The sequence below is a fragment of the Scomber japonicus genome, chromosome 12 (assembly GCF_027409825.1).
Source record: "Scomber japonicus isolate fScoJap1 chromosome 12, fScoJap1.pri, whole genome shotgun sequence".
In the NCBI taxonomy this organism is placed as follows: domain Eukaryota; kingdom Metazoa; phylum Chordata; class Actinopteri; order Scombriformes; family Scombridae; genus Scomber; species Scomber japonicus.
Genome location: NC_070589.1, coordinates 15,261,411 through 15,333,499, shown reverse-complemented (window position 1 = coordinate 15,333,499; position 72,089 = coordinate 15,261,411). Strand labels below are relative to the sequence as shown.

Sequence of the window (72,089 nt, the reverse complement as noted above, 5' to 3'; positions counted from 1 at the left end):
TTTCCTCATAGTAACCAAACAAAGGGACCCAGAGACCGGGCAGCAGTCTTTACTTTTTCAGGTTGGTGGGAATCCAAATGTAGAATGAGTTAATTTGAAAGGATTTTTTTTTTTTTGGTAAAATAAAGAAAGTAGCTTTATACTAATACTACTTGCTCTTCCTTTCTCCCTCCATAAGATTGACTACCCAGAGATTGCTGAAGGTATTGGACCCAGGCATCGTTTCATGTCTGCGTATGAACAGCGCATCGAGCCCCCTGATCGTCGCTGGCAGTACTTGCTGCTGGCTGCTGAGCCATATGAAACTATTGCCTTCAAGGTGAGTGGGAGATGCATTTCTGTTGTGCTTTTATCATAGATTTCCTTTTGCTCTGACACAAAATTAACACATTTGCTCTTTTAGGTCCCCAGTCGAGAAATTGATAAAGCAGAGAACCGCTTCTGGACCCACTGGAACAGAGAAACGAAACAGGTACTGATTAGCTGATGAACATTTGTTATCACAAAGTCCACCTCAGTATTTTAAACATAGAACAGAGGATATACGTCATTCTTGTTATTCATTCATGTTATTCTTCCTCCTAGTTCTTCCTGCAGTTCCATTTCAAAATGGAGAAAGCTCTTCCACAGTCCAGTGGGCCAGCGCCTCCCGTAGGTGTGAAGCGCCCCCCTCCTCTCATGAGTGCTCCTCGCCCACCGAATGAGAGTATGCCTCCTCCCCCACCAGGAGGGATGTCTGTTCCACCTCTTCCCCCTGGTGCGCCAGGTACCCCTCAGATGCCCCCTCAGATGCCCATGCCACCAATGCCGATGAGGCCGCCACCTCCCGATGGCCTTATGTCTAACAATTGATCCCCTTATAATGCTTTCTTTCATGGTGTCCAGTCACACTGCCCTACCTGTCTAAAATGTCCATCTCGCTTCAATCTATGTCTAAACTCCATATTGAGTAGATTTTTACACATTTTGTTTGGTTTATGTAGAATGAGTTGGGCAGCTTGTTTTTGCGACTGTATAAATATGACAACACTGTTTTGTACAATGTTAAGATTCAGAATACAGAGCTATGCTTGAAAAGTAGCTCATCTTTTAAGACTCTGTTTTTGTAATTAAATGCTGTGGAGAAAAACATTTGCATCTCATAGTCTGGGCTCTTACAAAGACATCACACACATGAAGGTTTATTGATGTATCCACTGAAGATAATGTGAATGAGTCACAGCAGAGGAAACTGTTAAAGTGTCGAGCAACATTGTAGACATTTCTGAAATATTTAGGCTCAAAATTAATATTGTGGAGAAGACATGTTAACTGGACTCTTTGAAGCAGCTGTCAGATGACGTAATCTTGATCTTGTGTTCTGTGTAAATCAGAAAGTTGTAGCTCGATCAAATCTTTTAACAGTTAAGAGTGAATCACTTTTCAAATGAAGCAGCATTTTAAATTCAATGAAAATGCATTTGACTTAACACAAATTCACATGTCAAGCAAAGCAACAAAAAGCACACACTTTATTTTTTACATTATTTTTGTAGTTGTACTTAGAAGTATGGACTTCTTTTTAAATCAGGACTATCATCTTTCAATAAATGTTATCAAAACAGTTTAAAAACTGCCAAAAAATGAACTGAACAGATCCAGGAAAGAACAAACTCATCCTTTTTGAGTCTTTTTCTTCTTCTTTTCCTCCAACTTTTTGTTCTTCTTGGGTGCTGGTGCCTCACTTTCCTCACCTTCATCCTCCTCAGGTTCTTCTTCTTCAGGTTCACTGTGTTTGTCTCTCTCTTTCTTGTCCTTGACTTTCACGGCCCTCCTGTCCTTTAATTTCCCTTCTCCTCGCTTCATGAGTTTTTTGTCTACCAGCGGCTTATTTCTGAGACCTCCTGATGCTCGGGCTATTGCTCCTTTCCTTGACTTCCCTATTTTGACCCCTCCTTCGTCATTGTCTTCCTCATCATCATCATCATCGTCGTCGTCAAGGTCTGGCAGCCACCAAAACATCACTTCCCACAGAGATGTCTCAGGCTACAGGGAAGGACATGCAAAGTTGTTGCAGCAAAATAAGCAGGTAAATATTTAGCTTGTTCTTTTAGGATTAGATGAGATAAACTGTCAAATAGGTGAAAGGTCTTTACCTCTGATGGTTGCCCTCTGTGTCGTAATGTGCCTGAGCTTCTCACTGTCACTCCAACATCATCTTCCTCCTCTGCTGTCCCCTGACCACGCAAAGTTTCTGTGTATTTTTTTTTTTAGAAAAACCACTCAGTCACAACAGGAATGCCATTTAGTACCTAAACTATTTCTTTTGCTTGCTAGTGTACTTGCCATTAAGTCTCTGAATGCCCGAGGTGAGCACCAGGATGGTAATGGCCACAAACAAACAGCGGTTGAGAGTGACATTCTCCCATGGTGTTTCAATATTGGTCAGATTCTGGATGGACAAGGTTTTCTGCAAGGATGCTGAAAAAATGAAAAAACAAGAGGGGAAGAGTGTTTATTGTAAGCTGACAAAGATTATGGGGAAAGATAGTACAGTAATACTCACTTGTCCTGGGGAAGCTAAGTTCCCTGGGTAAAGTCTTGGGTTCTGCTTTTGGTTGCTGTGGCAGTGGAACTACTTCCTGCAGCAGAGAAACATGTAGATTATAAGAATTTGTATTAGCAATATGAAAAAGTGTGAAAAGTGGTGCATCGGTTGGTTGTTTTCCAACTAACCTCTTTGATTCTCCTAGTAGTGTTCATTTCTGGAACAGACAGATGGTTATTATATAAAGGATAATATGAAGAACCATGAACAGAAAACAAACATGCCCACAAACGAATCTGTTAGTCCACATGTATTTTATGTATATTCATAAATATATGTTATAATTTAGGTTGAACATATGCTTAATTTTACAAAACCCTCATATGCAAAAAATTCAATACTAAATAATTTAGTCATGCAGTGAGTCCTAAAATCCTAAAACTGATCAAGTGTTGCTGACAAAAAGTGTGATCACCAAAATTATTACAATTCATCCTGTAGGAAACATTGTCAACCCCAACATTTCAGGGCAATCCATCTAATTGTGGTTGGATGAATTTCACTCAAAACAAAAAATGTTACCAGATGGCGCTGGAGTAAAAAAATCAGAGGAGTTATCACAATACATGATTTGGGAACCATCAATGCCTGGACAACATTTTGTGCCAATGGATCAAGTCAATGTTGAGATATTTCACAGGATTACTTAGATCTTTAACCTGTTGTCACATTGTCAGTCAGTGGGATTCAATCTCTGGGGAATGTCTGTACAAACCTGTCAATCCATCAAATGTTTGTTGAGATATTTTAGTTTGGGCTGACATTGCCATCTCTAGTGCCTTGCTGCTAAAAATACATGCACCTGGCTGCACCACACCTTTTAAGACTATTCAGGGCTCTGTCATACAAGGAAGATTTTGTGTGTTTGAAGGGGGTTAGGCTTATTTCACCTCACTGACTAGTGAAATGATCTGCAAGCCTAACCGTAACCCTAAAATCCATCCAGCTGAGATGCATTATCACTGTGTTGCCTTTGACCAGAGATCATGTTTCAGTGGCTCGCTGTGCCACTGCTTCCAAGTATTTATAGAGTTGTACCATATCCGGTGTGTACAATAGATGAAGGCTTTTACGAGGCATTACAGGTTCTTTGTGTGTGTGTGTGTGTGTGTGTGTGTGTGTGTGTGTGTGTGTGTGTGTGTGTGTGTGTGTGTGTGTGTGTGTGTGTGTGTGTGTGTGTGTGTGTGTCGCCACCTGGTCTGCGGGTCTGTCGAACAGGCCTTATTGGAGGAGGCTCTGATCTTGGTGGCCATAACTCATCTTCAAATGTCTCATAGCTTTCCTCCATCTCTTTCCTAAGAGAAAGATGTGGGGGTAGAGGTAGGGGGTGCAAGCAGTTAAAACCTGAGTTTATTTAAAAATGACTGAGCACATGATATTATACAGTATGTTAATGATACACAAGGCTTTGTGTGTCTGTAGTCAGTGATGAGCCAAAGGATTGTTGTTATTTTTAGAAATACTTTTCTTGCCAGCTGTTACCTTCTCTAAACAACACAGTTCATTAGATCACAGTTCAATTGTACATATAGAATCAGCATTCATCACTTTGTACTATACTTGATCTAATTAGTGTTCCTGTTTGAATGCTCGAAATGGTACAAATAGAAGGTCAGCATCTCCAATTTATGAATAAAACTGAAGCACTTTCATGACCTTCACATTTTGAATGCTGTGAGGCCTCTTATGTCTTACATGACATTTCTAAATGCACATTGAGCTAAAGTCCCAGCAGGCCTATAAATAGATGAAGCAATGCCATTGCAGAGACAGATGGATACACAGTGCATATAAATACACAAAAAGAAAAGAGTCAGTGTCACTATTATACCTCTGGCTAGCCTCTCCTGCGATGTAACCTAACCTTTGACCCGATTGAAATAAAGACCTACCTGGTTTGACATTTGGGGTCCCCTAGGCAGCGTCGGGGAACCTTTGTCACAGAGCCGTTGTTCCTCTGCAATGATGGCAGCAGAGTCACGCTCCAAACTATCTGACAGTCAAGCACAGGTGCTGGAGAATGAAAAAACAAAAAGGCATTGAGTGTCAGTCAGAGGCAGTGACGGAGGCATGGTTGACATGACCACGTGCCATCCAGCTGTCAAAAGGGAAGACTGAGAGGGGAAAGAAGGCCACAGGTTATTCCAATATTTGGTTAAGTTTGAGCTCAATATACTAAAATGGTTCATCACACGTGATATAAAAGAAGTTACAATATTTCAATTCTGTAGATTTCAAGCAATTAGGACAACACTCCAATCAGCATTAAATGTCGAAAAAAGGATGTGTTGTCTGCAAACAGATGGAAAAATTGAGTTGTGTGTAGCAAATAAAGGCGATATTTAAAGATGTGTTGAATGCTTTTGTTCTGTTTGTCTGGGAATCTGTGGACATCACAGCACTGTTTCATAATTCACCAGCAGAGAGCACCACTGTACTTAGGAGATTCAGGCTGCTCTGCTCCTCACATGCAGTCTCTAGTCTATCAGACAGACAAGCCAACATGCAGATTAACACAAGGACACATTTCTTTTTCATGAGCTGACCAACAGCCACACCCTCTATACCAAGCAGTTTAAATGCATGTGACCGTTTTGTTAATAATTTCTTTTTAGTTGATTATATTTTTAAGGAGGTCCTATTCTCCCATTTCTCTACAGCCTCTCTTGTCCATTGAATCAGGGACGTATTGTCATATTGTGCATTTTTGTAGTAAAGCTTTGGGGCAAATTCACCACTTTACATGATGCGGAGGAGCTGTGTAAACAGATGTAAAGATGATTGGGTTATATCAGAATGAGGTGGTTGCAGGCCACCTTTATGTGGGAGAGAGAGGAAGTGTTGGTAAACAGACTTGTGGCGATGGTGATGACTCATACCTTTGCTAGGCCTTTGCCTAACTCCAGCTGAATCACACAGCACTATAGCCCATCAGTAATACTTTGAATTGCATGTAAATTCTGTAACCTTTGCTGCGGGTTCACTGACCAACCAAGGGCTGGGTCTCAAATTGTATTCAGAGTAGCATTGTATTAGCACGGGGTCATGGTGGCACTAGAGGAACGAGAACATCAGCACCTAAGTTGGTGCCAATCTATCTCTTAGATTTTGAGATATTTCACTGCATAAGTGAAGAATTGGAACTGCTGGTAGAGCTAGAGGAAGAGTAGTATGATTTATCCTTTGGGGCCCACAAACGACCAGAATGCAGAAGTTGCTTTAAATGATGAAAGAGTATATTTGCTAACAAAAATTGTGATTGGATGTTCTGTATTTAAGGCTACTGATATTTCTCTTACATACATTTATTACTAAAAGTAAGAAGGTGTTGATTATGATGTGTTGTATTTACAGTCAGTTGCATAATGAATCAATAAACTGCATACAAGGGAACCAGAAAGTATCCTCAGGCACCACTCTGATGAAGGAAGAAAATGGTTCCTTTGTTGTTTTTGATGACCACAATTTCAGTGTCAATGCATGTAATTATTTCAGTGTGGATGAAAATCTTGGACCAACTGACAGACGGACCAGCAGTCCCATCCCTAACTGTACCGCATATTAAGCCTATGATCTTATAGTCCAGTATACGAGAACATACTGAACGCTGAAGTGGCATCTTGTGCTCATTTACTGTTCTTCTTCTTCTTAATGAGCTCATCTGCAGACTTAATTGACCGAATGCACACTCTCACCCCGCCGATTTGTCAGTGTTTATTAGTCCCAAGGATACGGCCTCACAACTAGTTAGAGTGCATCATCTGCGTGAACAGTTCTCTCAATTAGCACTGATTGAAAAGTGCATTTCATTTGGATAAATTAATTCTTCCAAATCAAGTCCTCTGATATCCTGGAAACCGACGGGGGTTCCACCTTGATGTCAATAAGTAATCTAAACTGCTTCTGTTTTCTTCTCAGTAAGTGTCTGAGTAAAAAGAAAGTGAAACTCTGCCAGGTTTGGGCCAAAGTCTTTAAGATTGTTTCAAGGACAACCCAAGCCCCCTGTGGACGCATTGTGCCCAATAAAGTGAGCAAATACTGCCCGTGGACATCCACGTCCCCAATTCAGGCTCTGGAGAGATTTCGGGTTGGGTGACGCTTTCTGTCCCCTTTTGTCCTTACATAATGGGGGCCGCACTCAGAGGACAGACTGACCCTCCGACACCCAGTGGGAGCTGCTCTGTGCCCTCCTTCACTGAGCAGTATGGTGGAGCGTGAAACAACATTAACTGTGTCGCCTGCCTGGAACTTTACAGGCTTCAGTGACTTATGGGGACTTGAATTAATATCGGATTTAATTCTTGTGTTTTGGTTTGAAGTCATTGTGACAGAAGAGCTGATGTTTCTGTATAAAGATGACACTGAAAGATGTTTTCTCCAGAGCTTAAGACTTTAAGGGATTTGAGATCTCAGTCACAAAGTAAATTCAGTCACAAAAATGATTTTGACAGTCTTGACTCTTTGACAGTTGTGACAGACCTGACCTGACTAGAAGTAAACACAACCTGCACATTTAAAGGTTCTGTATGTAGGAGTCAGAAATTCCTTCTCTTTAGTGACAATGTTTCTTTTTGTGTGTGTGTTGTGTTGTTATGCTGGTTGTTTTTTGACATTAGCGGAAGAGAGGAAAGGCACTTGGTAGTGTCAAAAAAATGTCACATCCTTTGAATTTTTATGGAAAATCCAGCCCGGGTAATTCAAATAGAAATCAGTTTACAGGCTTACAGACAAACAAGAAACATATCTGTTAACCCTAACCCTAACCCTAATATCAACTCATGGTTCTCAAGGTCCATTTAGTATCTTTTTCCAAAGCTTTAATCAATATTGTTGGAGACAAAGGACAGGTTCACAGTTATTAAATTAGGTGCTCAAATGAACATTGAAAAGTTTTGCTCACTGTAATCATTCCTTCTGTTCATATTGACCATAAGAAGATCCCCTACAAAGTTTGAGCAAAAAAAAATGTAAAAGTCTATCTGAGGCCTCAGATGTATAAGTTAAGTCAAAGCACATATCTTCCACAGTTACAGTCTCTTTAATAAAACAATTTAATAAAATGCCCTCTTGTGTTTCAGCAGACAGTGTTTTCCTGTTCAGCTGCAGTGGATAGGTAATAACAAAAAGAGGCACTAAATACACTGTAACTTTGAACGATACTGAATTTATTAGACACATTTGGACCATCTGATATATCATATCAGCATAAAATTAATTGTAATAAAGTCTAAACTTGTATAGTCTAATAGTCCTTTTTGAACAGGAGGACTGTGGATTTTGTCCCCCATCACTTACCTTATAAGTGCATAATGAAGGGATCTGTTTATGGTCAGTATTAAAAGAAGGAATGATTACAGATGGGAAAAGTGCCAATGTTCATTGGGCATTTGACTGTTGTTTAAGGACAGACTTGAAAAACTGTGAATTTATCCTTTAAGTCAGTTGTCATGGAGATAAATCTGGAGAGCGACTAGCTGTTACAATAGTTTATAGTATTGTAACTGTTAGGTTGGCTGAAGAGTTAAGCAAAAAAGTCTGTTCTTGACCTTAGAAATGGTAAAAAGAAATCACAACAGAAAGCCTTGAAAGATCTGAAAAAAGCTAGTGGTGAACCTTGATTTCTGATTTTTTTTTTGTGTGGAAACTACGTATTAGTACAGCTTTATTCAAAGAAAAAATGTTCAAAAGCCTTGAAATTAGCTGTGGATGTTTTACACTTTATTGCTGACAGAGATGAAAACTGAGGAAGGATTTAAAGCAGGACAGAACTGGATGCTGATGGTGGATAAATGATTATAGATAGAGATGAAGCTGCTAGGCAGCCTGACAGAAGTAGCATTTTCCAGAAATCTTGTTTTTTAATGGTACAGCCAAACTCTTCCATTCAGCTCTTTCTGGAGTGCTGTGCTTCTTTGAATCAACCCTCTGTGGAGCAATGTCAGCACTTCTGACTTAAATTACTCCCAAGCAGTGTACAAGCATCAGCGCTATGTTGAATGTTTAAATGAGGAACATGGAATAGAGCTTATTTACAGTGTCTCTGCATAATATATGTAGGTAGAAAAAGTGTTTAGCATAAATAATGCCTTTCCCTTGTGCATGTTTGTCTTATGAGGTTAAGCAATATGCTGTTCACACACACTGACAGGTGCTTTTTTGCTCTCTAGTTGCTGATCCAGCAATACAACTCCCCTCAGAGACTTTATACTGTACATACAGGATAAAGCGAAGGCATATATCTTTTATGTCTACTATGAAATTGGCTTTAAATTGTTTTTGCTCTCACTTTTATTTATTCTGACATATTTATTGCTTAATTAACTCTGTCTCCATTATAACACTGTATTAAAATAGCATTTTAGAAGATGATTATTATGCACAAAGTGAACACATGCCATCCTGAGAGCAACTCAGCAAGATTGAACTAGCAACCCTCATTCACCAGACGGTCTCACGGGACAACCTGCCGGCCTTCCAGCACAGATATCAGCCTGTTTAACATCCTCCTCCTCAGATGTGCTGACAGTGTAAAACCTGCACTTGAAAAGGAATGACACAGGATCCACAAGGATTCACTCATACGTCTCAGTGAATCTTGAACCAAAGCCTTCATGTTCTCTTGGAGCCACTGTGGGACATGTGTGTTTTTCTGCTGTGCTGTATCTCCTCAGACAAGCTCTCACAGCCTTTGATCTCTGGGAGTCCACAACATGCAACTGACCGGATCATGAGCGTCAGTCCTGCTGGAGTTCATGAGGGAGAACTGTGCTATAATCCGGACTGTGTCTCAGGCAGATAAATGTTCAAATGCCCAAACAATGTGATAATCTGCCCTTCATTTTCCCATCACAAGGATCGAAGAAATAGAGGTGTAACACCCAGAGACACACGTCGAGAGAAGCTGACCCAGAGGAATGCTGGGACATGTATGTGGATGAAAATGACTCTGGCACAGGGAATGTGGTTTGATTTGAGAAGAAGATTGGGAGAAAGATTTTCATCACATGCAGGCTATGCATTTCCTTCCATTGATCTTTTTCCCCAAAATATCTTGAAGCCTTGTTTCATCATTATGGGGTGAGCGCACAGGAGATTGAGGGGAGATAAGAGAATTGAGAAGAGAGAAGAGGAAAGTAATTGGTTAGAGATAATAGGTAATGGAAATCCAATTCATAGTGTTTGATCCCAAATATTCAGTTCACTTCATCATCTCTCTGCTATATAGCCCATCAACTGTTTTTATGCAACTTTGATGATCTGAATTTTGACACAGTAAAGGTATTAATACTGATATGATGTGTTATAGACTCATAAAAAACTATTTTCTTCTCTCTTGCCCCCCGCCCCCCAAAAAAGTTTTTGCTTTAAAAGTTATTTCTTTGTTTTTGTTTTTCCAGGTCTCACACTTTTTCCAGATATGTCCATGCACATGAAAGCTGCATGGCCTCAATATGTACAGTTTTCACCCTCTCCCTCTTTTGCCCTCTGTCTCTCATTTTGTCTCTGCCATTTTATCGATGCAGTAATTTGCCCTGAGATTGTACTGCGGTCTCCCGGGTGCTATGTGTATTAATTACCATCTATTCATCTGAGGCTGTCCAGCCTTTCAGCGTGCTCTGGAGCTGCGGTTCCAGGCCAATGCTTCACAGCTTCTGTCACAGCACTAATGCTCCGACAGAAGGGTGTGTGCCTGTGGGAGACGAGTAATGTGAAACCTCATGCAGAGAGGGGGAGTGTGAATTATCGCTGCGGCCCAGTGATGACCACGTTTATGACATCTGGAAGCTGTGCAGAACATGAGCCTGGATATGCAAAATGCAAAAGTTGGATTTTGTTTGATCATGTTTTCAGTCCACATACACCCATGTCTGTTCATGCACTAGTTGTATGTATGGCAGCAAATAATCAGTAACTCATTACATGTCTTAAAGTCATTATTTATTTTTAAGCTTTTATTTTTACAAAGTCAAACAACCAGTTGTTCTCTCTCTTGCAGAATTCAAGCTTCATATAATGATTGCTAAGAGGACTGACTGCTGCATGAACATATCCTTAACCCTCTTCTTCCTCATCCACCAGCCATCTTCTCTTCTTAATCAAGGAGCCAAACACATGTGCTTGGTTTATATTTGTCCATCTTAGCCAGCAGTGTTGCTGTTCAGCCCTGTATTTATTAAGAATATAATCTCTTTAGGCCTTATCAGAAAGATTTTGTTAACTAGAGGGGGGCAAGTGTGAAAAAATATCCTGCTCTGCTCTGCTTGTTAATATAAAAGAAAATCATTAGAACAGATTTAAAATGTTTTACTTTGCTGCCATGTATGCTTATTTGGTCAGTTTGTGCCATACATTTTAAACTCACAATTGAAAAAATTCAAATTGCAGCAAAGTATAAAGCTTTAGTCACAGTTAACTATCAAAGATGCTTCAAATGTACCAGCATAAACATAAAACATGTTTGATTATACAAACTGTTAATTCCTTGTTTCTCACTCTGGTACTATAATCATGTTCCCTTTTCCCACCTTATAAAAATGATATGAAATCCCCAAACCTCAATAAATAAACATCTGGATGCTCCTTGATATAAACTCACAAGACAGATACAAAAGATGCATATTCAGCTATGAATTTTTCTCTCTGGAAATAATGGATGTTTTGGAGAGAAAAACATGATTTTGAATAAGACAAAAGACTACAGATACGAGTCAGCTCTGTTGTCATTTTCTAGTCCGATTATTATTCATGCCTGCTGCAGCTTCATTTGTGATCACAATTATGACGCGTTTCTCTGATTTTGAAACTAACGTGCAACCATTTTCTTTTCTTTCCTGAGATATTTTACCCTCTGTGCCCCTCACTGCCTCTCTCGCTCTCTCGTGTTTGTGTGTGAGCAGCCTTTCAGCCGGCCCCTGCTTTCAACTGATTGTAGATAATTACAGCTATTTGACTGCAGCTTTCACAGCCAGTCCTTTCTGGAGGCACTTAGAGAGGGAGAACATGCCAAGCTGAGGTCCTTAACTACAGACACAACGGCAGTGTGAATATGAATAATATATTTAACTGATGTTGGTGCTATTCACATGTAAAGCTGCCCTACATGAATCCTCTGAAAACCTCAATATTTAAACAGTAGAAGTGTGCACTGATTTATCTGATATAGCTCTATTCTTTTTTAGGGGAAGAATTAAAAGAGAAAAAGATATATCAATGACGCAATATCACCCTCCAAAACATTAATAGTTGCAACACAGTACCGCAGCCATCTCGAAAATCAGCCATTCTTTTCAAGATCCTACCACTTTTCTGGTAGAAATAACACATCAGGCTGTTTAAGAGCCTTTGTGATATATTTGTAATATATCGAACGTCTTGGTTTTATATAGAGGGGTAAATGACGTACAAATTGGTGGCAGCTTCACAGTACATGGAATTCATTCTCAGCCTAGTCTTTTTAGAGACTGGCCCATTCTCTCATACATTATGAGCCTAATCCTGGTTTGAAGGAATGTAATTGTTCTTGAGCTGTCGTAGGCCTACATTAGCTACATGCCTCTCAGCTCAGTGCTATATCCAGAACAGTAGGAATGAGTCAGACTCTTTATGATGACAGCTCTCCTTGTCTTTCTCTGTCTTCCTCTCTTTGCCTGCCTGACACTTTTCCCCCCTTTCCCTTCTTGTTCTTCTCTCTCGGTTGTCTTCTGTGTCCTCCCTCCCTCCATCTCCTGCTTACATAAACTGTGTTGTGTGTAGCGACAGTGGGGACTTGAAGACTCATCACAGCCCTCACTCAACAGGAACCTGCGTCTGTCTGTCTCCTTGTTTCATGGGGAGCCATGACAGCTGCACACTTGACCGCGAGCAAAAGTGGATAATAGCAAGAGAGATCAAAGCAGAAAAGGATAACACACAGACGTGCACTTTCTGTCTTCATCTTTCTACATCTCTCTCCCATATACACTCCATCGCTCTGAGTCTCACTTGCCACACATGAGACACATTATGGGCCCAAAAGTTCAAAGCAATAACTTGCTTTTTTTGTCTTCTTTGATTATATCCAGTGAATGATTTATTAGACTCTGTCAGACTTTGCCCCCTTGATAAAAGTAGATGCAAGGTTGACAAAAGTTGGAAGCTTAACAGAGACAAGAACATGTCAGTTGGTACTCAAGGAGGACCAACAGGACCCCCCGACTATAAGATTGAGGCTAGACATTGTTGAGTTTGAAATGTATGATAAGCTTGAAATGTTTCGAGAATTCAGCAGTTTGGTGAAAAATGGCAAACATGGAATAGTTATGAAACCCACCAGAATAACACCAACAACTACAAACTCTGTATACAGAATAAGGAAGTGAAATCACATTTAATCATCCAGTCAAAAATAATGTTTGTTTTTTTTTCAAATGTTTTGTTAATAGTCCAACAAGAAATGCTCCCTTTTGTCTCAGCCGGCTAAGGTGCATGTCAGAGGCTTGTTTGATTGATATTAGCTGTCAGGCTTACAGAACAAAGACAAAGAACAAGCATGTAACAGGACCAAAGTAACATTTTCAGGTATGGTACCATGCAGTTCAATGTGCTACAGCTGAGCAGCTAATTAGCTGTCTGCTAATGCTGATGTTAGTGGTGCACTTTTTGTGAATGACTGCTTAGTGGCTTGTTAAACAAACTAAAGTGCAAGAAAAGGTGTGTGTTCATTTTTGTAAGTTAGATAAGAAAGAGACAAATGTGGGATGTTGTTCAGAGTCTCTGGCTCTTGTATTGTCTAGCAGGATGCTATCAGGCTCAGTGTGACCTGCTCTGTCTATGATCAAACACCATGTTATCGCTTTATGCAATATTTGATTTGCTGTATGGAAATAAGTATTCCTGCTACGTAAGCAGAGAATGGAGGCATTATTTTTTCTTAAAGGAGAACACAGGTCTAGTGATTTTCAGAGCAGATATAGCTGTAGAAGACAAAAAAAAGGCAATTTAATTTTAGTTGAAGGACAGCTTCAGGGATTGTCACACCTATTTTCACACCTACATCAAACTGCTGCTTTAATTTTTCCTTTATCTCTTATAGTTCCAGGCAAGGAAGAGAATATATATGTAAAAAGTATTCCTTTAATAGTCAAAAGCTCAACTAAAATGAAAAAAACTAAAATGTAGCCAACTTGATAGTGCCTCAACTAGTCTGTCAAAGATATAATTTAGTTGAAACACAACATAGTTGTTCATATTATGAGAGACTCACATGAATACAAAACAGATGCCTGTGTGTACACTAGTAGGATGTTTTTCTTCCGATTTTTGTCCTTCTTGCTGCTTTACACTGGTCTCAGTTTGTATTTAAGGGCTGTGAAATGGGGCAGCCAGAGGAAAAGCAAGAGATAGAGGAACTATGGAGGGAAAGATGGCAGTAAGTGTACGATTATTGAACTGAACTGTGCCCCTGGTTGCCTTCAGGCTTGTATTGTCCTGTAGGGTGGAGTAGAAATTCAGACACACACACACACACACGCACACTGACGAATGGGAAAGCCTTGGTTTTTGTTTATCTCACTACTGCAGGCACTCAGACAAACCCCTCTGACTTCACATGCAGGCTCACATATGTGATTGTTATGCCCGCTGTGTGTTTGTTGGCACCTGACGACAGATTTCTTTCTGCCTGTTGGTGGAGTGTAATGTGCACATTGTACAAGCCTGTGCATATTTATATGCAGTGATGAGAATTCTCTCTAAAACAAGGGACCCAGCAGTAATTTTTGAACATGGAACAGGGAGCAAGGATGCTTGCAGCCAAATTTTAATTCTCTGTTCAGCTGAGTGTATTATTTTGCATGTGTGAATGGCTGCAGAGATGAGAAGGATTTGCTGCTGCCTCCTTTGATTCATCCGCTCCAGGCTATTTGCATGATTATGACGTTGTAATGCCATCACAGATCATCTAGAAATGTAGGTGATTATTCATGTCCCTTTTGCTTTTTTAGTGCTCTGAGTTCTGTTTTAATTTAGATAAATTTCACATTTACAAGAATCCAGGAAGCCAGATATACAACTCAGTTTACCACAGAACAGCAGTGAAAAACAACAGTCAATATGCGATCAATACAGGGGGAGATGTGTGACAGGCTACTTATACTGTAGCAGATATGCTTGTGTGCTGTATGTATAATGGGACTTCTGGTTGACTGTGTATTTCTCTGTGTGTGTATGTTTATGTGGACCTGCAGCTGGTGATAAGAGAGTGATCAATGTATGCCTCATAGTCCAAGACTGTTAACATTTCAGCTGTGTGTAGGAGTCCCACACCAGGTGCCAAAGTAAAATAAGATTAACATTTATTTTCTCAGTGCAGTTAGAGTGCAGTAATTAATGCAAACCCGGGCCTCATTTATCAATGTTTTCTTTTCTTCTCTGTATGCATTAGGTGCCATGGTGCTTGACCAAGCGCTTGTTAATTTCTTAATATATCACAACATAATTGGTGCCCACTGTGAGTGTAAACAGAGCTCAGACTTTGCACAACTTGTGCCAAAACAGTAATCCTTTCTGCAGATGTGATGCAATAAAAAACAAAAATAAAGAGTGTGTTCTCTGTCATCACTTTTGCCAGACTATAATTCATTGTGTATGTGCTCGCTGTAACAATGAGGCCTGCATCAGCTGTGGCTCACTGTAGCTGCTGTAGCCCTGGCCTCAGGTGTTAGGTGAACATGCCAGGTGAAAGCAGCCCAGCCTGCATCAGCACACATCATCTATCCCCTTCAGTCTCATTCTCTGCAGGGAGATAGTGCTCTCATCAGTCACCCCTCTCCATCAGCTCTCCAGTGATTGGCTTATTATCAGATGTCCTGCACAGACGAAGGATGGGCCATGCATCACTGCACACATCGTTGTTTCTACACACACACACTTAAGAACCTCTGTACACACATTTACTGACTACAGAGACATACACATTAAGACACCTAAAAGAATAGCATTTTTTTGCCTCTTTCAGTGTATTAGTTGAACACACATTCATGCACGCACTTGGATGTGAGTACACGTTGGTGCACTCAGAGAGAAGAAGACATTGACAATGAAATTCAGCCTATGATGATGCTACACCACAAAACCTGCCAGTTGCCATAGTTACAGAAATGACATTAATGGTAAATATCATATTAAAGGAGCACTTTCATATTTGTACATGTCAAATTTTGTTTATTAGTCATGGTTAGTAAAACTCAGCCTATGAAAACAGTTATATAATGTCTATTGTTAACCTAACACGCCAGATGGTTTGTTACACAGAGCGATCTGAGAAGTTGTCCTTGGAAACTGTTTGGAAAAGGGCAGATATTTTCAAAGGATACTTGGCAGGTGATTGGATGAACCATCTGTTTATCACTGTCTTACCTTACCTTGTGAGGTAGCTGGATTTCCGAGATTACATGAGAATGTTTACTAGATGCTTAGTGGTCCGAACTACCAGTGGTTTCAACACAAGCACATAACATTTATTCTGACAAAATGGATTCTTGCTTGATCTTGACATCTCATGAGTTCAGCTGCCTCGCAATGTAAGCCTTCTGTCTCTCTGGAGGAGCTTTGTCAATTTTGTCAGAATAACCCGGATGTCACAGTGATTATCTCTTGAGTTACCCACCTCTGCTGTTTGTTTACTTAGCCTCCCGCCAGAAGTCTGCTGCAGGGCAGCTTTCGGAAGCTGGCCAATCAGAAAAGAATGGGCTCGTAGGAGAGAGCTTTAAAGAGACAGGAGCTAAAACAGTCTGTTTTAGGCTGAAGCTGAACTGAGGGTCTACATAGAAGGTCAGTATAAGATGAATAAGGAGCTTGTTGAACTGTAAATCATGCAAAGATATTCCAGTTGAGCCCCAGAATAAAAATATAGATCAGGAAATGTGCATGATATGTCCCCTTTAAAGCTGGAGCTCTTTTATGGTTATAGTGCTATTAATAATCTCCAAATTTCCTCATACATGTTCTTTGGTGTCTTCCTTAAGCCATGCATGCCATAGTTGCAGACTGCATGGGTGCAGCAGGCTATTTAAAGTGCACAGAGGCTATAATGCCGCATCACATCACATCAATGAGTTCATAGTACAGTGAGATGCACATTGTGCCAGCTGTTACGACCTGTCTTTGTTTATGGAAAAGTATGCTGTCTGTAGGATTACTGACTCTTAACTTGGCCAAGGGCCCCAGCTACCTAGGATTAGCCTTCTACTCCAAAATCTTTATATAAAATCATTACCAAAGGATAAACAACAATGATACAAGTGATGAGGCTCTGTGCACTGTGTTGGCTGTGCACTTCACTGAATACATCTGCAGCGGACCGTGGCTCTGGTGTAATAAACTGCAGTGTGCTGGAATAATCTCTGTGTTTCAGGCCTGATTTCACTTCAGCTATAGTGCGAGGACAAGGAGAGACAAAGACAGAGAGAGAGAGTGTGGTGGCATGGGCTCTATGTCTGAGTCAAGGGGTCCAGGGATCGACATCCTAACTCGAGTTTGTGTTAAAGTATGTGTGTAAGACAGAGACAGAGCGAGCACATGCTCGTGGTTGTGTTGTTTTGCTGTCAGCAGAAGATATGTTTTTCTGACTGAGGTGAACGGAGGTAACCACCAAAAGCCTCAGCAGTCTCCCACCTTCCCTTTCCCTTATCCTCTTTGCACAGTCCTTTCATTGTCTGGTCTCCCTGTCACTGTGTCTCCAAATGCAACCAATTTTATACTGTATTCCTTCCAAAGCCTCTATTTTCCCTTCACTTTCACCCACTCACTTGTCAATCCTCCTCAACTTCATGCTTTATATTCTCATTTAGATCTCCCTCTTTCAGACCAGTTAATCTCTCCCTTTGCTGCTCCAATCCCCACCTTTCACTTCCCTCCATTCCAGGATATTTTCCTCTTTCTGTGCTCATTTCCCTCTGTGCCCTTCTCTCTGACCTCTTCCAACCAACCTGGCTCTAAGCGTTCTTTCTCTAAGCCCTATGAGATGCCCGGAGAGCTTAAACAGCAAGGAACTCTACTGCTTTTCTGAAGGTTCAGAGAGCATTGGGCCATGTGGGGTTTGGTATCTCTAATGTTTGTGTGTGTGTGTGCGTTTTTTCAAAGACTGTAAAGGGAGTTGTGAGTAGTACCAGTGGTGATTAATGTGCCTATTTTTCTCCTCTCATGCAGATCGGACATCACGGGAAAGGAAAGGCAGCACAAGGACAGGAAATGGGGCAGCAGCAAAAGAGGAAGTCAATTAATGATAGAAAATATTTCTACTTCTTTTAGACGAGAAACATTCTGCTATGTCCCCGTTGGATATTACACAACTTAGTTATATTCAGCTGATGGTTTCTGGCACAGTAGAAAAAGGTCAATACAAGGTGAGGTGTAGAGGTGTAAAGGTGAGAGAGTCCTCCACTGTCTGGAAAGTGTTGGTGGCAGAGTTGAATAAAGACTTTAACTGTGTCAGAGATTGCATACTGTACACTACATACCCAATATGTACTATTGTTCAACATTTGTGTGAATAAACAGTAGCATGTATCTTTTCGGATGCACCTTAGCTGTAATTATCACATCACTTCTTGAGAGCCTCCTTGCTGGGTGGAGATGCATAGCCATAGTAGCCCCAGCCAACCATAAAGCCTGAACTAAATCAAAAACAATATTACACCTAAGTGAAACCTTACCTAAATTCAAGTGTTACTGGTGCCTTTGTTTCTGTCCGCAGTAGTTGTTGCCACTACTAAACTGCATTTTGGGATATTTATGCCAGGGTAGTGTCCACTGTTTGCATACTGTAATACTTCCCCATAAATAGAGTATGCAAAACACATACTACTGGTTTCATACTAAAGTTTTGAATGTACTGAAAAATCTCACCTGTAGAATTTTGGATCTAGTCTTAGTTTTGTAGCAATTTCTACTTGACGTGTTTCTTGTCCATGTCCGCTTTGATTCCCGACCTTCAATAAGTGTTAAGTACTGTAAGTTCTCCCAACCTTAACAAAGCAGTAAATTTACATCCCAGTCTCAAGGCAGTTTGTGAAATACTCATGAAATTGAATCCACAGACACATGAACACAAGTTTTCCTTTTTTCACTCAGCTTAACCTAACGTATGTATACTTCCACTTAAAATACAGTCATTTCAAAATTGTGCTGAGTGTCACGAAAAAAATGTCAAATTCATGTATATTTCATGAACATTTCACAAACTGTCATGCGACTGGTTTGAGATTTAACCAACACTATGATATCTCCCTAAACCTAACCAGGTTGTGCGTGTTAAAATTAAACCTTAAACCATAGCATTGTCAGATCATAAAACATTTATATTCAAACAGGGATTTGAAATTATTTTGGAAAGCACAGAAAAACTATGTAATCCTTTCACTGGGTGATTGATTTCAGATCAGAAAACTCTGATTGTTGAGTAGATAAGAGGAGGATGTCAGGACACTGGTTAAAGCTGAAGTGTGGATTTATTTGTGGAAGTTCTAAGCTGAAGGTTTGATGAAAAAGAGTATATATACTCAATCCTCTGTCTCTATGAATGCTTTAAAAAAAGATTTTGTGTGGATGGCTGCAGTTATGAGGTGTGATAAGGGCGTTGAGGAAATAATTGCAATTCTCCTGTCATGGAGGATTGGGCTTGACTCCAGGTTACATTCTGCCTGCTAGGACTATGGAGCAGGTGGATGCAGGGAGATATAGACAGGAAAATTAATTAAAACTCTCCCTCTCCTCCCCTTCTCTTTTTATGCATATATAACCACTCAGCGCCCATGACCACAGGGTTGAGAGCCGCAAAACTGGGAGGGAGGCAGAGAACGAAAGGTTAGCATGGGGAAGGAGGGATATACTGAAGCAGAGAGAGAGGTGGGAGAGTGATGAAGGTGAAAGATTAATAACAGCCTAGTCCTTTGCTAACAGGATACTAGATGTAGTCCATGGTCATTGTGTGTGTGTGTGTGTGTGTGTGTGTGTGTGTGTGTGTGTGTGTGTGTGTGTGTGTGTGTGTTGGCATAGATACAGTCTGCTGCTGGCATTTGTTAAACCTTTATTCACCAGGAAAATATTGAGCTTAGAAGCAACATCTGCTTCATCTTCACACCTGGAAACTGCCCAATACAGCCTCAGTCATTGTCTGTCAGTTACTCAGTTATTTTGGGAACGTCAAGTGCAACATTTATAATTTTAAAGTTTATAATTATAATTTTGTGATTTCCCAAGACACTTTCTAGAAAGCACTAATTAGTCCTAATTATATGTAATTATAAGAAAAATAAAGACGAGATTAGTTAGTGGTGACGAGTTAATAAGCAGTCAGTGATTCTTTTTGGTCACTTGAGGATGGGGCAACAAACTGTAAACATAGCGGTGCCTTATAGAGAGACGTGGGACATGTCCTAAATATGTCATTCACTTCTCCCAAGATTTTCCAGCACACACTGTGAATTGATTTTGTTTCTACATACTAGTTGTTGTTTTTTTCTTATTAAAAGAGTGAGCACCAAAAACATATTTCAGATATTCACTAGTCATCCAAAAGTGTAGTATGATGACATCCCATAAATTACAAACAGGTGCTGGACCAAAAGACAATTTCACAAAGAAAGGTGAATGTAGGTCCCTTAGATGCAGTTTATTAAGACATCCACCAGTGATGTTTCGAGCTACATGCTCTTTCTGAAATACTCACTAGTCATCATCATTTTGCATGATCACTGACAGCTGTAGAGTCACACAATGGTCATTTTTGTATGTACTGTATAAATAAAGCATGTTACATTGTGGGATTAAAAGTAGCGTGCATGCTTTGGACATATTTAGACATTCAGAATTTGGACATCCAAATGAAATGGTGGAGGATAGGATAAATGTGCACCATATAGTAAATAGGGAGTGATTTCAGTCACAGCTGGGAGTACACCAGCCATACCCTGCTGTGTTAGTAAATAGATGCCTATTTACACACTCAGCAGACGCAGAGCAAGTCCAATTTTCACTCTCCTTTTAGCTTTCACCGCCAACTCCTGAGAAAAACATATCTGGCCCCATAGCTTCTCAATGCCCCACTTTGCACACCAGCTTCTTGCAAATGTTTTCTGTCTGCCATTAAGTGGTGGGCGAGTGGCCTACAGAGCTTTATCATAACTCTTTCACTGAAAACAGTTGCCTGCTGCTTCTGAACACAACACTGATGTGTTCCTCTCTAGGAAATTATATGAAACTGTAGGACCCATAAAATAAAGGCCTTTACTCACCATTATTTCCTGTTCTCTTGAGCCACAAAGATTTTTTTCAGCCACTAAAACATGGGATACAAAGCAGCAATCTGTCTCTGCTTTCACAGCAGTTGATTACGCCTAATTCTTGATTCGACATACTTTCAAAATGGTTCTTAGTGCATACAATTAATTCTTTTCACCCCGCAGAGCACACACACATGCACTTCTGCTCACACTTTAATTTTGCTGTGTGTGTATAGCAAAGTCTTTTCTGTGCAAAATAATGTGCTTTCATCAAAGAGTGTAAAGGAACCAAGGAAACGTTTGGAAGAAGTGAAAGAAGTGGATGAGTGGTGTGTGTGTGTGTGTGTGTGTGTGTGTGTGTGTGTGTGTGTGTGTGTGTGTGTGTGTGTGCAGTCCAGGTATTCTTAACATTGTGGGGACATAAGTCTGTTTACACATCTTGTTGTGGGGACTCCCACAAAAGCAAGTCTTTAATGCACCTTTGATTCTAGAAGTTTATATTAAGGTTAGGGTTAAGCTTGTGGTGGTTATGGTTAAGGTAAGGGTAAGTCTCATAAGAGATGAATTTAAGTGAATGTAATGTCCTCTGAAATGATGGAAACATGACTAAATTACATTAGGTGATTTTAGTTCTTTTGAATATCTCTGTTTTTTATGAAAAGGTGATCCAAAAGTCCTTTTTTAAATCATTTATAGACCTCCAAGATACTCAGGAAAATTCATTGATGAGTTGCTGAACTGCTGTCAGTTATCTGCACTGACTACAACTGTTATCATAACAGGGGATTTTAACATTCATGTAGACAATAACATGGACAGTAATGCCAAAGAACTCTCTGCTCTACTTGACACGTTTGGCCTCTTGCAACATGTGAAAGGGCCCACACACACTCGAGGCCACACTCTGGATCTGGCTATCTCTAAAGTTTATGGAGGATATAGCTATGTCACCAACTGTGAGTGCAGAGTCAGTTGATGAACTCCTGGATAAATTTAACTGGAAAATCTCAAATGTCATGGATGCTGTTGCACCTACACCATGGAGGACCACTATGATGGTAAAGGCTTTGAAACAGTCCTAGACTGGTTCAGGTCCTACTTGGAAGAGCGGAGTTATTTTGTGACCATTGGAAGTTATGAATCTGATCGAGTGGCTATGACATGTGGAGTTCCTCAGGGGTCAGTTCTTGGACCCCTTCTGTTCAGTCTATATATGCTGCCTTTGGGTCAAATTCTGCAGAACTCTAATGTAGACTATCACAGTTATGCAAATGACACGCAGATATACCTAGCACTGTCCCCAGATGACTACAGTCTAATACAGTCATTGTTGTGTCACTGTTTAGAGCAAGTAACTAATTGGATGAACCAAAATTTTCTTCAATTAAATTTTTTTGGAATTCTTTACACTGGCTCCCAGTCAGCTATAGAATAGATTTTAAAGTTCTGCTACTGGTCTATAAATCACTGAATGGTTTAGGTCCAGAATACATAAATGACATGTTAGTAGAATATAAACATGGTGAAGCAGCTTTTAGCTGTTATGCTGCACACAACTGCAACAAATCAGCCCCAACTGTGAACATGTTTAAATCCAGGTTAAAAACACTTCTCTTCTCCTGTGCTTATGATTGAGCTCTTTCAAAGCACTTTAAATTTTAATCTTTCATTTGTCCTTTTAATGATTTTAAAGCAAATCATTATTTTATGTTGCAACCTTATATTTAATGCTCAATTCTAGTATTTTATTGCTCTCGCTTTCTATTTAGAAGAGAGAGAGAGAGAGAGAGAGAGAGAGAGAGAGAGAGAGAGAGAGAGAGAGAGAGAGAGAGAGAGAGAGAGAGAGAATGCTTTCATTGGGTTTTTAATCAGGACGTCACGCTCTCAGTTCCGATTAGGTACAGCAGGCAGGGCTCTCCAGCCTGCTGCTTCTGAACAACAACACCCTCTAAAAAGTGGATAATGCTTCAACACTCACAGACTCAAAGAAAATCAACAACCCCCCCCCCCCCCCCCGCCCTCTCTCTCTCTCTCTTCCTCCTTCCCCACACTTTCTGTGGTCCAAATCAGATCGATGCTGTGAGAAAATGAATCTCCACAACAAAAGGAAGGTGAGAGCCACCTCAGGTATGAGATGTGTCTTGTCATGTGAAAAAAAGGAAAACAAGAGAATCTAATATGAGGAGCAAGCAATATGATTCAGTGTTGTGTCCTCTGGCTTTCCACATGTCACAAACCATTTTCAAAGATCACCAGACGCAACACACACACACATACACAAAAACACCCGAGCTGCAGAGTGTGTGTAACACACTGCAGAGATGCCCCTCCATAATTATGTTTTTGTGTTTCTGCGTCTGCAGTGACAATATGTGATCCTCACACTTCATTCCACACGTCAAAAGACATTATTCATGTTGCTTCCCATTAATTGACTCATCTTTCTTTCATTTCATCTCCAGTGAGTGTGTACAAGGATTTATCTCCAGGCTCCACTCCCATCTATTGGAGACATTTTGAGGGGCAGGAAAAAGGAAAGCAATGAAGATTAAAACATGCATAAAATTTTGCTTTATGTGTCTTTTTATGGATTAAACATTAAGTGTAAAGCATGTGAGGAAAAGCCAAGATTATCTTTCTATGCCTGCAGCTTTTTGTTCAGTGAAGTTGGTATCATGTAATATGAGAATGGCTTTTATAACAGCAGAGAGAGGGCGACTGTTCAACAGTTGCTCCATTGTCTCTGCAGTATGATGATATTCATAAACACAGCTCAGCACAAGACACACAGATAAAGAGCACACCTGAGCACCCACACAGAACAATCAAACCTTTTGTGAAATTAGTAGAAAACATGGACAGCTGGAATTAGAGTGCAGTATTGTCAACATCTTTGTTTCATTTTCCAAAACAACAGATACGTTCTTCTCTCTCATTTATGGCAGTTCATTATTGGGATGTTTACTTACTCTTTTTTGTACAAATAAACCGATTTATGTAAATATTTTGATTGATTTCAAATCCATAATGAAATACTCATTTTAAAATCATAAGGTTTATTTGACTGCATGATCAACATTATGCCTATATGTGTTACAGTGACAGACTGGCAACCTGTCCTGGGTGTGTCCTGCCTCTCACCCTGTGTGAGCTGGGACAGGCTCCAGCTCCCCGGATGCTGCACAGGATAGATGGATGTCTGCTAATTCATGGTAAACTACCAATTTTAACGAATTATACTTCAATAAAACATCAAGATTTCACAAAGAAATATTATCAATTGCTGTGACCAAGCAGCAACTGTCCAAAAGGTCCAATTTACGTCCATTCAAAAAGTGTCAACTTCTTTACAGAAATACAAAGTGGCTGAAAAGAGTGTACCAATTATAAGCAGCAACTCTGGGCTTCAAACCGACTCTAATACAAACCAATGGATTATGTCACACCTTACTATGTCCACCTTTCTATACAGTGTATGGCTGTAACACATCCTCAGCACTATTACTCTTATTGCTATCCTAATCTAAGCACAGAAAGACAACATACTGCAAAGAAATGCTTTGTTAGACAGAGAGAATTTTGCTTATATGGTCCAGAGTGACTTTGTGATGGGATTATTGCCTGAACAACTATGACAGATGCCCTGTTACTGACTCTGAATAGACACTGTTGCTTCACAGGGAGGATGTCTTCTGCCTTCTGTTTATTCCTGCCATATTTCTGATAGCAATATTATATCCGCAGGTGATCTTGGAAGGCAGGAAATCCACACACCATGACAATAATTGTTTAGTGTCAATGAGGTATCACACTTGACTAAAGCTGGAGAATTGAGATGTGAAAGGTGAGATGGACACTGGATTAACTCTCCTCTGGCTCCATGCGTGTCCTGCTGATGAAATCTGAGCACACATCAGACAGCTCTCTCCTGCTCTCCCCTCTGCAGTGGCCTCAAGTGATTTTTCAATAGTAAAGTTTTAATTATCGCATGAAAGGCCTCACTGGGTTTCTGAGCAGACTCCATTTTCAAGCTGATATTTCCTTATTTTACTGCCAGGGCCCTCAGGTCCCCACAGGACTCCTGACCATTAGAGTCAACATTAAGAAATAAAGAAGCAATCATGCTTTTCTCTCCTTCTCTGAAACTAACAGTGTTCAAATGTCTTGCGGTGTTAGAGGCAATGAACTCCTGGACTCTCGTATTCTTTCATTAATTCGTTCACTTGTTTATTCTCCTTTTAGTTGCTGTAAGGACAAGAGGGGCAGGGCATCACTGCTATATGTAATGTGACAAAATTTTGTGGTTGACTGTTGATGATCTTTGACGATAATTACACAATAAAATTGTAAGAACAAAGCAAATTCAAGTTCAGAAAACTGAACCACTTCACAGTGAAGCTCCTGCACACCAGGTGTTTTCAGTAACTGGCTGATTAAACCTCTGCTGTTGCAGCTATGCTGGGAGTGACTTGATGTCACCAATCTTGAAGAAGATGATAAAAGTGTTCATTTGTCCCACCATCACCAGCAAAATGGAAATGAGACAGACGTCAATCAAGCACAGTCTGTACTCTCTTGAGTGGAGGTCTAATCAGGACAAATATTTCAAAACACCTGTGTGTGGGTGTACCAGGGATGTGTACGGGCTTTAAAGACCAGGATTGTGAGATTATTCATCATGATCAAAAAAATCATATTTATGAAATATTAATGTGAAGCTTCTACTGACATCTCCATAAACCAGGATGACTCACGAGCCTTTTGTTTTGTAAGCAAGGCTAAATGTGTTATTGACTTCACAGGAACACAATGTCTTTTTAATGGCATTTGATCATGTAATTGTCATCATTCCATGTTGGTTTGTTTTATTTTACATTGCAGTATTCTTTAATGCAAAGTACTGTAAGCTGAGGTTGCAAATACAACATGTAGCTCAGCTGTTTTGATGTGTTAGTAGGAATAGTATGGGTGCAAATAATCAGGTTAATGAAGGCTGAATTTCCATTTACTGTTTCACTTTCAGGGTTCTGGTGTTGTGCATGCTGGATCACTGCCACGCTGTGATGGCTTACTAGGACAGCGATCACAAGCCTACTCCAGGATATATGGCATGGTTTTTAAATCAGGTCAGCACCAAATGAAAAGACTAGCTGGTAAATATGGTGTAGCATTTAGCAGATACAGAGCTATATTCTTGGTGAAGTTGGTGGAGACCAAAAACAGAGCTAAAACAATTGTGAATTTTGGATTTAAATTGTGGTCAGAATGGTTGCTCCAAAACTGCAAACAGATTTATATCAACAGGTGATATAAATGTGCTTGCAGCATGTGTCACTGTATCAGTCACTGCAAGTTTAATCCTCATGTCTTTCAATGATGGAGGACACTTGTAAATAATGTTGTCTTTAGTAATATATAAGAACAGTTCACAGATTAAACAGTACTTTAATCCACATCTAATATCATAGTTCTGTTAGACAGATAATCAAAAAGACAAAATGTAAATTATCAAGCATGTCAACATCTTTTGTAAATTATAAAATCATAGCTTCAGACACAAACTAACTTGCTGTGAATCTGCAGACTTTACTCCAGCCAATCCAATCAGCGGTCAGACATGATGGCCCGAGAGTCTGGTGGTGTGTGGGCCGAAGAATAAAGACAGGTGTTGTTACTGGTATTTAGGCCATCCAATGCCCAGTTTAGCCCTGTGTGATTGTGAAACAGATGCAAATGAGCTTTTAAGCTATAGCTAGTGAAACGACATTCTCTGCAGCTACCTTATTTATCCTGCCTTATCCTCTCCTAAGCTGGGGATCCAGACAGAGTTTTTTGGAAGTGAGGGTCATTTTGGACTGTGATCTGTATAGCCTTATCTACTGTTCTGTCTATCATGCCTCTGTTTTAGACCTGAAATGCGCTCATTTCCCAGAAGCTATGCCCATCACTGTCTGGGGCTCCCGTCAGGAATTTTCTGATCAGGATCCCCCCTGGTCTGCGGTAGCACAATAACAAAAACATCTTGTCCCTGTTAGGCTGCGAGCTCTTCTCTCCTCCTGGTAAAAAAATGACATTATTTATTTGAATTATTTATTTATTTTTGAGAGCTTAAAAGATATTTAGCATCTGTAATTGCTACTGTCACACCTGATATTGTGTGCTCCGTCTACATGAAGCTAGTGGCTGTTGGATTACAGTTGCTATGGTTTCTTCTGTTTTGATCGTTCTTATATAATATTATTGGTGGCTGGTTGCTGTGAAAAATGAACACACGCTCGCAGTTTGTGTCAGTAAATGTTGCTAACCACCCCCACATCCTTGTCCTTCCTTGAAGAGAGCAGCCTTAGGACAAACAACAGCTCCTCTCACATAATCTTGCTTTCTCTTATATTCATCACACCCTCTCTCTCTCTCCTTATCACTCGCTCCTTCCCTCTGCCTCCTTTGCCCTCCTTTCAGCTTTATTGTCACCGTTCTCTTTCCTCTCCTGCCCCACTTCTCCCTCAATCCACATTATCTCTCTGTATTGATTTTTGCAGGCCTCTTCTGTCATATCTCCATATCTCTTAATTCGCACACTCATTCCATCTCTCCTCACCTCACAGAGTTGTTTCCATTTTCACACACTATAAACGCGGACACACACACAATCTCTCACTCCATCTCTATCATTTTTCTATCTGCAGCTATCTCTGTCAGGCGCACACTCTAAGAATCTGTCTTTCCCTTCTGGATGTGATTATTCTTAATGTTCTTTCTATACTTCTATCAATTTCCTCTTAAATATACTGTATCTCTGTCCCCGTCAGCTGTGTCTCATTCACTTTTAAGATATTTTTGACACTCCTTTTCATCTCTCCAGCCCTCACCTCTCTTTTTATGTCCAAGCTTTGTTGTGACTTTCTGTTGGACTTCACACATGCGCTGACTCTGGTTGCCTGCTGCCACTTCTGAGGCAGGCAATGTGTGTTTATAGTGCCTTAAGGGTACTGCATAGCTGCGGAGTGTTTGGAGGGCAAAATGCCCCTGTCTCTCTGATGGTATCCCTGAGAAATGCAGATGGTGGGTAGGTGCTAATGATTTATATCCAGTTTAGAGGGCTTTTATTGCTCATGGCTGCAGATTGGCATGACAAAGCTGTTGCTGTGGAGGTAAGAGAAACACCTACAGCAGTCACACGTGAATCCACAATCGAAAGATGTAAGCGAATGTGTGAAAGGCTGAAACATGCTTATGAAAGATACACAGCATTTATGCACAAAGACACAGGGGGACAGACTTTTAGATAACCACAGATGATATATGCCTGAATGTTGTACATAGCTTTAGCTCTGTGAGAATTTAAACACATTCTGATTGATTGATCAATAACAGGTACAACAAATGTGATGATGTGTCATTCATTTCTTTTTTTTCCTCAGGGTTGAAGATATTCTACGTCTGTATTTCTTGTCAGTGTTCTGTTATAATAATGGTAAACTTTCTAAAGCGACTTTTGCCTTAATTTCAGGAGATGACACTAGAGATTTTCTGGAAACATGGGGAGAAAACAAGCTGGATGTCATGCAACAAGAGGCCCACACCACAATAAAACCAGGTGTGTTGTGATCACATAGTATCTCAGAACACTAGGTAACAGAAACATATCAATGTAATAATAACATTTATTTGTATGGCACCTTTCATACATACATAACTATTCATACATAAAATGCAGCCCATGCTTATGTGGTTTACATAAGATCTGATAAAAGGAAAATGCACAAACAGGTTTCAGATATTTTAAGGACACAGCTCTCAATTTTCTGTATTTTTCTTATTGTCAACAAATCTCATTAAAAAAATGAACATGAAGATTGTGATATGTAGCACAACCTCAACATCACTGTTGGTTTGGCTCTGCACCTGATATTTGAACTAACCAGCCTTATCCGTAAACAAATTACAATGGTGCATCAAATAAGAATAATAAAACAGGGTAGAAAAATAGATTGTATGCATTGTTTGATGAATGTGGCACTGTATCATGGTGTACATGACAGTGCTACATGCAAGTAAGTTGGCAAACACTCAGTTAATCTAGGTTGTATTATTGCTAGTTGTTATTTTGAGCCAGGCTTGTGTGCACAGATCCAGCTTTTTGTTACAACACCTTGTTCTTTTCTTCTTCTTCCAGACACACACCTGATCTGTTTGATGAAAAGCCAGTTTGTTCTCAAAACTCAAAGCTATTTTTCATGTAGTAGAGAATACATTTAATTGGGAGCAGAAGATGATGTTGCAAGTCGACTGGGAAATATAAATCACAGTCACAGTCTTTTGGACTCAGCACCTAAACAAGATAGAAGGGCATGTGTTTTCATACTGGTTGTCGGATCAAAACACTTCTCTGTGTACGATTTTCTCAAATGTTTTCTGACTTGCAGAAACCGACGCTTGTTTCTGTCTTCAGGCTGTTTGTACATCATGTACAAAAACAAATCATGAATCTGTTCAAGTGATACAGAACTGCAACATTTCCAGTTTCATTTTTGTGGGAAATGAGGTACCAGGGATACAAACCATGCTGTGTGATGAGCAAATTATGCTGCAGATGAGGAAGAAGAAGAAGAAACACTGCATCGGAGGGACACTTCCAGTCACTATAAGCATAAGCATGGTTAATGATGAGATGCATTGTACATGCTGTGGAGACATGTGACGCTCCATTTCCTTAATCTTTCCTGACAATTTCCGGCACACATCGTTGTTGTACAGTATGCCCATTTTCAGAAGACACTGAAGACAACGTACTATACATTGCAGCCAACAGGCTAATCTAAAGCAACATGACAATACTGTGGACAGGAGCCAAAATTAAGAGACTGGGAGCATCTCTTCCTCCCTTGAGGCACATGCACTCATTTCTGGCGTCCATCCACCCTCACCTATTATCACCTTATAGTCATCTTCTCCCTCAACCAGTTCCTCCCTGTGCTCCCACTTTCCATCCAGATCATGTCCCATTTTTTTCTCCTACTCTTCCCCTTTTTTTAGGTAATTTATCTTTTGCACTCTCTTCGTTTACGAAACATTATCCAATATCTTTTTGATATCATCCATGTGTCTGTCATCCATCTCCCCCGTCTGTCCCTGCTTCCAGTCTCCTATTTCTTTTCTTATCCCTCAATTTCACTGTTGCTTTTCCACCCCACCCCTCCAGCCCCCCTCTCCACATCCTCCTCCTGCTCACCACCCCGCTCACGTCTGGGTCTGCTTCCACTGATAAGACTCTCACTTACACACACACAGACACACAGACACACACACACACACACACACACACACACACACACACACACACACAGAGAGAGAAAGAGATAACCATGTTTCATTGCCAATATAGTTAGCATCACAACTAAGTGCTTCTTCTCTCTTCCCTAATATCACCGCTAATGAATGTGTCATCAGTGATCTTTTCTCTGAGCGACGGAGTGAGAGGAGGAGAAAGAAAAAGATGGAGAGAGTAAACAGAAGAAGACAAGAAGTTCTGTCTTTTTCTTTTTTTTAAAAGCCGTTTTGTTTGGTGCTGCACTGAAAACAAACTTATTACCTGACATGTCATGGGCAGCTCAGATAGAGAGAAAGGTGAATAAGCTGCTATGTCTTAGCCACAGGGTAGCCAGTTTATTACAGACAAACACAGATATAAAGTATTTCTGTCTGGGCTAAAGATAAAGAAGCCTTTATCAATCAAGGACTAATAAACACAAATCTCAATTGAGACTTTATTTGATTTTATCTGACTTTATTTTACGTACGTTTCAGGAGAATTATATCAGCTTATTGTATACGAGTATCATTTTTCAACTCTCACTCAATGTAACAAAATGCAGTTTTGTGTTACTTTGAAATTCAGAAAATTCTTTATGAAATTATATGAAGAGCTTCCGCGTGATAAGACTACTTGGGTAAACATATTGGCTGGATGTTCAACAGCTCAGTTTATAACAGCTTTATGTTTTAGAGTTTCAGACTGTGACATCCTCAGTATAGAGTTACTTGATGGGAAATAGTTCAGGTCATATGAGAAGTGTGAGGTATTTTTGTGAGAGTGACCACGGTCAGATATGTAATTCCACTTGGCTCTTGACTGTGTCCCATTTAAATACGCTGTAATGCAGAGAAGTTGCCAAACACAACAGTAATGAACAAGCCTGTGATTAGTTTCATGTCACAGCTGCTGACAGAAAGCGTGTAGGCTATAGCAAAGAAAAGAAAATGATATATGAATGTTTAAATCAAATTTCCAGTTTCATCCCTGAGAACTTGCTCTTATTATGGAATTAGTTTGCATATCTTGAGCTACTTAAGCATAAAGTGACATTCCCATAGCTAAAAGAAAGCCTTGTTCGGTTCCCATTTATCACATACATTTTCCTGTAATTGACTCTATAATAAAATGATATATGTATATATATTCATAGTCTGATCTCCTCAACGTGTAGGATTTGTACCAGTTAGTTCCTGCCATATTCCATCCAAGTCATCTGATATTTTTATGTGTGACCCACGTCCCACATACAGTCACAACTCAAATGTCATCCCATTCTGTCCTAAATGTCAGTGCAAATGAAAGCCCTCCCAAAAGTGGAGCTTTGAGAAAGAAGACTGTCACTTGGTTGCAGTGTGTGACCCGTGCCGGTATAAACTTCATGCTCTGCACCCACTGTGAAGACATCTTGTGTATGCAGTCACTGTCCGCCCACAAGGATATCTTTGCCATGGTAGAGTTATCAAGGTAGGGAATGAAACAAAATACCATGATCGTCAGTGGAGTGAGCGAGTCAGCTGTGTGACAGAAATTATTTCATGACCTTGACGTAGAAGGGGAAAGGGAATAAACACTTAAACTTGAATACTGTTATACTTAAAAGACAATTTAAAGTACATTTTAAGTTTGTTTAGTAATGTTATGTTTTTTTATTGATAAATGTGGTTTAGGAGATTAGTTTAGTCATTTATTTATTTGTTAGCTCTCTGTTACTCCATTTAACCTTTTGTAAAGGTTGTTCATAAAGTACACGGCAGTGGAAAAACACCACCTGCTCCCCTGGTGCTGCAGTCAGATGGCATACCATCAATAATGCCTGAAGCAGTAAAAAAATGGCCTGGATACCAAATGTTGCAGCAAATTATATTACAGGTTCTCATGGGTTACCTTCCATTTATTAGTTTAGGAGCACATAAAAACTTTTGCACCACTTCATTTTATAAAACAGTTCTACAGCCAAGAACTCTGGACCGTCTCCATGTCTCTGAGAGGGGGAGTCACAAACAAGTCTGCTAGATATGCAGAACTCAGTTAAAGCACAAAGGTTTCGCTGGCTCTCATCAGATTAGCGGAATCTTAATCCAAATGGTCATGACAGTCGCTGCTGCAGTAGATTTTACTGTAGATACACCACTTCTAACTCAGGATAACAGGTAGATTGTTTGGTGCAACTTTGTCATTTTTTCTCAGTGTAATGCAGTGAGGCTAAACTGATCCTAAAGGTAAGATAAAAAGACCTGCTAAAACCTTTTAATTCCTCCTGTTGAAGTATCAAGTTTTTCAGCACAGCCCCCTTCTCCTCTGATCATGCAACTAAAGCATGATCTTTAAATCCAGTATCCCTCTAGATTAAATCCATATTGGACAAATTTCCTAATCTTAATCATACCTTAACTATAATTTATTTCATAACTACTACATTTCCTAATATTCCAAATGTAGCCCCTTTGTACCAATTTCCATTTTATATTAGTATCTTGCCGCCAAGGCTCAGCAAGAAGATGCCATGCTAAAAAGACTGGAATTGTGGAAAATATCCACTTCATTTGCCTAAAACAAGCATTAACTATCACAGCTTGAGGCTGGTGCCAATGCAGAAGTAACCTAATGCCACCAACGACCACTAGATGCTGACTCCAAAAACTCCCTGCCACCAATAGACCCCCACTCAAACATCATCAATTTTCCTCTAGAAATATGATGTCAGTCATATTTTTCAGCGAGTCATTAAGTTCATTATAGTTATTGCTCCATTAATTTGAAATCTTATAACAGGCTTTGATGACTTCTGTGTGGGCGTTGATTGACAGGAGTGATTGACAGTTTGCTCACCTGCTGCTCTCCTCAGCTCCAGGAAAGTCAATGGGTGACATCACACCTCGCTACGTCCATCTTTATATGAAGTCTATTTTCTGAAGGCTCATGCTCACTTCAGCAGATCTTCACAATACAGTTTAACAGTGAGAGAGGACTATTTATTTTGTCCCGCATCCCTTACATTGAAATCCCTTCTGGAAGAGATTTCTTTGTACAACCATTTGCAGCTAGTATGTACAGCAGGAACAATAACAGCAACCAAAGAACTCGTCAATGTACAAATGGCCATGTCAGTATTGTTTTGAGGTAAAAGAAAAAAAGTGAACCCATCCTTTACCAAAACCATATTGTTAGCCAAGCCAGCTTTCTACACTCAGCTATCTGCTCCAACTTTTCTCCCTGTGACTTATTAATATTCAGAAGTTTCAGTTTTGAACGGAAAAGCTTTAAAATGAGAATATCAGAGCTGCATAAAAGCTTTAGTGGTGGAAAATACATGTGATAGGGTATGTTTATGTATGTGTCTGGGTGGGCTGGACAGATTGGCTCGGAGGTTGCAGTGTTAGGTGTTTGCTGGCCTTGCCCTCCACCAGAATTCATGACATGCCCGAACCCTGACCTCAGGGTCGCAGGCCAGACTTCTCCTTTCTTGCGATGAGCTGTTAACTGACCTCAGGGCAGTCAGTCAGGCTAGAGGAGTGTGTTTCTCTCTGTGTGTTTCTGTGTGTTTGGACCTCAGTTCCTTGTGATCTGATTCACCCTGACAAGGCAACAGGGCCAAACAATAAAAATGTCTATTTTCTCTCATTCCCTCCCTCTCCCTTCTGCATGCCTCTGGCGAAATGGGTGAGGTGATTAAACAGAACAAACCCACTGGAAGAATGACATTCCAAAGAGGAATTTTTGGAACCAAAATCCTCCTTTTGATTTTATACTTACACACCATATCAGGAACTGTTTGCTGTTTTGCTGGGATGCTGCAGAAGACAATTTATAAGGTCCAAGCTAGCTCTTTATATTCTAAAAAAAAAAAAAGAATATTGTGTCTCTTTTAGCACCAGTTTGTATCTTCTCTGTATTATCATTACATTGAGTCACACAGTTACGGATCTGTTTTTCTGAAAGCCAAATCCCCAGCAGTCGCTGAAAAACTCAGAGGGTTTAAGTTTAAAAATACACAGCATTGTTCTGAAGCTATTTCCAGAATCCTTAAAAACATGTCTAACAACCTTGACATGAAAAACTACCCATTTCCCAAATGGTGATTTCCTATTCCAGATAGACAAAAATTACATCTCCTTTCTCATATTCATCACACAATAAACTCAACACAAGCAGCTTTTTTTTGAAAAGGAAATGGAGAGTAACATTAATATGGATAGATATAAATGATCATTTAATACCATGGAGCAGATTATTGCACCAAGATGGATAAAAGAGTCATAACACAATGTGGAAAGACCTTTAACACTACTGCTGTTAAATGACCTTTTAGAAAATCTATTTCTTAGCTCTGTTACTCAAATGTAAATTCTGCACACAAATCTAAAATATTCTTGGCATTATATCCTTTGTAAAATATTCATGGCCTAATTTTCTATTATTATTTATTGTCCTCTCTTCCTGCCTCAAAATTAAATTATTTTCTTCTTTCCTGTTTTTCCATTCCCTAATCCCTGTTCTCAGATCTCTTCGTTTTGCTTCCTGACTGGATGTTTGGAGAGACTCCCTAAACCGTAAACTCGGCAGCACAGTGAACTATGAATCCAAACAGCCGGAGCAGCAGCAGATAGGCAGTGGCTGTGAAAAGGGAGGGAGGGATTGTGGGTGGGTAGTGAGAGATAAAGAGGGAGGGAGAGAGAGAGAGAGAGAGAGAGAGAGAGAGAGAGAGAGAGAGAGAGAGAGAGAGACAGAGGAGGGGGGGGGATGAAAAGCATGCTAAGCGAGAGAGAGGCGCGCATACTGAAGGAGGCAACAGCTACAGCAACAGCACGCTCCTTCCCCATCCTCCCTCTCCTCTCATAATCCCAGCTCCACGCCGGGGGATGGAGGGTGCCCTGACCTGCTGAGGAGCACTGTCTCAAGGAGAGGAAAATCTCACACGAACCCCCCCACCCCCCTACCCTACCCCTCCTGTGACTGCCTGGATCATTTTTTTGGGACAATAACCAACCAGGAGTGAAAGGAGGTGTGTACACACGAGCCTGCCGAAGGGGGGGAGGGAGGAGAGGAGGAAGAGGGGGGTGAGTGGCAGGTTGGCAATACAGCTGCTGATGCCAGGGTCTGAGTGTGAGACAGAGAGCGACTGAGGAAGACCTGAAGAGTGCAGGGGCGGCACGTGTGGAGGAGTGTCGGCAACTTGTGGACCAAGAGAGACGGAGGAAGGAAAATACATTCACATACGCACACAGCTGGACAGATGAGGAGGCATCAAGGACCACGATTCAGTCCTGGGTATGTTCACTTATACTACACACACACACATGCACACATACACAGACACACACACACACAAAAGCATGAACATTTTATCCTCAATGGTTTTTGCGTTTTTACCAATGGAGCACTGAACCACTAGAAACGCAACAGTGTGTGTTTGCAGATCTTCAGGGTTGACGACTACCTACCCTGACAAGTCTCCCTACTTGCCCTCGGATATTTGCAGCAAAAGAAGGAGGACGAGGAGGAGAGATTACGTGTGTGTCAGCCTGGTCATGCTTTCTTACCATCTACATCTTGTTATAACATTACTGTACAACACTGGAGGCATTTCATAATGGGTTTCGTAAGCTGTCAGCGTGATGCATGTAAATAAACCTCCACTGGTGTAGTGTTGTCATGTTTCACGCAGCTGGACAAATTAAACAATCACATCACATTTGTTTTTGTGGCTCCAACATTACTCATTACATTAACTTTTTACGTGAGTTATTTGTTCTGTCATAAATTTTGCACAATGAAAAAGATCTGAAAGGATAACTTGGCCACTGAGAGAAGCTGAAGGCAGCACTTGTTTGTGTGAGACATGTATAGCTCTGCTTACCCATACTACACTGCTCTGCAGGATGCCATGTGTGGTAATATGACATGTGTGTCCATGTGTTGTGTCACGTTGTGGCAGAGTGCATATGGCTCAAGACAGCAGGTTTGAATGAGGTGTAGCATTCTCTCTCTCTCTCTCTCCATCAAGCCACCTCTTGCTCGTTCTCTTTCTCCCACCATCTTCTGTCCTTCTCTGTTTCCAATTACAGGCTGTCACTTCTCCCCCTTTCCTCCTGATCCTATCTGCGGTTTTATCTTTCTCTTGCTAAGCAATTACCTTTACCTGACTCTGCCTCTCCGGACAGCATGACCCGCTAATTTCCTGTCTGCTTCTCCAGCAATCACCGTGAAGGGTGGGTGGTGAAGAATGGGTAGTGATTTCATGGTGATTTTTGTATGGTTGCTTGAACCTTAGCAAACAGTGACCTCAGCGAAGCCTGGACACAGTAGCCACTTAATGTTGTTGATGCTCTCTAGATGCAGAGCAGATATGTAAATAAGAAATAACTGTGAGGGCTTTTCAGTGTACAAAGGAATTGTGCCTCTAATCATGCAATCAGCTCATTATTTCCTGCTCCTCATTAACTTGTTTGGGTTTCTAACTTTATCGCTGTTCGCAGTCGAAACTAAGTCAAAACAAAACAACTAAAAAAAACCTCACCCAGACAGAGTTGGCAGGCAGATCGCTCGCAGCATATGGACAAACTTGCTGTTGGCATCTGGAAGAGGACAGACCTGCCAGAGAGCCGAGACACCCACCCTCCCCACCCATCTTCCTCCCCTCTCCCTGTCCTTCTCTCTTTCTTTTTACCTACCTGCTCTCCATAAGCTGCACTTGTAATCATCCCACCTTATAGCCTCTTTACTGCAACAGTTTAACTCCCACAGAAACATAAAAACAGACACACACTCCCACCACTGGTATAACCCTTTTAGCAGAGCACTGTGACAGATACCTGAAGCATAGCATCACTGTCCTCTCTGCTGCCAAGCCTGTAAAATAGTGTGAAAATACAAGGATTGAGTCTGAGACTGGAAATAAGCCACTGGAGGATCACATTGCAGTGTAAGGTTTAAGTATAAGCATAAGAAGAATGAGACAGATGAACAGAGGGAGGAAGATGTGAATAGTAAGATATAATTAAATAAAAGATGATTGAGGTGATAATGGAAGCCAGCGAAGAGTCAGATTGACAGACAGGGAAAAGAGAGTTTCGAAAAAAGGTATTAAAAAAATGGAGGAAAGTGGGTGAAAATGTTTGGCCTCGGTGTTGACAGGTACTGATTGCTGATGTCTTTTTCCTGTGAGTGGACACAGCAGTGAAGTGATAGTTTTCAGCCACCCCTGGGGGAAAGAAAGTGAAGAAAGAGACAGACAGAGGCAGAGATACAGATCACCATTGGAAGCAGAGGGTTTTGATGTATTTATGAAAAACCTTTTGCTGTTTCTCCTTAAAGGAAAAATCTGGTTTATCACAAGTTAGGTCTTATATGAACTCTGACGACTGTCCCCGAGTTCATAAACAATCAGAGCTTGAGATGCACATTTGATGCACATGAACATATATTTAAATATATTTCACATCAACTGAACATGTCAAATGAAATGTAATGCTAAAGGTGTTTCTTGTTGTGAAACTCCCATAGAGATTTGTATCTGTATTTGAATCTGCATTTTAGGGCCTTTCAACTTGCGTCATTGTTTTGGTTTGGCTGCCACTAACATACTGATTTGTTGGGTTTGAGATGCGTAGCTGCTCAGGCAGACAATGTCAGAGACCAGCTGATGAACATGACGGAGCATTTAGCAGCTTAACGAGTCAGATGGTTTTCTCATGGGGTATGTGGGGACCAAAACAGAGCTAAAAGGAGAAGGAATATTGGTCTAACATTCATCAGGTGGACCGAAACATGACTTTAAATAACTCTGTGTCTGCAGAATTAGGTAAATAGGCAACATTCACAACAATAGCTCCATCAGGTCAAAGTTGAATCAGGAAGTCAGTCTATAAGCTGTGATGGATGTCATTGATTTTTACCTCAAAATAAATTGTTTGAAACCTACAATAATCCTTTTTTTAAATTTTTATTCTTACCCTCCATAAATGTTTCGCACTTCTGGCTTATGACAGGCAGGCACTATTGGACATTACTTGGCTGCAAAACAACACAGTATTCATTGGTCTTATACCTCCAGACCTGGGCTACATTGTTCACAGCACATCAAGCAGCCGCCACTTCAGAGAAGGCCCTCCAGCACCATGCTTGAATGAAGAAGGCAATCAGTGGAGACCCCCTTTGAGGTGCAAGTTAGTCCAGAGAGGAGGCCTTCATGCTAGGCTAAAAGCTAATGATAATCGACCACTGCTACCGAGTCTCCTCACAATCACATGCTTACCACCATGTGAATATCTCCACAAGAGACCAGAATACGCCGTATCATTTATACAGCAACATCCGGGATGCCTTCAAAGCTGCCCACCACCCCATAGACCTGGCTGATGATTTTACATCACAGTAGCACAGGCTACAGTCCCAACCTGCTTTATGATCACCACCATCATCCCAAAAGGAGCCCATTCACTTGTCTGAATGACTACAGGCCAGTTGCACTCACTCCAATCATATTGAAGTGCTTTGAGAGAGTGGTTCTGGCCCACATCCAGAATATTACACCTGAGTCACTGGACCCCCTAAAAAATGTCTACCACCCAAACAGATTGACTGACGACACAATTTTTGAAGCTCTGCACATCTCCCACCTGGAAAACAAAGACACCTAAATCAGAATGCTCTTCATCAATTACATCTCAGCCTATACAGTCAAACCCTCCCTACCCCGACCAACTCATAAACAAACTGTACAACCTTGGTCTGAACTCCACTCTCTGTGGTTGGCTGTTAGATTTCCTCACTGGCAGACCGCAATCTGTCAGAATTGGAAATCTAACTTCAAAAAATGTGATGATGAACACTGGCACCCCATAAGGATGTGTCAGCCCCATGTTCTACACACTGTTCTCCCACAACGGTGCCACCTCACACTAGGACAGCGCCACCCTGTCATTAGTCACCACTCATTGGTCTGGTCACTGGAGGTGACAAAACAGCATACAGGAGACAGGTGGCAAGTCTGGTGACATGCTGTGTCAACAGCAGCCTCTCTCTCAACACAGATAAGACCAAGGAGATGACAGTGGACATGAGGAAGGAGAGGAGACTTCATCAGCCGCTGACAATCCATGAGTCTGAGGTGGAGAAGGTCAGCAGTTTTAAATTCCTCGGTGTCCACATTATGACTCACCTGTACATGTAACATCACCCAGCCAGTCAAGAAAGCACAACAATGGTTGCACTTCCTAACAAGATTGGAAATTCTGAAATTCTACATGTCACTGAGGGTTCTCAGCAGCTTCTACAGTTGCGTCATAGTGAGCATCTTGACAAGCTGCATCACTGTGTGGTATTGGAACAGCACCACCGCACACACCTGCAGAGAGTGCTAAAGACTACTGAGAAGATCATCAGGGTGCCCCTATCATCTCACAACACAGGAAGCTTCATTCACACCACATACCCTGTAGAATATAACGGAAGGCAAAGGAAGAATGTCATTGTTCAGGGAAATGTGTTTTAACTGTGCAAATGACAAAGGCTTTGACTTCAATACTTGCCCTGTCTGAGTTTTTTTAGCAGTGTTACTGCGTTTGTATTGTTGAATACAGCGTTGCCATAACCAATATGAATGATGGGCTATAAAAATAAGACCCTGGTTTTATCATACAAGATTTCCCTTTGAGGCTTAAAACCCTCTATGGAGTGAAGAGTTCATGAGACACAAAAGGTTAAGGCTTCAGGGGGAAAGAGTGGAGCTTGTTTCTGCTAGAGGAGGTGTGTGAAAGGAGAAAAGGAGCTATGATGGGGTGTGTAGTGAGAGGATTTGATTGGGAAGGTGACCGAGGGGATGTGGGCGTGTTGAAGGAGCTTTTGATCTGTGTGTGTGTGTGTGTGTGTGTGTGTGTGTGTGTGTGTGTGTGTGTGTGTGTGTGTGTGTGTGTGTTTGTGTGTGTGTGCATGTGAGAAAGAGAGGGCGAGAGTGGAATGAGGATGATGAGTGACCTTGAGAAATGCACCAAGGATATTTTAGATGTCCTGCATGGATGATTGCTGCTATTAGATTGCTGGATGGTGATAGTGCACGGACAATGGAAAAGACACCTGTCTTTATTAAACTGTGGAATTACAGTACACAGCCTTGTAATTGCATCAGAGGTCACTCACAGAAACTGAATTTAATGGTCTTGCTTTCAGTATCACTCAGCCCATGTGTGTGTGTGTAATATTATTTCTGAGCATGTGCATGTGTGTGTTCATAGAGATTATTACGCGTTTAAAGTTGCTGGCTGCTTGTGTTATCGCACATGTACAGGGTAAAATAAAGGACATGATCCCAGTCAATAATGAACAATCGAGCCTGTATCGAGGCCATGAAATAACTAGCATGTAGAAGTACAACGCCTCTGCAGTCTCCGCCTCTTTCACCATGCTATTACGACCTCCTGACCGTCTCTCCCTCCTTCTCTACCACTTGGTGTTCCTCTTTTTTCCTTTCCCTTTCCCTCAGGATAAAAAAATTCTATCTCACACTTTCCCTGTTATCCTCATTCTGCCTTTTCACTTTCCATTTTATGTACTTTAATTTACTTTCCCATCCACAGTTTCTCAGATATGACCCTGGGCCTTCATATTCCATTGATTCATTCATTCTATCTGCTTCCTTTACTTTACATCTCTATATCTTTCTACTAGCTGCTTGGGTCTGATAGGAAAGTTTTAAAAGGGACCCATTGTGCTTTACCTTATTTTCAGGCATATATATACAATGCATATATAATTACAATGTCCAACATTCATATTAAATGCAGCCTAAGTGTCAAATAATGAGGTAAGCGTATGTAGGAGTAATCTTTGTGAGCAAATAACACAGGCTTCAGACTGCTCTGAATGCTCGGTTTCCGATGTTTTTGATGAATTTCTTTAAGTGATCAGAATAAAAATATCAAGCTGGAAATTAGCATAATAGGTCCTCTTTAAGGTCATCTTATATCAGTCACATAAAGCACATAATGAATATGCATTTAGCTTTGCTGCAGTATTCAGTCTGACGCAACTATTCCTGGAGTCATTTTCAATCACTAAATGCTCAAATTGAGTTTAGTGATGATTGGATCTTCCATTTTTAAATTATAAAAATCTAACCTGCTGAGAGATACAGCCCTTGAAGGTTTGGCCTCCCAGCTTTTGTTAAATACTTTAACACCACTGTGGACTACTCAACTCGATATTGAAAATATGAAAATATGATATGATTGAAAAAGGTCTCATGGTTCACAGTTGATGGGGCAACTATGTATAAAGCAGTTAACAGTGGAGATTTGGATACATACTTTGGCTCTGTCTCATTGAGAGGGAAGTATCTTACCTCTTTGACACCTCACTTTGAGACTTCTTAACAAGATTTCTCGTTCAACCACAGAAAGCATGAAAACAAACGGTTGGAGGCAAACAGCCACAACATGTTACACTCTGCCGACAGTCGTTAATATCAGACTGCTTTCACAAAACAATTATACTGACTTAGTGTTTGCTATGAAGAATATACAGTGTTGTTCTTACAATGGAGACATCTGTGCAGTTTATTGACCTTCAAGCTAAGCCTTGAATAGGCACTACTGTGACGCAAGCTAGCAAGACTAGGATGCTCTGTCCAATCAGTAAATGTAGTTTCACTGGTATTAAAGTAATGACTTCCACTGACAGTTTAACTCATAAAATAAATTGACGATATGAGATGCATGCTGTTTTTGGAACACTGAGAACGTATCATACAGACCTCTGTCTCATCAGCTTAAACCAGCTATAATCAATATTTTATAACATATATCAAACAATAGTGTGTACTGTGAGAGGTGAAGTGATGAACCTACAGAGAATTATCACCAAGTCGTTAGCTCCCCTCAGCTGTATGGAGCTCACAGCGAGTTTCAGCTGATTGTTAAGCATCTGATGGTTCTCCTGTCAACACTCCCATGGTATAGTTTTCTGCTGCAACAACAGCTGTTTTCAACATCAACAAAAAAAACTTTACACAAATACACACTACCTGCTCAGCACCAAACAGCTACTGTAACAGACACAGCAACTAGCTGGTCAACATTGTGGAGCATGTAACACTACCCTTACCTTTGTTACATTTTCACACATTTTTTGTTGTTTTTTGTAGGTTAAAATGCTATTAATAAGGTAATGTCACTCTAAAATGTTAGAGAGATCCACCAGGCATAGAAACTAATCATTATTCCATTCTCATAATATTCTGTGAAAACCAATCATATCATTCGGTCCGAATGATATGATTGGCCGAGCGACCTGCCTGTTTTCCCCTTCCACATTATGTAATCGCGCGCACCCCCACCCGGAAGAGAGTCTGTTGTGCATCCACGGCATTATAATACATCCATGATCCATGGAGATAGCTGTAAACAGACAGTAGCGACTGACAATGACCGACAAAAGCGGGCCACGGCTTCCACCTCCAGCCGCTCCCACGGGGGAAAAGAAAGCTATATATATATATATGGTACACGTGGGAAGGGAGTGCGGGGGTGGGACATAGGAGGGAGGAAGGGTTGTTGCTGTTCAAGTTTTTTCAAAGTGCTGTGTGAAATGCAAGAAAGGTAAGAGTAGCTTTAAAGCCAGATTCCCTCAGGATTTGCTTGAAATCAACAACAGAGCTAAAGGAAAGTGAATATTGAACTTATAATCAACTGGTAGGTTAGAAACACAACTCCAAGTGACTGATAATATTGCTCCATAGCTGCTGAATGAGAAAATAATCAACTATTTGCTGACAAGTTAGCTTAAAAGCTTGTGCTATGATAGTGTTGTCTTCACAACTTGTTTATGCTGCCCCTATGTGACCAAAAAGCCAGTTAATGCCTAATGTCTAATGATTCAAAGGTCTGACTACCCAAGATAAAGCAACAATTTCTACTTATTGCAAAATGGGATTTTCCTGCTCAGCCTTCACAACCATCTGACCACATCCAGGGATCTTTGAAGGAAGATTTATGTGATCATGGAAGTTAAAATGTCCACACTTTGTTACAGCCCATTTTGTGTTAGTTGCAAAGAACATTTTCACAATATGATGGATTATTGAAACATGTTTTTCTTACTATTAGATTATGATCATTACCAGCTGTTGAAGGAAGTGCCAGGTAGATTTTACACAGTAATGCAACTGTGACGTTCCGATTTGGACTATTTCACACGTAAATCAAGAAGCTAAGCTCTGTTGCAAATGGTTACATTTGAAATAAGTTTAAAAGTGACATGTCAAGTTTTCAATTTCATCTCACTTCATCATGCTGGAAGTGAACTTGCTCCTTGTTTCTTCTCCAGCCATCCACTGATCTCTGGTCAATGTCTTTGACTCATGTTGATGCTCATACACATTGGCAGATGTGGTCAAAAACTAACATTTTTTCATCACACAAGGCTTCCGTGTTTACTATTCAAATAAAACTACTAAAACCTGAACAATCTAACTTCCAAAACAAAAATTGATCTTGATAAAGTCTCTATTGCTTTGATCAGCCTTTGCCTTGATAGGTAGTAGTGTAAACTGCATGAAAAACATCAACTGATAAAGTGAGAGTGTGATAATGATCTCTTCCTCTCATCACCTGTTGCAATGCGAGTCCACCACCAGCTGTGTGCATCTGTGTTTGTGTGAGTGTGTGTGTGTGTGTGTGTGTGTGTGTGTGTGTGTGTGTGTGTGTGTGTGTGTGTGTGTGTGTGTGTGCAGCAGACCTCTCATTACCTGCTCTGCTTGAATTAAGATCTTGTGTTTCTCAGACTTCATTAAATGTTGATGTGGGTCATGAAGTTTGTGGCTCTGCTCACTTGTGTTTCAAGTCCCTCCGCAGATGTTAATGCAGGTCAATGAGATTACCCTTTATGTTTGTGTGAGTGTGTGTGAGAGCGAAAGTGCACTGTTGCCCATACCTGCAATTGTTATTTGAATGTTAATGCAGGTTAAATAGTATCACCTCACTGTTTTAATAATGCAACCCAATTAATGATCACATGATTTAAAAATCTTCTTTCTATACCCAACTTTACATCTTCTCTTTGTCCCTTTCTTCTTTTTGTGTATGTGTGTTTGTGTCTGTGTCTGTGTCTGTATGTAACATAAGACATACATTGATGTGATGAGCTGCTGTATTTTGATGTCTGAATATACAGTAGTCTAAAAAATACCATTTGAATGTCTGTCCTGAGTCCTGATGTCCTGTAGTGTGTGTGTTCATGTGTGTGTGTGTCTTACCATCTTATGCCATCTGCGGAACAGACCTTTGGGGCAGGGGGGACGTTATTCATTAACTCTAACTGCATGACTCCTAACCAAGTGCACTATCGAAGTGTGAGTGTGTGTTGAGCATGCTCCTTACACACATAAGGTCAATCAGTCTCACTTGTACGCTTCACTTTTCCCCTCTCTCTCTCCTTTTTCTTTCTGTCGCTCTGTTTCATGTGTGATCTTATAGATGAACGGTTTTCTTATCCGCAAGGACTCTGTTAATGAATGCTGTATTGCTATTGATTTCTCCTCTGATCCCTCAGTTTGTTCAGACACAATACAAACCACGTTTTCCTGCGATGTCGAGAGGAGGGCTCAGCTGATAGCTGTGATGGAGTGTTGTGCCCTGGTCCTGCAAATTGGATTTTAATGATTCAAGTATCATTTCTTGAACACTGCTCACTGCTCCCCACAGAAATTAAAATGTGATGCCCTGTATGAAGACTGAGAGAAAGGATCAGGGTAGGAACATTTGATCTTTTAGTTGAAATACCTCAAACACAACAATGCAAAACGGTGTCATTATTTTTGCATTGACAGATTTTCAGTGTTTGTTTTCTTTCTGAACTTGCAATTTCTTAACATTAAACATCCTTCATGCTGCTGTAAGATCAGCATGTTTGTGGCAATGTAGACGGACAGATTTTCTGTAATGTCCTTCAGCACTGACCCCCTATTCTGCATACACACACATACGTTTAGCTCTGAGGGAGCACAGATTCAAACATTATTTCTGCCTCACTGCTACACAAACAGGCTTGCAGAAGCCTAGGGACGGTTCACCATTGGTGTGCACATACAAACACACACACATATTCATGCTGGCACACATGTGCACCCCCCCCCCCCCCCCCCCCCCCCCCCCCACTTCAGGACTGGAGGCATGTTGAAGTCACTTGGGGAGGCCAGCACATATGTGTTGCTTTGTCCTTTATATGTGTGGCATACAATAAAAAGGCCAATAGCTGTCACTGGGTGAGTGTGTACAGTATAAGTGAAGGTTCTATTACCACTAAAGGTTAGCCGCCTCTTTAAAATGGAATCAGTCTTTGTTTGGCTTCTGTTGTGTATACAACAAAACTATTTTGAATCATGTGCTCCATTGCGTGTTGGCCTCTGGTTCTGCACCAGTTTTAAAATGGTCAGAGACTTGTTACCCTTTAGCCAGGCAGTCCAGGTATTTTTTATCATTTGAAATCAAATCTTAAAGAAGAGAACTTCCTGTTCCAGTTGAAAAGTAAAATAGAGACATCAAAGAGGGAAGCAGCTGGTTTGTGCATAAACAGACAAAGAGCATGTGAGGACGAACAGACAGAAGTTGTTCATTAGCCTGTGCTCTTGCATGACAGACTGTGTGTGGTGCTGTGTGTCCCCTGACTCAGTTTGTGTCAGCCGCTTGTTAAAGTAACTGTTGTTTGTTTAGAGAGGACAAAAGTACGATGACCCTGTGGAGCTCAACACACTGCAACTTAACAAGACACGTGCACATTATTAAACCATCATCAGTTTTACAACAGCATTTTTAAAATAAAATACAGACAACACAAAATATTACAGACAACACAAAACAAGTGTTTCTAGGGGACACTTAAAAGTGATGAACATATCTGGACTTGTTGTTGCCATGGTTTTCGATTCATGATGTTATTGAAGTTGGCAATCTGTCAGTGGTGGAGAATGAGTTAAAATTTAAGCAAACAACACCTCTGTTATTGTCCAACTTTGCAGCATTTTTTCTAAATGCTGCGCATGTGTTGTCAAATTGATGAAGATGTTTTATTAATTTGTTTGTGTTTTGTCTATTTGAGCTCTCAGGGCAACTGTACAAATATCTGTGATGCGTTGCTTCTCTTCTTCTTCTTCTTCTTCTTGTCTCTCCTCTGCAAACTTTTCATAAACTAAAGCATTTCATCCACTTCTTTTTGTTTCATGGTCTGTCAACTCTACTTCCCGCTGATCCTGGGTTAATATGCTGTGTCAGCTGTGCCTTCTCATGTGTGGATTTTAACAGAGAAACTACTTCAACATATTTATCTCCAAACGCACTACATACTTCTCCTTTTAAGTGTCTTCATCCCTCGGTCTCCTGTTTCCCTCCCTCTGCTCCTCCCTGTTGCACACTTTCTAGCACTCACAACCTGTCCTGAGCCCTCAACTGCCCCCCCCTCCTATTTCTCCTTCCCTTTAAACATTGAGTCATGAATTTATTATGTGAATCAAAATAGAGCAATGACTCTTTGTCCCCTTCCCTGCATGTCATTGGTCTAAAATGAATAATTCAGCCACTGTGGTTGAAATTAGGATCAGGGAGAAAAAGAGAATTACTTTGGAGCCTCACAATTCAGGCTATTTTGGAGCAGCGGGCTGTCAGCGCCTTTCCTGCAGCACTCACTCTTTCTTCTCCGTCTCTTCGTGCTCTCTCTCATTCCTCCCACTAGTTCACTCGCTATCACATGGATATAGAACAGATTCTTCTCTGTCTTCTCCGTCCTTGGGAAAGGACTGCATACTAAGCAGATAGGATGGGATTGGTGTTGGATAAAGTCAGCCTTGTTCTTTGTCTGCTTGTTCCTTTGTATCTATTTGGACAGGTTGTGTATGCATTCATCCGTACATCATCTGCTGTCTTTTCTTGGTTGTCTTTTCAACATGTTTGTTGATAGGTTCCAGTACCAATCCCTGAGGTTGTTTGTCAGTATACAAGAGGTGATTATGGAAGCTGTTTTGCGGACAGCCATTGATCTCATTACAGAGAACTTACTTGCCGCCTCACTCTCTTTGACGCGCATAAGATGTTTGGTGTTTTAGATGTGAAATGACAGTTATTGAGTGCCCTGAAATGATTTCCACTGGCTCTCAGTTTGCATTTAATGACACTTTACAAAGAGGAAGTCACAGAGGAGAGGCTAAAATGCTTATTGTTTTACATCAGGCAGCCTGTTTGGGATGCAAAATGGTGCATCAACCAACCGGCAGGGATCTGATAACCCTGCAACAGAGGCCACTGGGCGGTCAACCAACCACCCACATATACATATATGAACGTCATATGGACGAAAACACAGACACACAAGCGTGGTCTGAACATAAGGTCAATCATGCGCTCGGATACACACACATAGTTGTGGATGCACACTTGGATGATTATTCCCAGGCCTCCTCCTGGGGCATCATTGAAACTTTTCAGCCGTGACCTCGCTAAGAGGTAGAGAGGGAGCGAGATGAGCATTAGAGGGAGCGAAAATAAGAGATGGAGAGAGTCCTTGAATTTTAACCGGATGCTCCCTGGGGAGAACTCCCATCATCGCTGTGTGTCTTCAGAGCCAGAGTCCCACAGCTTCCTTTAGGAGCTCAAGTACCCTTACTCCTCTAATATTCTCTCAGGGAAGCTTGTCTGCCGTCATTCAATTTAAAGCTACTTTTTAGGAGAAAAATTATTATATGAATCAGTTGCAAAGAGTTTCTCTTATCCAGTTTTAGTGCTGGATAATGACATTCCTGCAGCTATAGCCGATCCCTTTAGAGCAGAAGATATATATCAGAGGATAAATCACCATCAGTCACCATCAGTTATCATTAATGTGATCAGGGTTCATGCTACATCAACCCATTACAATAGTGTGTTTGTTTCAGGTACATTGCAACATTGGTCTTATTTTTGCAGTTATGTTTCAGCGTAGCTACAATGAGGACCGGTTGTTAGCAAGCCAACCATATATCTAAAGGGAAGTCATGGCACAGGCAGTAGCACATTTAGTTTTATATCTGTAGAAATATACCACAAGTCTCAAAGCTATTCCAGCTACCTCCAAGGCTGCAACATATAAGTGCCATCAGATGCAGACCTCACCTGAGCCCTGGTGAGTTTGATTTGTCTCCAGCAGCGTTGCTTCACTTCATTACTAACAAAACAGATACAGTACAGGCAAAAAGCTACTTCAAGGATGAGGGCAAACATTCACCATCCAACACATTCTCAACAAAAAGGTTTTTACTCTGCAGCACCCTAAATATTTTTACATTAAAGAAAGAACGTCCATTCATGACCTTGTGAAAAGTAGTTGACAAAGAAGGCTCACTACAAGATGCTATTCTAAAGCTCATGTTTATATTACACAATCTTCCAGTTTATTATTGACCACAGAGCCTTTCATACCTTGTTTCTAAAGTCAAAAATAAACTTTCAGTCTCAGTTTTTTAACAAACATAGATAATGAATTTAAAAAATAGAAATCTGAACTGGCTGGGAAGGCTCATGTAATATGATCAAAAGCTCCTGAGCTCCTGTCTGTCTCTGACAATGGACAGTTTGGTTAACAATTTTGCTTTTCATTTTTGTTTTCTCTTCCCAAAAGCTAAGCTAACCTTTTGCTTAGTTAAATGCTAGCACGTTTGTTTATTACCCCATTGGACTTGATTGCAGCGATGTCAGCAGATCTCAGCAATTCATTTGGCCAAGGTTACAAAGAGATTGTATGAAACTGGAATTTACATTTAATGTTAGTGCGTACATGTGTGTACTCCTGCATGTTGGTGCAGACATGGCCTGGCAAATAGAAGCTGTCAGTGCTCTATAACTCTTGATAACATCACCAGCCTGCTGTCAATCAACAAACCAACCTTGAACAACCTGTTTATCGCCTAGAGCTTTTTCTACCTCTGGCTCATCCTTCGTTTTATTCTCACCTACTTGTGTTTTTTTCATCATTTTACCTTCCTCACACTCCTCCAACATCCCTTATTTGTTCAACTGCCTTTATGACCTTTCCAGAAACTTCCTCCCTTGAGATCCCTCTCTCCCTCCTCCACCACCTCCTCCTCTTAGCGATCTGTTTCTTTTCACCACCTTGCTCTGCAGTGTTTACAAAGCCCTCACAGTCATATCCGTGTATACCTCCCTTTGTGTGTGTGTGTGTGTGTGTGTGTGTGTGTGTGTGTATGTGTGTGTGTGGTATATCCTCCTTTAGGATCTCTGGTGAGAAGAGGATCCAGGAAGTGTGATCATCACCTAATATTCTGTGAAGCACCATATTTTTACACATACGCACACACACACACACACACACACGCAAACATACTCTACTGGTGTTGTACCACCACAGGCTGAATGGTATTATCAGTGCTCAGGGATTGTCGTCTTTGTTTCCTCAATACAAAGGATTCAGCTTTCTCCTCCACATCCCCGGCTTTCTTTTATTCCACATCTCCATCCTTGTCACTCTCCATTTCTCTCCCCTCCCCACGTCATCCGTTTTTTCTGCCTTCACCTCTATTTCTCTGTCTTCCTCTCCCCCCTCTTTCTGTCCCTTCATCCCCACATCTGAAACGGTTGCGACAGCTCCTATTGGTTCTGCTGGCGGAATCAGAGAAACGGGCAGCCAATAAGCTGCCAGGCTAACAGGGTCACTATTATCCATGAAGCAGTGCTATTACTCTGCCATCTACAGCCTTGCCATGTATGCATATGCAATGCTTTCCCTTTACTTGTACCTATACCGCACATTTCCTGTGTACATGTATATCCTTCTTGGATATATCTTGTATTTACAACAGCTCGACTGAGAGTGAAAGGTCATTTTTATCTTCTGAGGCTAATTTGATGTCAGCTTCTTGTATTTTCCACAGTTTGCATTTATGCATTTTTAGGCGAGATGCATTTTTTTAAATAGAGAGACTGCTGTACAGTCTGAGTATAAGTTTGCAATCATATTATGCATTCAGGTCAAAGCTATGTACATATTCATTGTAAATTCTTCCCATGTGAATCTGGCACCATGCTGCTCTTCAAAGACTGGGGAAGGAAAGCTGTCACACTTCTCCCCTCCCCCATCTTTCCTTCTCCAACTCGTTTTTTTTCTTGCTGTTTACTTGCCACAAAGCCAGTTATAAATTTGTACCACGTACCAGTCAACCAGGCTGTGATCGGCTGTGCAAATTGTAAGTTTTCTTCTGTGAGTAGATTTGGCCTTTTCACTCCGTAAAATGCCACTGAGCCCATTTTAGGTTTTGACATCTTGTGCTATAAATGGAAGATTTAAAAATACAGAAATTTGGCTCAGCTGGGGTCTTGAGCTTTGCTGTTGCCTTCAGACAATGCTGCTATGTGTTATCGAGAAACATCAGGATTGCTGGGCCCCTCCTGTGGCATCTGACTGAGCATCAGGCCTAATTTGCATCATTAGATTCTCTCAACTGTGGAATTGCTTTGACCTTCCTCCATCATTAGTGACAGAGTGCCCCCCCCCTCACTCTTTTCCTCCATTTCATCTATCACACTCACTTTCCTGTCCCCCATGTCCATCACCCATCCCTCCCCTGATACTCAAATCTATCCATCCCTCACATTGTGGTCATATTATGCAGCTCTACATTTACCTATTTCAGTGATCCCCCTCAATTACTTTTCATCACACTTCTTCCTGCACCCTTCTTATTCATGGTGGTATATTGAGGAGGCGCTGACTGTCTTGGTTTTAAATTCCCTGTTTGGCTTTCACCTTTCTAACGAGCTGAAGAATTGAATTAATTTCTTTTCTTCCAATACCAAAGGGATATGAAAACACACTCCCACACCTCATACATACTCTCAAATATGCGCATGCACACACAAACACACACACATACTGAGCTGTACAGAGTGAAAAGGGGGCTGCTGCCTTTCAGGTGAGACGTCTCTAGGGAAATGTTTTCCTTTGCAGAAATCACTTGGCTATCATCACAATCTGTGGCTGCTCAGTTTGGCGCTGAGAAGAAGACGTGATTTAACTTCCCAATGACCAACCCTTGGGATCGGCCCACCATTTTGTTATCTGGAAACTCATTAGCCTTTAGAAAGGAAATGACACCAGAAATGAACTCCCTTCATATCCCGTCTTGAGCCCAGTAATCAGAACTGTGATGACAGAGTCTCCTGTTTGCATGGACGAGAGGTTTGCAACAATAGGTGACCTCATCTATCTGCAGGACCCACAAAATACTACACTGACATGTAAAAATAAGATATTCTGTGTGCATTTTCCAAAAATGAGGGAATGCTGTCATATAAAGCCTGTCGTTGTGACCAAGCTTTTTGGGAGCATGTGTGAATTAATTAATGAGTCATTTCAATCTATGCCGGTAATAAGGCCACAGATCCCCAAAGGGCAAGACTAATTCAAGGCTGCACAGTCACTTGTCATACTTTGTGTCATTCAAAATGATTGGTGTCTGCATGTGTGAAAGTTTTTTTTTTCCCCGAGACAGGTCAAGTTTGATTAAATAAAGTTCTTTGATTTTATCTCACTGCTATTATTAACTATTTCTCTTGTTAATAGTGTGATAATCTCTGCACTCACTGGTTAATTACACCCCAGGATAAACAATTTCCACACTAAATGCTTTTCCACAACACATTTAGAAAAAGCCATGTAAACACAGGCTTATGCGCGTACATGCACAGGCACAATATGCACAGCTTTGTGTAGCTTCAGTCATGCACGTACCAGACTTAATGACTTGTAAGTCTTCTATCTGCCTACCAGCTGGCATGTGGCCAAACCTCTGATCTACAGAATGAGCTCTTCATCATTCCCAAAAACATTATAGTGTGCATATAGTACTGTATTACACAGACCGGCACACATGCCGTTTCAACACATCACAGCAACTCTGCTCAGAGCTGAACTGAGAGGAAAAAGAAGATTTTGTAGATCTTTCAGCATGAAGAAATGGGCTCTGTAGCAGCTCCAACCTGCTTGCTAATGAGGCAAATTCCCATTCTGGATAACAGGACACTTGTTGTGACACTGGTATCGCTGCTGAATGTAGATGAATAACCTTACAATGTGTGGGTGAGGAAAGTCTCTGTTAGGCAGATACTCTTGTACTTAACTTACTTGTGAGCCACATCAAAGACACATTTTTATTGCATTGGAATGGACAATAATGTTTTTCTTATTCTGAGGATCTGGCAGCCCTTTTAGATAGCTTGTCATAGGTGTCTGTGTTTGTAAGCTGTGAGCATGTGAGTCAGAGCTGCCTGTGACATAAGTGAATATATGTATAGAGCTGAAACAGACCTAAGTTTAGTGATAATGTGTGGGTGACTTTTGTTGGTATGTAAACCAATCTGCTCCCCTTTTAGATGGCATTCCACTAATGTCTGCCGACCAAGCCGAAATGAACACTCCCCTGCAGATTTACGATAACACTGTGACCCCTGAACCTTCAGATCACATGACATCATTAGGAGCTATAGGTAAATTGTGATGTCACATGGTAGAAATAGTGTCTAAAACTTGCAGTGAGAGACTCAACTGAAAACCTAAAGATGTAACACCTGAGCTGAGACCATATGGTTTCAGGCAAGGTTACCTATCTAACAAGCTGGATTCCCAGGCCGCCCTCTGTTTGTTTACTACACTATATATATCTGCCTGCATGCCTGCCTATGTCTGTCTGTGTGAGTGTGTGTGTGTGTCTCTGTGTGCGTGTGTGTGTGTGTGTGTGTGTGTGTGTGCGTGCGTGCGTGCGTGCGTGTGTGTGTGTGTGTGTGTGTGTGTGTGTGTGTGTGTGTGTGTGTGTGTGTGTGATCTCAGTATGTGTAGCCATGTGCTCAGGTTTGAGCCAGAGAAAAACAGGTCAAAACACTGCAGGGTGTGAGAATCATCAGAATAGCTACAGCTAATTAAATGTGCCAGGCCTTTGAGTAAAATTAAAGGATCCATGTTCACTAGTTGTGAGTATTGACTTAAAACACTCTTTGGATTGAAGATATTACATTTCTGATGACTTTAGATGAGCAGAAAGAGTAACCATTAACCCCTTCAGACCCAGTGTCCATTAATGGACATTACATTGTTTTTTGGTTTCAGCCAATGAGAATGCACTGCTGGTTATGTAATTGAGAAGGCATAAAAAAAGAAAACTGTAATATTTTTCAAACGTTACTTTGGACAATCATCAAAATCGATTTTTCCAACAACAAATAGACATTGTTGATTGTATCGTGTGAAGGGTGTGCTAATACAGATGTTCATGATCTCTGAGTAAAGGAAAAACTACTGTACCTTTATATACAAATAACCTCTTTGTCAATTTATGTCATTGTGTATTTTAGAGGACGTAACACACACATTTCCAGGTCTATATTTATATTAGAAACAAAACTGTGGAAGTGGGCATGCATGAACGATGTGACATCATCGCAGGGAGGAAGTAGAGGTTACTCTGTAAATGGAGCATTTAGAGCAGAAAATGTCATAGAGAAGCAACAGATGGGACAAAACAAAGTTACAGATAAATTCGATTCATTTGCAATAATGTGACCCTGTCCAGAACCATTGCTTGGTTTGTCCATTCAGGGTTACTGTAGAAAGATGGTGATGCAACATGGTGGGCTCCATTGAAGAGGACCCGCTCCCTATGTACATATAAAGGGCTCATTCTAAGGTAATGAAAACAACTATTCTCATTTTCATGTGATTATACACTAAGTCCACTTAGCTTGATTTCACTAAATTCTACTCACTGCACCTTCAGTCTCCCCTTCCCACAGTGTTTATTTATCAGGGCTGTCAAGACACAGGGACTCTATTCAGCTGTCAGATTAAACCTCAAAAGAGAAAGAGGAAACAAAGAGGAAAGACAGTGTGTGTTGGGGGGGAGGGGGATTTCAGTTTAATCCATTTGAGGCACAAAAATGATTTAATGTAAAGGTTAGATTACTGATATTATTAAAGCTCTGAAAATGTGTTGAAAATACCAGTTGAAAATCGCCAGTTGTTAAAGAAATATGACTGACTAGACAGGATTGACTATAAAAGAATAGATGATGCTTTCTTTTGACAGGTGGACGGTTTAACGAAACATTCAACAGGGCTTTTCTTGCTGGTCTCGTTTGCAGTGAGCAGAAAAAATAATTACAGCAGAAAAAAATTGATGTACAGATACAATCACTTCAGAGGACTGAAACATGCCCACACACCCCTCTCACTCAAACACACACACACACTTCATTGATGTTTGTCATGGATTTGATGGTCTGGACTGCACAGCACTGTTCCTCATTATAACAGAGAGGAAAATAACAAAGCCAGTATTGAGTGGGAGGAAAATCAAGCAAGGAACAAAGTAACATAAGACATCAAAGAAGTGAAGCAAAAATATTGCTTCTTTCTTAATGTACATGTTCTCAGTGACACACTTGATGCAACATCTACCAGCCAGAGCAGCTAGATCTTCAAATTCACTTACAAACCAGATGCTGACTGAAAATCAAGATCAGCACTACTCTACTGCACAGAGATATTTGAAACCAATGAGAAAGTCAGCTCCTGTATCTTGTTATTGATTCACTGCTCTAGAGTTTATTGTCTCTCAGACGCAAGTGTTGGCTTTGCAGCTATGGATTTTGTAATCTCTTGTCAGCTAACTTCATATATTTCACATTTCTTTGCACAGATGTAAGGTGTCATTGACTTGCACAGTCCTCTTCCACCAGCAGTTTCACTTGGTTTGAGTTGAACATTTTGTTGTTGTTGTTGAGATTATTGCATTACTCACAGTTTGAGCTCTTCTATATCTGGGATTGGCATTGTTGCTGTTGAGATTATTCCATTACTCACAGTTTGAGCTCTTCTACATCTGGGATTGGCAAGAACCTGGGTAAATCATCAGTATAAAAAACGAACAACTTTAGTAGAAAATATTGGGTTCTTTGGTAAAAAAAAAAAAAAAGAAATCCATTTCTACCAACAGATCCTCCTAAATATTAAACACTGGTCCTTTAAGTTGTATTTTTGTGAAACCAGTTTCACTATCACCATCATTTGTTGTCCAATACCATTTTCACAGTTTCACAATTGCTTCCAGTAAAAACATCAATGGTAACTTGTTAGCTTTATTGGAAGTGTCTCGCTGCAAAGCTGTGTACCTACACGCATAGTAAGGGCAGAAGACTAAGACAGTGCAACACAATTATATATTTTCTAGTGCTTGGGGCTATTTAAATTGTGAGATAATCCATGAAAAATATACAGTTTGGTGAAATGGTTTAAAAACATCTAAAGCCACCTTGGTGATCAATGTATCAGTTACCATACATTACTTGTGTTAACAGGCCATGAAGCTGTAATTTAGTTTTAAAACACTCACCAGTACAGCACAGTTTCACTATTTGATTGATTGATTGATTGATTAACTGGGTAACCACTATGTTTTATGGAATAGGAGCTTCTGACTAATCACTTTGAGTAACTGCTGGTGCACTGAGGGAAACTGATACAGACTAAAGCTATCAGTGTCATGAGTTTCACCAGTCAGACTCCCTGCTGTGGCTGGCGCCCCTCTCTGAGGTCTCAATGTTGATAAAGTTCAAAGTGAAGACGTGGTGCGGGCACACACACACACACACACACACAGAGAAAGAGAGAGAGAGAAAGAGAGAAAGAGAGAGAGAGAGACAGGAATGAAACGACCTTTTGGGTTCATCTCCCTTCTAATCCACTTAGAGTTGTCTACCTCCTGCCCACACATCCACCCAGACAGCTCTTGTCTGAACGCAGGGACACTTATGCTAAATGCAGGTCTGTGTTGGAGCATTATTCAACAAAAAGTTATTCCAGGCGCAGGTGGTCGAGTGCATGCAGTATATGCAGCCGACCCCGGTTCGAATCCCGGTCGGAGGTCCTTTTCTGCAAGTCAGACCCCCCTCTCTCTCTCCCATGTTTTCTGACTGTCTACTGCTAAATAAAAGTGTTTATGCCAGCCAAAATCTTTTAAAAAAAAGAGTTATGCCAACATAAAAATGATTTTTAGTACGATGAAAATACTTTTTTTCTGGGTGTGGCGTTGAAGAAGTCATTTAAGGGCAGCAAGAGTTTTTCTCCCTCTTAATGAACAAGCAGCACATAGAGTTCTTTTTTTCATTTCTTGTCTTCTGGGGTTTGATCTTAGCTTGTTTTAGCATTGTTTGTTGTGTTGTTGTTCCTCAGTGACTGTCAGGCATTGTTCTTCATGCACTGTGGATCCCTCACTAATGTTCTGTTTCAATGCGATTTTGGCTGGCTTTGATACAGTTAGAGAATTGAGACTGTGGTTTGGTTTTCTTAGTTCGTGACACTTTTTGCTAACTAAACTCAGTATTTTCATTTCCCTTTGCTGGGCTTCTCGGGAATGATGCAAACATATACCAGCAGTAAGACGTTCAGTCAGAAAGACTCTCATGAAATATCATCCCCTATACGAGGTGTGGTGTGCAAAGGTTAATTATGGTTCATTCTGGGTACTTGCAGAGATACACATAACAGCAGGATATCCTGCAGGCGTAACGTGGGATTGCAGGAAATAGAGGACAGATTTAGATGATTTAGATTTAGATTTTGGTATGATGGGTGAGCTAAGGCACACTAGACATGTGGGCTAAAAAACAGGAAACATCTGTAACAGGTGATGTGTTTTTGCATATGTAATTTTGCCTAGTAAAAGATGGATTTGGGTGTGTCTTGTCAGTCTCTTTTTCTGTGCAGAATAAACTACTCTTTTTCAAGAAGTCATCAGCAGATGGGTGATACTTCCCCAAAAGGATGATGAAGTGTGTGTTTGTTTATGTGTGAGTGTGTGCTGTAAGCCTCTTGCTGTACTGGGGGCTCATGTTGTCAGGAGCCAAAGAGAGGACTGAAACTGTGTAGATATGTTACTGTGCATCATCAGCTCAGTAACCCATTTACTGGGTCTGCTGGATCTGGTGTGCATTTGTGCATCATGCTAACTACTCATAATTGAGTTTTTTTTTGTTTTCTGCCAACTAAACTAACACTACATACACATGAAAGTATAACTGGAAAAATTGATTGCACAAAATTGATGCATCATTCTTACTTATTTAACAAGACTGATGCTGAAGACTTACTTGAAGCGAACAAATCGCTCAACATTGCCTCCGCCACTGTATTGACCCTTTGATAACTCACAATGATAACTCACCATATTCTTCAATAATTTACCCTATTTTGTGCCAAGCTGCAATTCTTTTGTCTTTGTAATTGAGTTGGGAAGAGTCAAATATTATTATATTATTATTACTATTGTTACAAATATTTTTTCCTTAATGGAAATATTCCTCTGGCTTCCCAAGCTCAGTTAAGCTTTCAAACCCTCCCTTTGTTACACCACTGGTCAGTGTTGCATTACTCTGAGGGAAAATTTCATGGCAATCCACTGTATAGTTATGAAGACATTTTACTTAAGACCAATTGGAGTTAAAGTCAAGATCACCAAAGTCAGACAATACATCCTCTGGGTACCATGGTTACCCAGTATGCCGATTCATCCAATAGTTGTTGAAATATTTAAAGTGGACTGAAGTGGTGGACCACTGGAATAATTAACTTGCATTACATCATTATGACATTACCATCTGCCATGATGCTAGCATGCCGAATATAAACACTGATGCTTCTTCCTTTAAAATTCCTGAAACAGACTAAACTGCACTGAGAACAAGTTGAATTATCTCAGGATGTATCTAAAAATACTGGCTGTGCATGACTACTCTCTCTTTAATGATCTCTTGAAGACTTCATATGAGACTAAAAATCTCTTCAATAAACTAATGTTTTAATAATGTAAATTTCAATTGGCTGACAATGAAACACCACTGCACCAGTCAAGTCAATGGTTTGTGTTTTTGGCTCTAATCAGCAAAAGGTCAAACCAGGCAGCATGTCAGTCTCAATCAGCTCACTTTTGCTGCCTCAGTGACTCAGAGTTCTTAAAGGAAGACGATGCAGCTACTGTAGGATAGCATGACACCCGAGTACTGTCGTAAGTATCATCACTCTTTTTCAAACTCTAAAACAACTGCAGTGTCCTTCACATCTCACAATGCGGCCCCCTGAACTAATATCAGCTTGAAAAGGAGTGCTGTTTTCTTTGTGAACGTTGCGGTTTTATGGTCAGACAGTCATCAGTGTCTAGACTATCAACCCAAACTTTGTGAACGCTGACTCAGTGTTCATGTTCTATTTATTCTTCATATTTTATCTTTCTGTTCCCACTCCAGGCGTTGTACTGTACGCCTCGTCACTGTGGAGTTCCTTCTCTGTGAGCTTCTTCCCAGGGCATTTTCTCTCCTAATTATGTTGTGATGGTGCTTTTCCTTTGTTATCATTAAGTTTGAGTGTTGTTTTTGGTTTTTCATTAAGTAGATTATAGTGTGGGCATTGCGAATCATTTTCAGATAATGGTAATGGGGAGCACCACACGACAACTTGATTTGACTTGATCCAGACATATTAACTAATGGATATTTCCTGTTAAATAATACACTGAGAATTTCCAGACTTCAGTGAAATCACAAATCTCAGCTTTGAACAATTTTACCACAGTTGTCTTCCCCTCTGACTGTTCACATTCCCTGTCTCTGCCCCTGTCATTGCAACCGTACCACAGAGCTGCTAAGCTGTATTCCACACTTGACTTGGGCTTAAAATGGAGTGACTTAGCACAGATTTAATATTGGACTCATAGCTACTTAGCAATGGAAAGTACAAACTGTCAGCTTTCCTCTGAAAAGCAGAAACTTGTCAAGTTTGCACCTCGGTTTGTTTGCAACAATAAAATGTAAAAGCTTTCACTAATAACCTGCTGACTGCTTGACTGCGTCCGACATCACTGATGCTAAATTGTGTCTCTGTGAGAGGTTTTCATTGAGTGTGTGTGTGTGTGTCTGTGTGTGTGTGTGTGTGTGTGTGTGAGAGAGAGAGAGAGAGCGAGGGACAGAGAGAGTAAAAGCCAGGCAAAGCTTAGGAAGGCAGGACAGGGTTGAGGAGATCCACGCTCTGCTGGCCAAATATAAAGGCTTATAAAGGCTGCCAGTCAACATGGATGACCTATTTACGGTCAGACACACTACCACACAAACACACAAATGCACACTGGACAATGATCACAGCCTTATTTTTTCACTACTGGTATCTTTTATTGGCAACATGGCATTTTTAATCAGACTGTATAAATCAGGTGAAACAACCATGGCCATGGTCATTAGTGTTGCACCTGCGCAGGCTAATGATGTATCTGTGATTGGGCAGGCATGTTGTTTCCCAACATCTGTTCATTAGGTCAGTTAGGTAAAAGTTAAGTATTTTTAGCCTCTGGGCTGATTTTACTCCCATTATTCTCTTTTACCCTCCCTGGACAGCTGGCCTGTGGCAGAATCTGCCTTCCTCACCGTCTCAGTGGCTGCAAGATTCACCACTGCCATTGCATTAACATCTGGTTGGTCTTAATTTACAGTGTGTAGCATGAATGCAGATGTATCTCAGCTGTCCAGGTGCAGGAACAAGTTGTAAGTCTGACCCTGTGGTGTTTAATTTTGAAGCAGAATACGGAAGCAGTCACATCCACGGGAGAGGACAAGACCTGTGATAAAACAATAGTAGAAAAGCTATCCTCAGTATTTGGCAGGGGAGTGAGAGAAAAGGTGTGTATTTATCTGCTTGTTCACTGGATGATGTGTAGACTCCTCTGGGCCTGTGTGTTTGATGAACTGTGTGTGTGTGTGTGTGTGTGTGTGTGTGTGTGTGTGTGTGTGTGTGTGTGTGTGTGTGTGTGTGTGTATGCTTGTGTGTGTTTAAAGGATCCCTGCCTGTCCTTGAGTCAAGCAGTGAGGACCTTGTCTGCCTCGACGATGTCAGCTCACTGATTCATGCTGCGACTGTGCCACTGACCCGTAGGATGACTCTCGTGGGTTGGGGGGGGGGGGGGGGGGGGGGGGTTGGGGTTGGAGACAGGTTGCATCCATCACATTGCCTAAGAGCCAGGCAGATGTGCACTGACACACAGAGACTCTATCTACACTCAGAATATAAAAATCTGATACTTTTAGTGAAGAAAAATATGCAAGGGTAGGACATATCATCATGCCAGTGCCACAAAAATGATCCAGGCAGTGCAGGGACACAGACATTAATTTTGTTTGATTACGTCATATGACTAGCTGATTATTTCAGAACATCTTTATACGCATGTTTATTTTTCACATCTGTCTGTTCCTCTCCTGGGCTCTATTCCACAGAGACGTACCGAGGTTTGCTGCTCTGTTGTTTTGGTCATGGTGAGTTGCTGCTGGTTGACAGTGCGGGGCTGAGTTGTTGCTGAGAACTGGGTCAGTTTGTGCTTCAGTCTGCACAGCCGCCTCGCTGTGCCTGCGTTTTGTCTCGCAGCGAAAAGAAAAAATTGTGCCAGATTTCAACCAGATACTTCAGATACAGGATCTGTAAACAGTGTTTTCCAGGCCTGTCACAAATCGTGGGACTTATCCACCCTGAGGCTTAGTAGATATGACACAATCTCTGGAGGGATTTTACTGCAGTTTTTGAATGTGATTGTGTGTGAGAATATGTGCAAGTTGTGCATGTGTGCAAAGAATTAATGTCTGCCATCATTTAAATTTAGCTTAAATCTCATTTCATCCTGTTTGATCCCATTGATGCTAAAGCATTGAAACAGTCGGATATGATTAAGCGTTCAAGAGGCTGTTTTTCTAAATCCAACTTGCTAGAAAGAGACTGAAGTGAGGCCCGCAGCAAAGAGAGACTGGTGTCTTTGGCTCTTTTTTACTCAGTGATTCACCCTCTGAACGCTGCCCATTAAGCACAACCAAGCAAATATATTATTAATCTGTTTGGCTCTGCCTCCCTCCACTGCCAGCATCAGAATGCATTTTAACATGATACTCCCTGGTGATGATGATATACTCTCTCCCATTTCCGCTTCATCTGAAAAACAAACAACCAAGCCAACAGTCAAGAGTTTGACATCTGGGGTTTCTGCTGAGCATTTTTACTGATGAAATCAAGCTTTCCACGCGTCCTCGTTTATCAGCATTGTCCTCAAGCATACCTACAACTTCCTGCAGGTTGGACACTGAGTTGAGTTCCAGATCTCTAATGCCAGGTGCTCTTTGACTGTCTCTGAGTTGAAAACAGTGTGTGGGAGAGATGACAGGTTGCTTGAAGGCATGTTAAAGCAGGAGTGATTCATCTCATCTCTGTGCAAGGAGAACTAAAATGATTTTTAATTCATACCCAACAAAATGCCACATCTCACCCATACATGCATCAACATATACCTGATAAACACACTATATGACTTAAGTAATTCAAACATTTATTTCATCTCACATATCGAAGGCATGACGTGCGTGGCTTCTAGGCATAATGTGATTGTTGAGGAGCACAGTCAGTGTTTATGCGTGGTGATAATAAATTCATTGTGTTTGTCAAAATGGAGCAGACGGTCTCTGTGCTGCAAGGGGAGCAGGGGAGATGCAACATGCATGAATTCAGCTGTAGCAAGAATCTCTCTCGCATGGCACCCTGTGTCCCAGCTCTCCAACTCAAACCATAGATGAATTACTGAAAAGACAAATCATCTTAAATATCTTAAACGGATCCGTGTTCCTGATGGGATCTCATCAGTTGTGCTTTAAAGCCGTGTCATATGTCTCAAATCTCTCCAGCTTTCACTAAAATATTACTTAAACCGCAGGAAGCATAGATAATTTACAGCAGGGCTGATATAATTTTTATGAGCCTGCAGATGATAGGTGATAGACTCCATCTTTCTTTTTCACAACCTCTCTCTCTCTCTCTCTCTCTCTCTCTCTCTCTCTATCTCTCTCTCTCTCTCCTCTCTCTCTCTATCAAGAATACCATGTCTTCATTCAATCTTCTAATGTTTTTCCTGCAGGTGTATGGTGCTGTGACCCTGCCTGTGTCAGGCGAGGAGTTAAAGGAGCAGGGCTATGACTGGCTCTCCTGGACCTGGTGGGAGTGCCTTTGTGCCATGGCCGAGGATGTGGCGATGGGTCCTGGCTGCTTCTTTGATCGGCATTGTAACTTTGACACTGCCAGGAAGTAGCCAGGCCTGCCCACCACGGTGTGAGTGCTCAGCTCAGCTGAGGTCAGTGTCATGCCAGCGGAGGCGGCTCACCAACATCCCAGAGGGCATTCCCACAGAGACACAACTCCTGGATCTCAGCAAGAACCGGCTCCGCTGGGTGCAAGCAGGTGACCTGGCACCGTACCCACGGCTGGAGGAAGTGGACCTCAGTGAGAACCTCATCGCCACATTAGAGCCCAATGCCTTCGCCACACTCCAGAATCTTAAAGTGCTGAAGTTGAGAGGGAACCAGCTGAAGTTAGTGCCCATGGGGGCCTTCGCCAAGCTGGGCAACTTGACAAGCCTGGACCTGAGTGAGAACAAGATGGTGATTTTATTGGACTACACTTTCCAGGATCTGAGGAGTCTGAAACATCTGGAGGTGGGAGATAACGACCTGGTTTATATATCCCACAAGGTAGGCTCTCCAGCGTCTTATTAACATCATGACTGCCTCAGTAATAAATGCAAAAAGTTACTTATTTATATTTAGAAGTCTTTCTTGTAGTGTTTCCCACCCTTACATATTAATGAAATATTTTCTGTGGTATATATATTTGCACGACTTGGCATTATTATCTATTGAGGTAATGCCATAATAATATCACTAAACACAGATGTATTGCTTTTATTATTTTAAATGTTGTGTTTATTTATATTTTATATTTGAAAAAATATGCTCTACTTGTAAAATTTGTAAAGTATAGGACACACTAACTGTTGTCAGCACTAAAATATCCTGAAATTACTTCAAGGTCCAGTGTGTATAATTATTGGCATCTAGTGTAATGGACTTGGCAGACATGGAATATAATATTCATTAGTATGTTTTAATTAGTGTATAATCACCTGAACATAATAACTGATCTGTTTTTGTTAGCTTAGAATGAGCCCTTTATACTGTAACTACATATGCTTTTATGATACTTGGAATGATATGAATTAAGAATTTGATAAATGTGTATTCCTTTTCTGTTCTGGTGTAGCAGCTGTTAGATGGTTGCTCACAGGCTGAAGAACACCAATCTCACCTGGAATCAGGATCTGGGTGTTTATTCTATAAGAGCAGCACACGGCACAGTCAGCATACACACGCACGCACACGCACGCATACACACACACACACACACACACACACACACACACACACACACACACACACACATACACACACACACACACACACACACACACACACACACAACCACACACACACAGTCTGTCTCTGTCCAGCACAATAGGTGTAGTAGGTTTTTTTTTGTGTGTGTATTAAAACAATTTTGCAAACATTAACAAAACACAAATGTAAATAAAATAAAATATACACACCAAAACGTACGTCTCTAACATTAACTTGAAATTAATAATCACAGGAAAAACAAAATTAATTTATTTTTGCAGGGAGTTTGGTCTGACGTCACTCATGCATTCTTTGTGTGTTTCACTAATTAAGCCCCCACCCCCCTAATGCTACAACAGGTGACTTTAAAAACTCTCAACACTCATAACTAATATAAAACAATGCACAAAAATTTAAACTTTATAATAATGGAATATTACTCTTAGGTTTTGGTGAAGTTCACCAGATAATAAAAAAATGTAAATAATGTTACGCACATTGACTCAGCTACACTGGCATCATTACACAGTTCCCCAGTTACTCTCTTCTTTTCTTACATCGTTCATTCAACTAAACTCTTTCCTCTGTTTGAAGTGTCTAAGCCCAGCACATCAAATTCCCTTTATACATTATCGTTCGTTTGTGTAAAATTAAAGAATTAATCTAGATTTTGAAGTCCTCTTTCCTCCTGATTCCCAGGCATTCTCAGGGCTGCTGGGGCTGGAAGATCTCACAATAGAACGCTGCAACCTGACATCCATTTCTGGCCAGACGCTGTCCTACCTCCGCAGCCTGGTCACCCTTCGCCTCCGTCACCTCAGCATCTCTGCCCTGGAGGACCAGAACTTCCGCAAGCTCTCCAACCTGCGGGGTCTGGATATCGATCACTGGCCATACCTGGAGTACATTTCCCCTTTTAGTTTCCAAAGCCTGGATCTCCACTGGCTCTCCATCACCAACACCAACATCACGTCCGTCCCCTCTGCTTCCTTCAAGAACATGGTGCACCTCACACACCTCAACCTCTCCTACAATCCTATCACCACCCTCGAGCCCTGGGCCTTCAGAGACCTGTTGAGGCTGAAGGAGCTCATCATGGTAAGCACAGGGTTGATGACTGTGGAGCCCTATGCCCTTGGAGGCCTCCGACAGATCCGCGTCCTCAACTTCTCCTCCAACGACCTGCAAACCTTGGAAGAGGGCTCCTTCCACTCTGTCAACAGTCTGGAGACCCTCAGAGTGGATGGGAACCCCCTGATGTGTGACTGTCGTCTGTTGTGGATCCTGCAAAGACGCAAGACCCTCAACTTTGACGGCAGAGTGCCGGTGTGTGCAGGGCCGGTGGAGGTGCAAGGGGTCAGCCTGAGCACCTTCACCGATTCTGCACTCTTCGATCACTTTACATGCCAGAAACCTAAGATACGCAACCGTAAGCTCCAGCAGGTAATGAAGATGATTATATTTAGGTACAATACTTACAAAATAATAAGTAAATGGTCATTGTTTATGCTAATCACTTCCACAAGCACAAAATTGTAGTATTGCCAGATCTTACTCCTGTATTTATTAGTCCATGCACTCTTTTCCTCCACATTCCCACAGGTGATAGCTCGTGAGGGCCAGCCAGTGAGTTTCCTTTGTCGTGCCGAAGGAGAACCCGCACCTGCTATTGTCTGGATTTCCCCACAGCGCAGACGGATCACTGCTAAGAGTTCAGGGCGAATTACTGTTCTCCCTAGTGGCACCCTGGAGATCCGCTACGCCCAGCTTACTGACAGCGGCACATACATCTGCATTGCCAGTAACGCCGGAGGCAATGACACCTACTTTGCTACACTTACAGTCCGTGGCCAGCCGTTAGATGCTGCCTCAGCTTTCTTTCTCAATCGCTCGCTGTATAGCGGCGAGTTCTTCAACGACACAAATCTGAACAGCACACGTGTTTTCCTCAAGTTCACCTTGGACCTGACCACCATCTTGGTCTCCACGGCAATGGGTTGCATCACCTTCCTGGGGGTGGTCCTCTTCTGTTTCCTGCTGTTGTTCGTGTGGAGCCGGGGACGCGGCCAACGCAAGAACAACTTCACAGTGGAGTACTCTTTCCGGAAATCTGAACCCGCCACTGGAGGCTCCTCAGGAGGGACCAGGAAGTTCAACATGAAAATGATATGAAACAACGCAGCCAGGGGTCCCTCGGGGGAGGCATGAGCACGTCCCAAAAACGTGTTTGACACACGCAAACACACACAGCCGCTGACTCGCAAAGAAGTTTGAAACCACAATATAAGTTGCTGTCCATGGCTATATTCAAAATTGAGTGACCACCTCAAAGCTGGAGCCATGACTTGATTTGGTTTGATCTGTGAATGAAAACAAAATGACCCTGATCTTTCTGCCTCTCAGTGGTTTTATTCAGCATGTGGCTAAAACCTTGTTTGAATGATAATGTAAGGGAATACAGTACTGATAGATTTGAATGAACTACTTGTCATTCATGCTTGATACAAATAATAGAGTTAAGAATTATAGGTGATAAGTTATAAATTGGCATGATTACTGAGCTGTGGAATATTGGCAGTCCTGTCTCTTGGTTACATTAATGAGAATCTGAAAATGATTTCCATTTTCATTTAAATTCCGTTACTGTTTCTGTGCAGTTGAGGAATTTAAAAGAAATGTAATGCAGCGAGACCTCAGACCCATCCATTTATAGAATTTGTAGCTATTATGCTCCTCTAAAGTCTGCCATGTTAAGGATCATGCATGTGGAGTTGCAGATGAGTTAAGTTGTAAGTTCATACATACTGAATAAAACAAATGGTTTTGAAAGACAGTTTGAATATTTTTTCTATAATGGCCAGATCTATTCTGATGGCAACTAATTGGTGAGGAGGCTCGGTAGAGTCAAGTCTTTTACTAACATTAAAAACATTTTTAATTAATTAATTAATTAATAAACCAAATGCCTAATGGATGCAGAGTATGACATGATAACAACATCTAATATGAAGCAATGGATTTGGATCATGGTGGGAAAAAACAAAAACACAATTTGGCCTTCTCTTCTTTGCATGATTTTGCGACAAAGTTAGCTGTGTGAGTTTGGGACGAGCACACTGGCCAAGATCTACTATGGCTGCCCGTGGACCGGAGGGTTTGGTTAGGAAGTCAAGCCCACCGGACACGGGTCGCCATGGTAACCATAGCAACCAACACAAGAGAGAGCGGCAGTGGGAGGACTGGGCCACAGGAGGGTTGATGGGTAAAATGGGAGGGACGAAAGAAGTCAGTGTTGTCTCTTCTTCCTCTCCCGTACATCACAAGCTCATGGCCTTTCATCAACAGGAGAGGGTCGACCCCCTGACGTCCAGCCCCCCGTGCCTGCCCTCTGCTGCGTTGGTAGATGCCTGACATTCCCAGCGCTGCCAGGGGGGAGCAGCCGGGAGAGTTGGGATACTCAGAGGCAGACAGAGGACACAGTAACACAATAGAGGTATCTACATAAACATATACACATAGTAGAAGGCAATGAGCATTTGTGAAAAATACATACAGCAACACATGAATATCACCTTTTCTCAGGAAAAGTGAAACTAGCCAACAGAGTGAGTATGATTACACATACACACTAACTCTGTTACAAGATAACATTCCAGCAATACTGTGTGTAGAGGCGTAAAGCCAAAATTCATTCTCAGAGAGAGAACTGATGTAAATTGATGAGTGAAGAAACAAAGCCATAGTAGGCTAAGTGTAGGTTGTTTTTTGGTAACACTTTGCTTTTTTATACAGTAGCGTGTGCATGATTCAGTTATATAATAGTAATTGCCACTGCCATCTTACAAGCTGTCGTGATGATCACAAGACCATCTGCTATTGCTGGGCTTGCATACAGTTGCACCACATACACACGCGTGCGCACACACACACACACTCACACACAGGAGAGGTAAAACCACATGAAGGTGATTTGGACTGATAGGTAACACAATCAAGGTAACACATGAGTAAGCATACAAATTGATACATAACAGCAATCACAAAGTGTGACACTGACTGCTCTTTCTCTGTCTCTGAGATGTTCAGTGTGCAAATGTCTCTGCCCCCCTAGCCCAGTGCATCCCCCCTCCTCACCCCTATCCCCCACACACCCCCACTGGGTCCTCCTTTGGGAGGGGTCCCTGGCTGGAGATCGAGGATACAAATGTAAATGAAGTCGTGTTAACCCTACCCACGCCATGTGCATCGTATAGTGGAGAGTAGTACTGTGGTTTAAAAACAACAACAAAAAAGAAAAAAAAAACTTTCTTTCAAGTGTTCTGTTGATTCTTGTTTGTCCTCCATTTTAATTTCCTCAGTTGTTGATCTCTGTGTCCTTTTAGCTGTTTACCTTTTTAAAGCTTCCCGTCCTCCGTGTTGGACTGTTCTGTTCTCAACACCTAATGAAGTTCCCAAACACCAGAGAGTTTGCGTGCTCGTCATGCACAATTCAGTGTGTGTGTGCGAAAAAGCAATATTGTGTTCAAGAAATGAGCCACAATGTAAAGCAGTGGTGGTGTCAAAGGTGGTGACTTTTATCTTAATCTAACTTTACATACTAGATCGTTTTATCACTTCTGGGGCAAATTGTTCCAGCTGTTCTTGATTTTATAAACCTAGCCCAGTTACAACTTAAAGGACCAGTGTATATGATTTAGGGGGATCTATTGGCATAAATGGAATATAATATTGTTTTCATGAGTGTATAATCACCTGAAACTAAGTGTTTTTGTCAGCTTAGAATGAGTCCTTTATATCCACATAGGGAGCAGATCCTCCTCCACGAAGCCCACCATGTTGTACCATCATGTTTCTACAGTAAAAAACACTGGCTCTTGGGAGGGCATTTCGCGTTTTTTGCGAGTTTTGCAGCCACCATAGGTTCTCCTAGATGCTTAGGAGGGGGCAGAGAGGGGTATTCAGTTGGATGCAATCTGCAACTTCACTACTAGATGCCACTAAATCCTCTTCACTGGTCCTTTAAGTGTTTGCTAAATATGGTTGACATATTGACACTTCATCCAAATATTTGTTTAATAATAATGTAAAATGCAACAATTCTGGAAAAAAACTGAAATCACTCGTCTATATAACATACAGTACATTAAATAGTTCACTCAATAGCGAGCAGCAAATCACAATCTACACCATGGATACACTCAGAATTCGGACATTCAAATAAATGGGTGATGGGTAAATGTGGTGCACTATATTATACACAGGGAGTGATTTCAGCCAAGCCATAAAACATTATGCCAGCTACGTTAGCATAATTTGATATTAGCATGTAGAGCTAACAAAGACAAAATGTTTTCAGCCATCGTCAGTGTCACAACTATACATTGCAGATGCCTCTTGATTAGCTGACATACAAGTCATCCTCCATAGTCACATATTTCCCACTCATTTTAAACTGCATGAATAATACTAATTCTGAAATTAAGTTTTATATATGTATATGCATATGTATATGTACATATACAAGCTAAGACATTAAGTTTTAATTATGCAAATAGAAGTTAGTGAATCACTCTGAAAGTAACCAGTACAGTAGTTATTTAGAAGGGACTTTATCACATAAACTTAATAATGGATTTACAAATACCTGGGGCAACCTAATCCAGGCCTCTAGAAGTAAAATGCAATCACTTATCCACTCTTTGGTGGACTTCCTTAAAATTATCTGACATTTAATATGTCATGTGCATTGCTAGTAGACATAGCTTCACTTTAGGGGGTCATGCTTCACAGAAGTTCGCCAACAGTTGTACAAAGCACACATAAACCACTGTGTAATGGTGGTGTGGTTTGGAAATTATTTGCCCCAGGTAAAAAGAATGTCTCAGACTCTCAAAGCATTTGCAAAATATTCCTCCATTTTTGTCCCTTGTGAAGGATGATGAAACCACAGCTTTTGTGTCAGGATGAATAACTGAACAGCTCTTAAAGATTCATGAGGCCGAATGAGAATAGATGAACAAATTGGCCTGGTTTTTAAAACCGTCTTTAATGATGATGGCGACCATTTTATCTCATGTTGTAGAGAACAGGACATTGCCTTCACGGACGTTTCCTCTCCCTGAGCCGACCCTTTTGTGTTTCCATTTCCCGGTATTTCTCAGTGGAAACTAGGTTTAGAAGACAGTGAGAATGTCTGTAGTGATTGTCGATGGTGTTATTGTGTAAACATCAATCACAAATGTAGGCATAGATGAGGGTGTGTTTCATTTTATCTTCTTCTCCTTCTGCTCTTTCCCCGACACTCCCCCTTCCTTTCCCCTGTATTTTTAACATTTCCAAACTTTGTCCCTGTTCACAGTATTAGGCTGGAATATGGTTGTGTGGTAGTAGACACGTGTTCTGTGTGATCGGTGAGTCATTGTTGTCTTGTTATGATTTGTCGCTCTTCGTGATGCCATCGAACACGGAGCAGTGATCGGATCAGTGAAGACAAAAGATGAAAGGGGTGACCCAGGTTCCCAAAAAAAACATTGGTTCCCATCTCGCACCCAAGCCCATTCCTGAAAAACTACTTCTGGAACTTTCCTGCAATGCACCGCTCTGGGATCTTTCTCTGGATATGAAAAGACATGGACTGTATGTATGTCCTCAGCTGATTTCTTGTCACTCTTTAACTTACAAATGTAGAAAGGTGGGGGCTGGGTTGTTATAATACCGTGACTATGCGCCTACATTCACTTTCTGCCTGCTGTGGTATACCGAGTCATTTACACAGGGAAGCAGCTAATTCATTGGGCATTTTCATGTCGGTCATGGTTTAAAATCAGCACTTGTATCTATCTATTCAAGCCCCACAAGTCATTTGAACCTGGAGAAACTTATTTTTGCTTCAGTCTAAATACTCTTTGAAAAAATCTGTCCTCTCCAGCTCATTTCTCACCTCATTTTTCTCCTAAAGGTCCATTGTCAAAGCTTTTTGGAATATGTTAAACATTTTAATTGACACTTTGCCAAACAGTTCTTCAGCAGCTCTCTTCGAGAAAAAGGTGCCAGTACACACAGCTTTAGAGCCAAGCCGTCACCTCAGTCTGGCTGACAGACTGTCAATGTTTGTAGATACCAGTGGAGTCAAGCTCGATTCATCTCTTGTGCTGTGATTCTTGAGAAAGTAGGTTGAGCAATCCCCCACTCCCTCCTCCAGTTCATCCTTGCCTGGGGTTGGTGTACCGTAGTCTAGACGCCCCATTTACAGCAGCAGCAGCAACCTCACTATTAGGATACCTTCCACTGGGGAACTCTTCAAAGACGTAGACCAAAATAAAACAAATCCCAGACACCAAAAATCATGGCGTCATTACCAGCCAAGCCTGAATTATTCATTTTCTGTATTGTAACATTGTTTACATTTTACTGTCAATACTTTTACTGCTTCTTTCACTATTTTGGCTGAGAAAGGAAGATTTTAGTGTTACCTTTCAGACAGGGTTTAAATCTCCAGTCATTCTGAATCCAGATTGGCCCTTAATGATATATCTCCCTCTCCAGATCGTACAACTACTGTCTTGATTAGATTAGACTTGAGTTGAATTATCAGAGCTGAGAGGAGCAGTAATGGGATGACGAAGAAGTGAGCTCGCTGATTACTTGGTTTATTAATCCCATGTCCATAACAGACCTCTCAGAAAAGGGAGAACAGGGTGCTGTACAAACATTAGAGGTTGACTTTATGTTATTTTAGATTCTTTACACGTCCATCAGGTAGATATTACATATGATGGTTTTATCTAATTGGACAAAGAAATATTTGTATAAATGGGCATGTAATGAAGCATTGCTGAAGGGCTGCTTTTGGCACAGTGGACATACAACTGCTTCATCTTAACCTTGACCAGATAATTCCAAGTGCCCCCCTTTCTATGGCAATACTGCACCCTGGTGGTCATTGTTAGCAACAGCAGCACATGCTGAGGCTTACACAGTATTGTATGTATGGGAAAACAAAACAAAACAGCTCTGGGTCTCATACAGCAAAACACTAGAGAGCAAATTGACTGTTACCTTTATAAGTCAGTGCTTCAATGATTTTCTTATGGCCATAGCGCAACCTCCTCTCTGCTCTGGGTGTCTGGGATATTGTTTCCTCTCGGCCACCTGTAAGTGAGATGAAGTTATCAGGACAGGCCTCCATCTGATCAAAAGCAACAGTTAAGACTTGGTTTTCTGGGACTCAGTCTGTAGATTAGATAATACTTTCTGATGCCCCACCTGTCACGCCATCAACATAACAAACAATAATAACTCATTCATTCTTTCTGTATATGACTGAGAGCCGATCGGCCAGTGGTCGACTCCTCTCTAGAGAAAAACAACTTTCTTTCTTGTGGTCATAGCAGGTTTAATCTATGCATGCCTTTTGTACACAGTGATTGGTTTTGCCAAACTCTCACCTACACTTGTACGGAGAGCTATGGGTGCCATTGTTGCTGGCCATGGGACTGGTTTAAACAAACTGCTGTAAAGTCAAGCTGCACATGGAGTTAGAGCAAGTGAAGCCATTAAAATGTTTTGAATCTGGTACCAGTTAAAGCCAGAGGCAAATA

At 41.1% G+C, this 72,089-nt stretch overlaps 2 protein-coding genes and 1 long non-coding RNA gene across 3 annotated transcripts in view; all 3 read left to right on the top strand.

Moving 5' to 3' along the window:
• sf3a2 (splicing factor 3a, subunit 2) overlaps positions 1–1,309 on the top strand; it is a 2,926-nt gene extending 1,617 nt beyond the window's left edge. Inside the window, exons 5-8 of the mRNA XM_053329935.1 lie at positions 12–61; positions 179–319; positions 404–472; positions 586–1,309. Of these exons, the coding sequence (XP_053185910.1) occupies positions 12–61; positions 179–319; positions 404–472; positions 586–852 (527 nt within the window). The 3' untranslated portion in view covers positions 853–1,309. The remainder of the gene's footprint in view (positions 1–11; positions 62–178; positions 320–403; positions 473–585) is intronic.
• A 14,772-nt stretch (positions 1,310–16,081) lies between these two features.
• On the top strand, positions 16,082–17,839 carry LOC128368996 (uncharacterized). The gene is made up of 3 exons (XR_008321993.1): positions 16,082–16,146; positions 16,254–16,396; positions 17,774–17,839. It is a non-coding gene; the product is annotated as an uncharacterized LOC128368996 (long non-coding RNA).
• A 17,531-nt stretch (positions 17,840–35,370) lies between these two features.
• LOC128368986 (leucine-rich repeat and immunoglobulin-like domain-containing nogo receptor-interacting protein 3) lies at positions 35,371–65,862 on the top strand. Its single transcript, XM_053329931.1, has 4 exons — positions 35,371–35,431; positions 62,178–62,787; positions 64,189–64,932; positions 65,092–65,862. Exons 2-4 carry the CDS (start codon positions 62,233–62,235, stop codon positions 65,659–65,661), a joined length of 1,869 nt encoding a protein of 622 aa, XP_053185906.1. The 5' UTR covers positions 35,371–35,431; positions 62,178–62,232; the 3' UTR covers positions 65,662–65,862.
• The last annotated feature ends 6,227 nt before the right edge of the window (positions 65,863–72,089 follow it).

Coding starts and splice junctions, on each gene's coding strand:
- LOC128368986 (XM_053329931.1), top strand. CDS start 62,233: ATGACTGGCTCTCCTGGACCTGGTGGGAGTGCCTTTGTGCCATGGCCG. Junction 62,788..64,188: donor TGGTTTATATATCCCACAAG/GTAGGCTCTCCA, acceptor CCTGATTCCCAG/GCATTCTCAGGGCTGCTGGG. Junction 64,933..65,091: donor GCAACCGTAAGCTCCAGCAG/GTAATGAAGATG, acceptor ACATTCCCACAG/GTGATAGCTCGTGAGGGCCA.